Consider the following 61020-nt stretch of genomic DNA (forward strand, 5'->3'; position numbering starts at 1 on the left):
TACTGATAAAAAGTAGAGAAGAATGCCAGTGGAGTCTGGAAGTGCACCATGGCGCTGCAGAGGATATAGTGCCCGCTACAAACCTCGTGGGGTGAGTGAAAGGGGAGACCTGAAGAGAATTAGAGGACACGCAGAAGGGAGCAACTAAACAGCCACTACACAGAGAATTCCCTTACTCCTGAAAACAGAGACACTTAAAAAGTATAACAGACCCCTCACACGCCCTACTACACCTGATATAGGGTGATATGGGGTGCACAAGATACAGTGATGGTCTGAAGCACAAAAACACTATAACAGAAATAAAGCTATAGCCTAATCCCATCTAAGGGGCTGCTGATGCAAGGGGCTATACTTGCCTTCACCACTAGGTGATATTCACATAACAGCTAAAGACCCACCTGCACTGCAGTGAGAGAGAAAAAGACACAGCAGTTAACAGCCACACTGAATAAATATATGCTATTAGAAATGTTCTAATTGGGAGACTTCCGATGATGGCAAAGAATTAGGGAGCTTCTAGGACGCTCCGAGATAAAAAAGAAACGGGCAAGTTTCCGATTTAAGAAAACGGACCTAAAAGTTATTTGGAACGGCTGTATACATCAGTGATGTCTATACAGTTTAAAAAACCCACGGCAAAGGAGTTTACTACGTTCTTTGGAGGAACTCAACAAATGGACGAAAATAAAGAAAAAGGCGCCTGCGCGGATTCTGCAGCACATGCGATAACAGTCAAAGACCTCGAATGTAGAAGAAGAAGGAGTGATTACAAGGTCTTATCTTGCTAATTTATTTAAGAGTCTGCAACAGTCCCTGCAGACATCTTTCCAGGTCAATCTGAACGAGGTAGTTAAGGAGATTAAAGATGAGATCTCGGAGGCTTCCGGTGACGTCATAGAGTATGGTCGGGTAGGAGAAGAGCTCCGTGGATCCGCCCGCATATCATCAATAACCAGCACTTTTCCCCTCAAAACTTTCCAAATTTTGGCCCCTGAGAAGAACAAAGGGTCAAGAATGTCCAATAAGTTGAAAAAACCTGGGAACCAGGGAGTATCAAAGTACTTTTCGTCATCCCAGAAGAGACCGGAGGATCCAGGTGAAACCCAAGATGGCGGTGGAGTACGAGGCCTCGCAGCAATATCGAGTGGCCGGACACAAACAAGAGGAAACCCAGAAGCAGAGGAACCCGTAACCCGGTCATACCTAGAGGAGCTTCTTGCCTCCATAAATTCCAAACTGTATACGTCCCTTCAAGCAGACCTCAAGGAGGCAGTAAGCAATTTCAAACATGAAATCACGAGCCTTGCTGAAAGGACGACGGAGGTGGAGAGCAAATTAAGTGGGTCCCTGACTCGACAGACCGAGGCGGAGGAAGAGATAACCCGGCTAGGAGAGGAAATCGTGTTTCTCAAGGAGGGCCTGGAAGAACAAGAAAACCGGCACAGACGTCAGCATTTGCGCGTCCGCAACGTCCCAGAAGCGGTCTAACCCGATCAAATCCGGCCATACCTCCTTGAATTATTCACCATGATCTGTGGGGATATTGAGGAAAAAGACCTCGAGATTGACAAAGCTCACCGCACTCTAGGGCCGAGATTGGAAGGCCCTAAGCGAAGACAAGATATCATCGTGAGACTGCACAGCTACTCATCAAAAGAAAGAATCATCGCGACCTGTCGGGGAAGGGATTCCCTAGTCTTTCAAGATGAAACACTACAGATGTTCAATGACCTATCGAAGCTAACCATAAACCGCCGGCGAGAGCTGAGGCCCCTGACCACCCTCCTCCGTGAAAACGAAGTGAAGTATTGCTGGGGATTTCCCTTTAAACTAATTGCTAATAAAGGAGGGAAATTCTTAACTCTGCGCCACCCGGAGGATATGCTCCCGTTCGCCCAAGCTCTGGGCCTAACCTCTCCCCCCTCCCCCCCCGTCTTCGTGGTCAGGTGCCCCGACGAGTCTGGAGGCTGAGGAGTGCAGGGCCGGCCCCGACCGGTCCTCCGAGAGAATCGCCGCCCTTTACCAACTCAAACATAAGTAATCGTACCTTCACCATCTGTAACCTGGTTCGGCCGCTGCCGAGTCCTTATCCCCAGGGAAGCTGCTGTAGCTGATATCCCCTATTGTCCAGCGAAGAAACCCCAGCCGGTCCGGTTCCTGAATGCTCCTCCTGACGGATCCCCACTGGAAGCCGAGACATGACCGCCCCATGGATCATATATCATCAAGAAATGGTTACACCAATCAAACTGGAATTGGGGGATAAGCTTCTGTCTTGCCGCTCATCTGACCGGAGCTTTGGGAGGGGGGAGGGGGAGAGTGATTGTCCGGATCTAACCTGAAGCCCGGATCTCTGCCTTTCTGTGAAGAACCCCCTTCTGCGGTCCACATGGGGGAGTGATCCCACCCGAGAGCGTCTGAGTCGACAGATGGTTTGTGGGACCCTTTAGAGGGAAGGGGAGGGTGGAGATCCCCATACCGGCCCGACTGACTATTATGGTGGGGAAATAAGTTTGCTGCTCCTTTTGGACTCATGGTTCCTTTATGGTTAATAACTGATAAGTCGAATCTCCCTCGTTAGCGCCTTCAATTCACATATAGGGTCTAATCAGAGGTGAACGCTTTCGGCACCTGGTTCCAAGTTAGCCTGTTGTTTATATGTTTACAATACGTTCCTTCCTCCCCCCTGTTATACTGAGTTAAGAAACGCAGAGGTAACCAGTAAATAAGTCCCCTGATCGGGAGGTCGGCCCCCTCTAACGGGTAGATGGTCTCCCGAGTCCCCTTCCCGTTTGCCTTCTCAAGACATGACTTGCCCCCGGGAGGGCCAATCGGACGAAGGTTCTTTGCTGAGAGATCCAGCAGTGTACACATGTTTGTATTATTGGGCTATGCTCCTTTCCTAAATGTTATTAATACAACATTGGCTTAAGTTGACGTGCTTCCCCCCTTGCTCTCCCCCCTTTGCTCTCCTTCCCCCCTTGCTCTCCTTCCCCCCTTGCTCTGCTTCACCCCCCTGCTCTCCTTCCCCCCTTGCTCTCCCCTCGCTCTCCTCCCCCTCCCCCTTACTCCCCCCCCTACTCTCCTCCCCCCTTACTCTCCTCCCCCTCCACCCCCTCCTTATCCCCTCCACCCTTACATTCCTCCCCCCTCCCCCTTTCACTCCTCCCCCCTCCTACTCACCTCCCCCTCCACCCCCTCCCCCTGTCCCCTCCCTCTATCTTCCCTCCCCCCTTTTCCCCTCCCCCCCTCCTTCCCCTTCTTCCCGGCCTCCTCTCTCCCCTTCCCCATCCCACCACCCTCCCCGGGAAGACCCCACAGACGGGGATCTCCTCTAAGACCTGATCTCCTGTTGTCAGGAATATTCGGAGATATCACTGTGTGCTTCACTTATTTCAAAAGTTACTCATGTACGATAGGTTTAAGCTGATGTGTTTCACGCTGCGTATTCTTGGAAGAAACAAGTAGAAAGCAACAGGCAATATGAGTCCAAATATATCTCTATCTCTCTGCTCTAAATGCCAAAATGGTAATCAAGGATCACTATGTTTTCCCCAACCCCTCTCTTCACCCTGAAGAAGGTCCTTCCTGGACCGAAACGTTGGGTTTTAGTGTGCTGTTTGTCATCTTCTAATATAGCTTTGTTTTCTTCAACTTTGTGTGCTGCTTTTGTGTCTTGTCGCCTGGGAAGACAGGGTTGCTTTATTTGAATATTATGAAGCATGCACCCTAACATTGTTTATTTTGCTTGGAGTGCCGGTTGTCCCCCTTTCTCTTGTAATATATGTGTCATATACACATCCCCTTGAAACATACCTCTCTGTGGGGTCGAAACGTCGGTTATCTGTGATGCTGTTTAAGCTAATATAACCTTTTGTCATCTTCCTACTGTTGCAGGGTACATGCAACCACACGCGGGTTTTCTTGATAAGGCTTATTTATTGTGCCTTAAAAATTACAGCACACAAAAACAAAACAGCTTCTTGTCAACATACAAAAACAAAATAGCTTCTCTTCGGCATAGAAAAACAAGACAGCTTCTTTTCAGCATGCAGGACACAAGATAGTTCATCACACATCTTTGAAAAACAGACCTTATAGCAGTAATCTCTTCAGTATTTCAGTCCTGTCTCCTGACCAGCTAGCCTGCATGTGTGTACAGCCTGGGAGGTTTAAAACACCTTGATGAGGCAGCTGGGCTCAGACTAATTAACTCAGCTGAAAGTTAACCTCCTCACTGCTGCACTGCAGACCTTACACATAGGTCTGCCAGGCATATGGCTGGTGACGTTTATTTACCCTGTCACACTACTATGTGCTGTCTCTACTTTATCAGTCCTCGGATGGTAACGTATATTCTATCTATCTTATTTTTAAGGGACAAGCACCAGGCCTTATTATCTTTACTAGGAGTGCTGATTCTTGCCTTTTTGTTGAAAGTAAATCATTTAATATCGCGTCTTCTCCTTAACTCCACTACTTTGCCTGCCCATCTCACACTGAAAGGGTCCTATATCCTGTTTTCGAATATTGCTGTTATTAATGTGCTTGAATAACTTTTTATGGTTTACTTACTTTCTATTTTTTCGGTTTCAATTTTTGCTAATCCTTATAATTCTGATATAATGCCTCCATCCCTTCTGACTTGAAGACTCTAAATGCCTGCCTCTTCATTTCCGTTTCTTCTTCCACCTGTTTATTTTGCCACATTGGTGTAGACGTGTTTAATTTATATTTATTACTTAAGGGAATAGTGTACTCATATACTGTAACAATGACCTATTCTGTATTTTTTTCCTGCAATAACTTTCTCTCCATGTATTCTTTATGATCCTTCGTTTACTAAAATCTGCATTTCCAAAATTAAAAGTCGTTGTTGATCCAATATAAGAGGTTTATTTCAAATGAGAGTATGGTGATGGTCAGCGCAAATTCGTGGAACTCAAGAAATAATAAAAGATAATAAAATACACAATGTTAGTGCATAAATAGGTGTTGATGCAAGGAGGGGGAAAGGTGATGGGGGAGGGGAAAGGGGTAATACTGTGATGAATAACACTGAAATAAACAGTTTATGAAACAAAAAGCATAAGTTTCAAACGACTCACACGGGCTTGTGTGAGACTTCACCCTCAGAGGAGAATGTAGTAGGTGAATAAAACCCCTGAAAGCGGGGGAATAGTAATAAAAACTCACACGGCCATATGTGAGCTCATTCCCTCAGTGGGTGTTGTCATCAGTCTCCGATGGAGCAGATGCTTCTTAATATTCTGTCCCAATAGGTGTAGTGTATGAGTGGCTCCTCTCCCAGATGCCCATAAGTCAAAAAATGGGCAAAGTCTGGATTAGTCGCTGATAAAGTTTATTAATAACAATATTCCAAGGTAAAAACAGTAAATTCACTCACACACAGGTAAAACTGACCAGCGTCAGCCGCGAGGCTATCCGGCAAAACCTCTTCTTCCGCTTGTACTCTCGCTAACGCGTCTGACAGCGGGACCGGGAGGGAGGATCTGAACCGGATGTCCGGCGGCTGCCTGGGTCCCTCTCTCAATGAGCTCCGGCAGGGAACTACGCGTTTCGCAGTGATGCTTCGTCAGGTTGATGCCGGATGCTCATTGTGTACAGTATATATAGGCACAGTGATAGAATCAACATAATTGCTTAATTACTTGATTAAAACCAGTTTATCAATAAACCTGACTGTCTATCACCTATGCCCTGCTTCCATGGTAACTCCCTCTTAACATTCGTTTTGGAGTCCCAAACAATCGTGTGACCAGTGATGGCTAACTCGTATTTATGAAATCTGAGCATTGGATTAAAAATTGATGTCTATTAGCATTTTATCAGACTACATTTTAAACATTTTAACATATTTTAGGAAAGTTATCTTTATCTCCTATCTTAGTAACTGTGAACAATGTTGAGTGTTTTTTTAATGTTATTGTTTTAACTATGAGTGTTTTCACTGTACCTTTACTCTCTTAAGAGGTTTTTAAATACAATTGGTTTTAAATATGATCTCTGGATCACCTTGGGCTGAATAATTATAGCTACAACCCAAGTATTATTTAATGTGGGATGTAACTCTGTTTATGAATGTGTTTAATAGCAGCACTTTGAGAGTGTTATGAGCTATATATGGTTCGGGTAATGCTCAAACTATTTTGTCATGAAACAGGAAACTGCAACCAGAATAACCCCAAAATTCTGTGCAGATGGGTAATGATTTTAACATGTTGGGGTAACGTGTGCTCAGGTTTCATAAATACGAGTTAGCCATCACTGGTCACACGATTGTTTGGGACTCCAAAACGAATGTTAAGAGGGAGTTACCATGGAAGCAGGGCATAGGTGATAGACAATCAGGTTTATTGATAAACTGGTTTTAATCAAGTAATTAAGCAATTGTGTTGATTCTATCACTGTGCCTATATATACTGTACACAATGAGCATCCGACAGGAACCTGACGAAGCATCACTGCGAAACGCGTAGTTCCCTGCCAGAGCTCATTGAGAGAGGGACCCAGGCAGCCGCCGGACATCCGGTTCAGATCCTCCCTCCCGGTCCCGCTGTCAGACGCGTTAGCGGGAGTACAAGAGGAAGAAGAGGTTTTGCCGGATAGCCTCGCGGCTGACGCTGGGCAGTTTTACCTGTGTGTGAGTGAATTTACTGTTTTTACCTTGGAATATTGTTATTAATAAACTTTATCAGCGACTAATCCAGACTTTGCCCATTTTTTGGCTTATGGGCATCTGGGAGAGGAGCCACTCATACACTACACCTATTGGGACAGAATATTAAGAAGCATCTGCTCCATCGGAGACTGATGACAACACCCACTGAGGGAATGAGCTCATATATGGCCGTGTGAGTTTTTATTACTATTCCTCCGTTTTTAGGGGTTTTATTCACCCACTACATTCTCCTCTGAGGGTGAAGTCTCACACAAGCCCGTGTGAGTCGTTTGAAACTTATGCTTTTTGTTTCATAAACTGTTTATTTCAGTGTCATTCATCACAGTATTACCCCTTTCCCCTCCCCCATCACCTTTCCCCCTCCTTGCATCAACACCTATTTATGCACTAACATTGTGTATTTTATTATCTTTTATTATTTCTTGTGTTCCACGAATTTTCGCTGACCATCACCATACTTCCATTGCCGTTATAAGAAGATCCTGGGATTTGTCTTCTTCAAGGTCAAGCTGCAGCAAAATCAACAAGGGCCAGTATACATTTTTTAATACTTTTAAGCACAGTCATTCAAGTCCATAGGCGTTTAACAAGCCATATATAGTAGAGAGTGCCCCAGTTTCACACTCTGCTTATTTCAAATGAGACCATAATTGTTTTCCAATTGTTCCCTGACTTGAATATTTGCTATTACGCCTACAATGTGTCATATTACCATGTCCAGTAATGGTCCTCTCCTGGTTGGTGCCTCAATAACTTGGGTGATGTAATTGTTTTTCAGTATGCCCCAAACCCTATTTCCTTCACTTGTAAGGCCGCGCTTATAGTGCGTGCGACGGATGACGTCAGCCGTCGCCACCAGCGAAAGTTGTATTTCGCTTTGCAGCGACGTCGCAAGCGGCCAGGCCATTGATTGGTCACATGTGGCGACAGCCTCTGAAAAAAATCTAATTTGACCGGCTTCCAAATTTCGCACCGCCACGGTCGTTTTGCCGCGACGTCGCATCGCCGGCACTATAAGCGCAGCCTAATGCTCCTTGCCCCAGTCAATGTCCGGATAATTAAAATCACCCATTGTTCACACATGACCTAGTTTTGATGCCTTTTCCATTTACAAAGGTATTTTGGCTTCCTGAATCTAACAGATATGTGTTGATTTATAGCATATTCCCTACAAACATGTTCTTTGTACTTATATCTCCACTTCCAATTTCTATGCTTGAGGGACTGTCTACATCTCATCAATATCTTAATCCGCATCTTCCCTTATAATAGGTGTTAAACCTGGTTTAACATATAAACATACACCACCACCCCTTCTATTTGCTCGTCATGAGTTTCATACCACTATGTTTCAGTAATGTCTTTATATCATATTGCTTCCTTGTAGCTATTAATCTGCCAGGTGTTTTGCATTAGCAAGTATGCACTTAAGGTTGCTGCCAGTCTGTGCTATTGTTAGCTTATCTGCTCCTGCCATTCTCATCCCATTGACTTTAGTCTTTAGAAATGTACTAGTATTATCTGTATTTAATATGGGTGTATCCTTGTTTACTTAACTACACCTCCCCCCTCCCCCCACTCGCCCCCGGTGACCCATAGCTATTTCCCCACTCATATCTATTCAGTCTAGTCCATTACTTCTTGCTTCTTCCTCCTCCCTGCTTCCTATTTTAAAATCTCCTCCAACCTTTTTAACATCCTCCCCCCTACCACATAGAACCCCTCTTTGTTGAGGTGCAATCCATCCCTACTATAAAGATAGCACTTCCCAGAGAAGGACTCCCAGTGCTCTAAAAATCCAAATCACTCCTTCCTACACTACTTTCTTAGTGGTACACCTTTCTACACCACTTTCTCCCTAATCTCCAAGTGTCTCCCTGGGGTAGTGCATGGCCCTAGTAGTATTTCTGAAAATACCATATTGGAGGTCTTAAGCTTGCGGCCTAGATCCCTGTAATACATTTTTAGGACCCCTCCATCTTAATTAACTTTGTAATTGGTGCCAACATGTACCAGGACCACATGGTTCTTTCCAGCCCCTCCCAACAATCTGTCAATCTGGTCTGCAATATGGACCAGGACACCTGGGAGACAACAAACTGTTTGGTTCATGTGGTCATGGCAATAGATTGCCGTAGGGTGACCACCCGCCCCCCTTTTGCCGGGACAGTCCTGGTTTTTCGAGAGCTGTCCCGGTTTCCTGTGTGTCCCGGAAATGTCCCGGTTTTTCCTCAATGTGTTCCTGTTTTTTTTTTTATTGTCGCCTGCGGTGCGCGAGTAAGCTCCGGTGCGCGAGTAAGCTCCGGTGCGCGAGTCTGCGGTGGCGCGGAGGAGGAGACTGCAGCAGCCCGGCTGGTAATTTTTTTTTTAATGCCAGGGGTTGGGCTTGTGTAGAAACTGGGTCTTGCTGATTGGAGGATGCGGCCCGGCATTGTACAAAGTCCCCCCCGCCCCCAGCATTTTCCTACCTTGGCCAATCCCCTGCGTCCTGGCATTAAGCCCCGCCCCCGGCAGCGGAGGCAGTGAGGAGAACCCGAGGATGCGGCAGCCCGGCTGGTGAGTACTTTCAGATGCCAGGGGGTTGGGTTTCTTACTTGAATATGTCGGGCCGCTGGGGATTGGTGGAGGATGCCGGGGGCGGGGCTTTGGCTCTTCCCTGCTTTCCCCCCCACCTGGCCACCCCCCTTCCTCCCCCCGAGCTCGCTCACAGCCGCTCGCGGCACTTCCTGTGCCTGCTGCTAGTGAGCGCGTGACACAGAATCTTCCCGCTCCTCTACTGGTGGCTACGCAGTGTCCCCCCTTCTGTCCCGGGTCCCTGTGGCTGCCCGCCCGGGGTGATAGTAGGTAGGTGCAGGGGTGCGGCCGCCAGGGGGGGAGGGGGTTTCCTCCTGTCCTGGTGCTCCCTTCCCCGTCCCCTTGGTGTGGAAGATGAGCGCGGGGGCGGGTAGTGGTGATGCACTGCTGGCTGGTCGGATCGCCGGCCTTTCCCCCCCCCCCTCCCGCCCCCAGTCACTTACATCCGGCGCTGCATCTCTTGCTCCACTTTGTGTGTGTGTGTGTGTGTATGTATGTGTGTATCAGTGTGTGTGTATATATCTGTGTCTGAGTGTGTGTGTGTGTCTGAGTCTGAGTGTGGGTGTGTCTGTGTCTGAGTGTGTGTGTGTATCTGTGTGTGTGTCTGTTTGTGTCAGTGAGTGTGTGTGTCTGTGTCAGTTAGTGTGTGTGTGTCTGTGTCAGTGAGTGTGTGTCTGTGTCAGTGAGTGTGTGTGTCAGTGAGTGTGTGTGTCTGTGTCAGTGAGTGTGTGTGTCTGTGTCAGTGAGTGTGTGTGTCTGTGTCAGTGAGTGTGTGTGTGTCTGTGTCAGTGAGTGTGTGTGTGTCTGTGTCAGTGAGAGTGTGTGTGTCTGTGTCAGTGAGTGTGTGTGTCTGTGTCAGTGAATGTGTGTGTCTGTGTCAGTGAGTGTGTGTGTCTGTGTCAGTGAGGGTGTGTGTGTCTATGTCAGTGAGTGTGTGTGTCTGTGTCAGTGAGTGTGTGTGTCTGTCTGAGTGAGTGTGTGAGTCTGTCTGAGTGAGTGTGTGTCTGTCTGAGTGTGTGTCTGTCTGAGAGTGTGTGTCTGTCTGAGAGTGTGTTTCTGTCTGAGAGTGTGTGTCTGTCTGAGAGTGTGTGTCTGTCCGAGAGTGTGTGTGGTCAGTGTGTGTATTTGTCTGTCTGTGAGTGTCTGTAGATCAGTGGCTGTGTGCAGGTCAGAAAGAGAATGGGGGGGGGTGAGAGGGAGAGAATGGGGGGGAGAGGGAGAGAATGGGGGGGAGAGAATGGGGGTGGTGAGGGAAGGGAGAGAGAGAATGGGGGGAGGGTGAGAAAAAATGGGGGGGGAAGTAGAGAGAGAATTTGGGACAGGGCTGGCAACGGGGGTCTGTCGGGGTTGGCGTCCCGGGCCCGGTGAGTCAGGGGGCCCACCCACGTGTCAGTCAACCACCCTCTCACCCTCCCTGTCTCACTCCCTCTCCCCCTGTCTCTCTCCCTCTTCCCCTGTCTCTCTCCCTCTCTCCCTGTCTCTCTCCCCCTGTCTCTCTCCCTCTGTCTCTCTCCCTCTGTCTCCCTCTGTCTCTCTCCCTCTGTCTCTCCCTCTGTCTCTCCCTCTGCCTTTCCCCCGGTCTTTCCCTCTCTCTCTCCCCCTGTCTCTCCCTCTCTCTCTCCCTCTGTCTCTCCCCCTGTCTCTCTCCCCCTGTCTCTCTCCCCCTGTCTCTCCCTCTCCCTCTCTCTCCCTCTCTCTCCCTCTCTCTCTCTCCCTCTCTCCCCCTGTCTCCTTCTCTGTCTCATCTTAACTGCCGTATACCTACACCGAAGTAACCTACCCTGCTTTCTTCCAGATCTGACTCAAGTTTCACACGGGAGACATCGGAAGACAGGTAAGGAACACCTCCCCTCCAGTATTGTACCTTGAGGGACTGCGGATCAGGTAAGATCCCAGCCGGGATTGCTGCTTTAGAAATTGTGAAGAGGAGGCATCCTGACACTGGTTAATGGGTTCAGACGTCATTCACATCTGGCTTTTTTTTTGTTCGATTAGTGAGGCCATCCGACACCACACACCACACACGTAACTAGGACTAATGGTAGTATAAGTGTAATACAATAAATAAACTGTTAATGTAAAAAAAAAAAAATTGTGTCCCGGTTTTTCATTTTCAAAATCTGGTCACCCTACTCTTTACTCTTTACCCTCCTAATAATAGAGTTCCCTACCACCACAACCTGCCTAGGTCTCTGAGTATCATGAGTGCCCTCTGTGCTGGGGAAACTATTCCCCTGGCTGCTAGAGGAATCCCTCAGCCTTGCCAAGTCTGCCCTGACTCCCCCAATACCATCATTCAATCTGGCAAATCTATTAGAATGGATCAGCTAAGAACTGACCTGTCTCTTCCCCTCCCCCCTGCTTCCCCTTCTGTTACCCAGCTATGTACCTCTTCCTGGTCCTCACTCACAGCTCCACCCTCTGCACCCGTCCCAGTAAGGACCTGCTCAGCGAGCACTAAGCTCATTTCAAGATTGCTAATGTCCCTCAATGTTGCAAGTTGTCTCTTCAGATCAGCAATCTGAGACTCCAAAGACACCACGTGCTTACACTTCACACTGAGTTATGCTCCCTGGAAAGGCTGCTCCAAGCGCACATACATATGGCAAGATGTGCACTGAGTGGCATACTCAATCCTGCTCATTATTGCAACTATGGAGTGTAGCCTTGGTGCTCTCCGGCTCCCCTCCTTTGGGTCAGCGTGGTGGCGGGTGCCGCCGGAGGCAGCGACGGACCCGCCGGCTGTTCCCAAAGGTGGGGGCCGGTGCAGGGAGTGAGCCGAGCTGCAGGAGGCTCGGCGGCGTACCCGGTTAGCGGGGGCCGCCATTGCGGGTGCGCGCGCATGCTGCGCAATCGCGCATGCGCGGAGCAGAGTAGGGAAGAGTATAGTGAGAGCCAAGCGCCGGGAGGACCCCAAACAGCTCGCGCATGCGCAGGGATGAGCCCGCGAAACCCTAGCCTACCAGGGAAGGCTCTAAGCAGGGACTACGAGTCCCATGAGCCTCTGCGCACCCCATGTGACGCCAGGGAGCCAATAGGGCTGGAGTATCTCCCTGCACAGAGAGGAAAAGATACATATCGCGCGCTGAGAACGGCAGTTGGGGCTGGGAGCAAGAAGGGGGAGGAAGGGTGCAGTGAGCAAGTGGCTCCTGCCCCAGGTAAGGTCCCTCAGGTCCCAGACAGGCCCCAACTCCCCACCAGATTAGTGGGTAACTGATAAGGGACGGCCCCTAGGTTAGGGACTCTGCCCTTAGGTTCATGGGTGTATTCTTGTCAGGTCACAGCGGTCAGTGCTGTGAGGGCTGACAAGAGGGTATCGTGCAAGGTTGCAGTGCGTTGCTGCAGGGGCTGGAAGGGTTAGGTAGTAGTGAGTAAGAGGGGACTCGGGTGGTACGGGAGAGGTAGTGTGGGTGCAGGGGGTCAGGGACCCACCTGCATAGGATAGGCTACCCCGTAGGCCCCTAGGAGTTTTCCCCTGAAGCCATTCAAGGTTGCTGTGCTGTAGGGATGGCCTATAGTACAGCGAGCATCACTGTAGTTCATAGAGTCAGTTAGGGACTCAGCAGACGCTGCGCATCCGTTCAGAAGGTTGGGCGCAGATCTTCGTTGTGGCTGCAGAGGCCATCCTGGTGGGATCTCTCCGGACGGTGGATCCTGGATGTCGTGCAGGAACTCGTCTGATCCTTTGTGAAGCCAGTTGCAGGCCCGAGCACTGGAGTGCTTGGCAGGTAACCCCGTAACAACAAGTGCATCAACGATCCTATTAGCTTCACTAGTGACTGCGCAGTCACACATATCCTCTCTCTGAAAGAGTGCGGGACATTGTGTGGGGATTATTGGACACGGGGTGGGAACACCCGGTGTAGGGGGGGAGCCTCCTGCGAGACGCCGTAGTCAGTGTCGCCTCTAGAGAGGGACACCCGTTATTCTGTTGATTGTTATGCAGAGAAAGTATTATTGAAGTTGCCGTCTATGGTCATTAAAGCCCTTTGCTATTTCCCATCCAGTGTATGTGGTTATTCGTATGTGTCCTGCGAGGAACAATTCCCGCTTTGCTGGGAACCATCGCAGGTGGAGGCGCTGCACCGAGTACAGGGTTACTCATAATACACATACCCCAGGTTCCCCGTGGCGGAAGCTCAGCCCTCCTGGTTGCCAAACAGGTACCCACCCCAATCTCACTTGGGGGGGGGGGGGGGTAAGAGGGCTATAGAGTATTAAGTGCTAACTAACAATTTTGTTCTATAATCTAACTATCTTGTTTCGAACCTCCTTTGTTTTAACTCTTTCTGGTTATAACGCCACACTTAATCCAACTGAATTTGACCCAAACTGCAATTCAGTCACATAGCTCAGCGCTTGCAAGCCAAGGGGTTAAGAGGTAGAAGGGTTAATACAATGATTTGTAGACTTGGCATTAATTACGTTTTACCTGTATATTCACTGTGTCTCACTGGTGCTTATAGGATAACTCATATTGGTCCACCCTTGGCACTATGCCCGGCTGCTGGCAATGGAAAGGCACATTACTTCTGAGAATGATTCAGCATCCCGTAGATCTGCCTGTGTGCTTTGGGTTTCCAGCACATCATCTTAACCACTTCACTACTGGAGGGGCCTGGTGTGCAGTGCTATTATGGAAGCATGTCATCGGTTGTAACAACTCCAGATTACCAAAATTGGATTAACAGGTCCTGTTGTTACATTTCCATAAAGCCTAAGCAATAATTTTTCCCTAAAGAAACTTGCCTTCAGAGCTGCAGAGGCTGAGGTCTGCAAAACCACATATGTCATTATTGCCCCTCTGAACCTTGGGGGTTTGCAGGAAGTTGCCAGGGGTTTAAACACAAACTTCTGCTAATAGCCGATGTCTGACCTTCGAAGACAACAATTTTGCAATTCACCTTAAGTGATCAAATTCAAATCATTTTTTTAAATAAGGAAAATATGGGTTGATTTACAGTGACAGAAAATCAGCAATAAGAATGCAGAACCAGGAAAAAGAGAAACAACTGTTGTTAATAAGAATGCAATGTTTCTTAAAAAAAACAACGGTGTAGGTTGCATCATTTTTGCATGTAATATTGCCCTTATCCCCGCTCCCCCCTCCCCCCTCTCCCCTCTCATCATTAGGCAAGTCTGTCTAACCTTCAAGATTATAAATGACAACTCTCTTTCAACTATAGGAAGAGTCCTAACATAGCGACAGTTCCCCCATCTTTCTGTCACCTCCGGGGTTTCTGGTGTTTGCTGCAGTAAGGGGTAAAGGGATTCCAGAAATAGAACATGTTCTCTTGTAACATGGTGGTTAAAGTCCAGTGCCACCGACCCTGTATACATTGTCCCTGAAGAGTGTTGGTATATAGAATGAAAAGGGGCCTCTCACAGTAATATTGTATGTATTCTATTGTTATTATATATATTTTGCACCCATTGACAAGCGCTGTAGAACACGTACAGCTGGTGACGGAAATAAACACTGACAACTTTTGTATTACTATTACATATGAACTTTCATGGAGAGCAAAACAGTAGAGGGGGAAGAAAAGAAAGAACTTATGAGTGAATCCGAAGACGGTACATGGTTTATATAAGGCTATCTTTGAATCCTGAAGGTGTCAATGTTGACAACTACTGTATGTTCAATGAAAGTTAAACCGAATATCAGCTCTAGGAATGTAGTAAGAATAATAATTCACAATAAAAAAATATATAAAGCCAGAGTTTGCTCCGGGTTGTGGAAGTAATGTATCCAGTGCTGGGAGATGGAGAGACATAAGGTGGGGGTAATGATAGTGCAAATGTAGCGGGGTGCTTGCACAGAGCGGGTGATCCCCACTAATATGTGTACCCCTATAGATGCTATGATTGTCCTCTTACCCCATCTCTCCTGGCCGGTTGTGGTGTGGAGTCACGCACTCACTAGGGAACACCTCCTCGCCTCTCCTTCCGCGCTGCGAGTCTGAATGAGTCAGAACTCACCTTCCTATACCCCCTGTGGCGTCCATCGATCAGAGTAGATACAGCAGAAAAGAAAGATCGATGTGACTGCCGCTCCGAGTGAAAAAATGTTGGAAACTCACCAGCTGATTTAGAAGTGAAAATCCATTTATTCAGCTACATAAAAACAGACAAAGATAGGACATATCTCCTCCTCCCACGCGTTTCACGCCCACTGTGGCGCTTTTTCAAGGAGTGTGCCACTCCTTGAAAAAGCTCTGCAGTGGGCGTAAAACGCATGGGTGGAGGAGTTATGTCCTATCTTTGTCCGTATGTTCAAGACTAATGTTACAGATTTGGACCACGGATTGGCACATGTGAAGCTGTACAGTGAGAAAATCTTACATCTATAATCACCATGAGGTGAGCTTTAAAATGCTGTGCATTGATAAGTGGCTAGGGCCACAATTCCAGTTGTTTGTAAGGTTGTTACTTTAAGTAGAGGTCCAACACTGCTCCTGAATTTTTAAACATGAAAATGTAAAAAATCAGTCTGTTGATACACAATGTGATTCTTTTGTATTTCTAACAAATGCTTAGAAAGTATTACATCTGGCTGCAAAGAGAATAAATCAAATCGGCCAATTTAGAAAAATATTCTGACAGCAATATTTGTACTAAGGAGAGTGAATGAAGTATGGGGCAAAAAGACAATGGATAGTTAAAGCACTACAGGTATATGCACATTTCTGGACCAGCTACATTAAAACGGGAAGATAATGTTTTCAAACACAGGTGGAGCTTTCCTGCCCACCCACATGGATCCATTGCCTGTGCAGTTCTCTGTTGCAGCTGTGTACTCTTTACAGATAATTTAACTTAGCATTACCCCATTACTAAGAGCACTCTACCAGTGATAGGGTGACCCTTTTCAACACACACCCCTAAATAAGTACTAATCTCCAGCTTGGTCAATTTGCTCCGGTCACCCTTCCCTGCCCCCAGCCACTGATCAATATGAGCCTCTACATGTAGCAGGTGGCCGATGGGCTGTATGTCATTAGTAAGGTCCCATGAGGCAAGTTTAGAGGAAGGAGCAACTATAGAGCTTAATTACTGGTCAAAGTGTGATTGTAAGAAGATGTGGCACTGTGACTGATTTCAGGAAAGCCATATTCATAAGGGCAACTCTTTAGGGCCAATTGTATAAGATTGTATTTATTATATGTATATTACTGATATAAGAACAGAAACACAGATCATTTTTTAAATAAAATGAATCAAGTTTTGTATAATGCAATCAAAGGGTAGTTCTGTAAAGTAAAAACAAAGGTCAGCAATATTATCACACTTCAGCCATTTGTTCTTAAATAGTTTCCTGCTCCGCTAGAAGGAAATGGTTAAGTGATGCAGACCATCCCAGCCTCTATATCCTGAAGTTGACCCAGTAGCCCAAGCACGCTGCCTAGGGGTCACACTCGACTCCTCTCTCACATTCGCCCCTCACATTCAAAACATTTCTAAAACCTGTCGCTTTTTCCTCCGCAATATAACTAAGATACGCCCTTTCCTCTGTTGCTCGACTGCTAAAACTCTGACTCAGGCCCTCATTCTCTCCCGTCTTGATTACTGTAACCTCCTGCTGTCCGGCCTTCCTGCCTCTCACCTGTCTCCCCTACAATCTATCCTAAACGCTGCTGCCAGAGTCACGCTACTCTTTCCTAGATCTGTCTCAGCATCTCCCCTCATGAAATCCCTCTCCTGGCTTCCAATCAAATCCCCCATCTCACACTCCATTCTTCTCCTCACTTTTAAAGCTTTACACTCTTCTGCCCCTCCTTACATCTCAGCCCTAATTTCTCGTTATGCACCATCCAGACTCTTGCGTTCTTCTCAAGGATGTCTTCTTTCTACCCCCTTTGTATCTAAAGCCCTCTCCCGCCTTAAACCCTTTTCACTGACTGCCCCACACCTCTGGAATGCCCTTCCCCTCAGTACCCGACTAGCACCCTCTCTATCCACCTTTAAGACCCAACTTAAGACACACTTGCTTAAAGAAGCATATGAATAGCACTGTGGATATTCTGAACACGATACATAAAGCTTGGCCCCCTGCAGACGCACTTACCAGAATTCCCTCCTACTGTCTCTGTACGTTCTCCCTACCTACCAATTAGATTGTAAGCTCCTCGGGGCAGGGACTCCTCTTCCTTAATGTTACTTTTATGTCTAAAGCACTTATTCCCATGATCTATTATTTATATTATCTGTTATTTATTTGATTACCACATGTATTACTACTGTGAAGCGCTATGTACATTAATGGCGCTATATAAATAAAGACATACCATACAATACAATACAACCCTTCACTCATCCAGAGATCTGCTACATTTGTCTGTAGTCATTTGTCTCAGATGGGTTGAGAACATCTGCTCTTTCTATCTTGTCCTCTCTCAAGCCTTCTGTGTAATCAATTGTTCCAGGCCTGTTTTACTTCTATGGTGAATCCATACCTTATGGCAGCTAGGGTGACCCTAAAGGAGGACTCCAGTAAAGATACAGATCTCAATTACATTTTACCAAGATCCCATGCACTGGGAGCACCTCCTTCCTCTCCCTCTCTGCTCTGCAGCACAAAACTGGGCTACTTAACAAAAAGTAGACAACTGTGAAAAACAATGACATACCCCTGTTTTATGGCGAGTTAACACATTGTATTCGATACAATCACATCCCAATGCAGATTTACATCTTGATTTTCAAATGCACTGCAAATAATTACCACTATTACCCTTTTCTTTTCCCAAGGAGTGAGGAACCAACCCATATCCCAGCAGCATGCCTTGGTGCCCCTCCTTTCTGTGCATGCATTGCAATGCAAGCAAATAGCCATGTTAAGCTTTCACTGCAGTATGTTCAGCACTTGTCTCCAGCTTCCCTTCTCTTCACTGCACCTTTCCTTCCTTACTGCTTCCCTCTATTGCCTGACACAGCAGTGTCAAAGGCTGGAGGCAGTTATATTTAATGTAGCTCCAAGAAAATTAATGTTACATGTTTTTTCATCTGTTTAGGTTCTGGCATGTTTGCTTAATATTAGTGCCATCCAAGTACTACACGGTAGATATGTTAGCCCTTTCTGTGATGTGCAAAAGTGAATGTGCCTTTACTGGTTTAAAGATCAATGCCCCAAGTTGGGCATGAATCAAAGTCCCTAATTGGAAGGGACTTGGCCCATTAATGGTAAGCAGCAGCTGTCTGCTGGTCTCCATTAGCTGGTAATTTCCATAATCTGGTCTGGGATGTTCCTTGGGGAGGATGTAATGTATTTATCCCTGCTAATGTTTTGGTGTCGACTCTCTCTCCATCTCCATCACCCCCTCGCTCTCTCTCTCTGACCTACTGTAGATGTCAGTTTCTCCTCTGGTAAAATCTGTCTCTTCTTAGAAATGATCTCAGAGTGAGCGTCCAATCAGAGCCCAGCGTTCTGCGCAGGCACAGAGCCAAAGTCTTCTCCTTCTGCTGAAACACTTGTGTATTTAACCCATGCCGCTGCAGTTGTGTTAACTCTATGTTAGCAGGGTTTTACTCTGCAGACGTAAAGTGATTAGATGTGTAAGTGGTAGAAGGCATGGATGGATTGGTCCTCATAAGGATAACTCCTATACTGTAGATGCTGCCATATAAGAACCATAAAAAATCATAAATACCACGCCTGTCAAAAGTTGAGAAATATATACTATATATCTAAATACTACTACTATTAATCACAAAAAGCTTTACTAAGGTTAATTTGAAAGTTTATCTTATATAATTTGTGTATATATATATATATAAATGTAAATACAACTGTATGCTCATCTGCATGTCTTAGGCAGGTCTGCAACCCCGCCTTTCACCATTATCACCCAGCACACAGCACTTCCACTGCAGCAAGGGATTCTGGGAAATGACATGCAAATGAGCACACAGTGCCACTTTTTGCTTCAAAAACCATTTTTAACAAAAAGTGGCACTGTGTGCTCATTTGCATGTCATTTCCCAGAATCCCTTGCTGCAGTTGAAGTGCTGTGTGCTAGGTGATAATGGTGAAAGGCGGGGTTGCAGACCTGCCTAAGACATGCAGATGAGCATACAGTTGTATTTACATTTGCATATTTGCATATATATATATACTAGCTGATATACCCGGCGTTGCCCGTGATGTAATGTTCTGGCTCCCCCATCCTCCCTCTCAACTCCCTTCCCCCCTTCTCTCCTGACTCCCCCCCTCTCTCCTGACTCCCCCCCCCTCTCTCCTGACTCCCTCCCCCCCTCTCTCCTGACTCCCTCCCCCCCTCTCTCTCCTGACTCCCTCTCCCCCCCCCTCTCCTGACTCCCTCTCTCCCCCCCCTCTCCTGACTCCCTCTCTCCCCCCCCTCTCTCCTGACTGACTCCCCCCCCTCTCTCCTGACTGAATAGCACCCCCCTCTCTCCTGACTGAATAACACCCCGCCTGTCCGCTGTGCGCCGCCATCTTAGCCACTCGGCGCCGCGAGGCAGCTGCAGGAGGAAGGTTGCCTGCCCACTGCCTGTCCCCCTGCCGGGGAGGGAAGTGAGCACTGGGGAGGGAGGGAAGTGAGCGCCGGGGAGGGAAGTGAGCATTGACATCTGGGGCAGGAGGGCCGCGCCGCGCTTCCCCTCCGTCCGTGAGCTGGTGCAGGGCGGCGCACGTGAGGGTGAGTGTGATGGGGGGGAGGAGAGAGAGAGAGTGTGGCCGAAGGGGAAGAGAGTGGCAGTTGGGTGACGTCAGAGCCACCAATCTGATTGGCCAGAGGCTGAGGACCAATCAGATTCACCGCATCTAGCACTAACCTTTCGATTTTATATATTAAGATATATATATATATATATATATATATATATATATCACGGGAGAACCAAAAAAAAACTCAGGAGCTAGCCCAGATTTTTAGGAGCCAAAGTTTGGCCCCTGTCGACTATGTGTGTCAGTGTCACACACACACACTGACACACTCACAGGTGCACACTGACAGATGTGCACGTGCACACACACACAGACAGAGAAACACTAACACGCAACTCCTACCCTCCCACCAGCCACAAGTTATGAGAAGGAGGGTGGGCAGTCACAGAAAACTCCCTCCCCCTCTCATGCCTTGCTCCATCACTGTCCTCCTTTCGTGTTTCACTCCCACACTGTCCCCTTCTCGTGTCTCGCTCCTGCATCTGTTCCCTGCTCATGCCTCACTCCCGTTGGCTCACAGCACAGTGCTCACTGACCTCGCTGTCACAGTTACCTTTGCGACCGGGAACAGCTTAAAGCAGAAAAAGTTGCACTGTTGCAGGTCACAACGACTGACAGCAAGGCACCAGCAATAGACAGAGGTGGGAGTGAGACACGAAACTGGGACAGTGGGGGTGCAACTCAGGAACCAGCAGTGACCTTTTTCCCCCCTTGTATAATGTATATGTAACACACTCCCTCCCCCCCCCCCAAAATCGCAGATAGGGACCCTGTGGGGAAATCTACATGTATTACCAGGTGTGGTGCAATACCTGTCAGGCTCACAGGAGGGCTGAGCCTCCGCCAGTGAGAGCCTGGGGTGTATACTGGAACGTACTTACATAAACAGCGCCTCTGCCTGTGCAGGATCCTAGAGTATAGAATAACCCCTGACACAGGACCTCATACACAGTAACCACATACACCAAAGTATATATAAACAGTTTACTGTATATGCAGAACAGAACCATAACATATCAACAGTACATTAGTGTCACCCTGTAACACTGACCTCCTAGGGCCATAACCCCATACCAGGTACCCAAGTATCCAAGAGTCCCACAACCCCACCCCTTAGGTGTGATCAGCGCCATACTAGATGAAGTGTAAAGTTGGTGCACTTGGTGACGGACACCTGCCCGGGGCTCCTGCACCCGGGTACAGCAGAACAACAGGAAGTGGATCCGTCTGCGTGCAGCGCCGAAGCACCAGCGATGGTGTCCTCCTCCAAATAGGGTGGTCTCCCTCTGGATGATCTCACCATACAGATGGTCTCCAATCTGTAGTGAGATACGTCTGGTCGCAGACCTCACTTGTCATGGCCGCGCAGCACTGCAGCTGTGTCCCTGAACTAACCCACTGCTAAAGGGTCAAAGTCCCTAACTGAAGGGGCCTTCCCTAAAGCTGCCACAAGCTAGGATGAGTTGGGGCCTAGAGGGTAACCTGGCCTAGTGCAGGAGCCACTTGCTCCCTGTACACACAACCTCCCCCTACCTTGTCCCAGCTCCGACTGACTTCCTGACGCCAGCGTACAACAATGTCTCTTATTTGCAGCAGGAGAATCTGTAAGCCCTATTGGCTGTAATGCAGCAGGTGATAGAGGTGAAAGGGCAGTCCCCAGAGGCTTCTGGGTAATGTAGTCCCTGGTAGAGCCCTTTACTATTGAGGCCGCGTACGCTACATGTACTGCGCATGCGCAACCCTGTAATGGCCGCCACTACTCTTCTCTGCGCATGGGTGACTGTGTAATGGCCGCCACGTTGCGCGATCTCCTGCGCATGCTTCTGCGCATGCGCGAACACTTGAGCCAACCCCAATATGGCCACCGTAAGACCTGGGGCTATACTGCACATGCGCAACGCGATTGCCCCCGCAGCTTCCTGACATGCCGCGGGGGTCCCCGCAACAGAGTGGAGGCTACATATATTATATATGTGCGTGTGTGTGTATACCCCCTCTTTAGTTCTAGGCCACAGACTGACACCTGTTGCTGAGGTGGGGGCCTCTGTCCTTTATTGCTACTCACTATGCCAAACATGGCCTTCGGTCAGATGGCGGGAAATAAGTACACAGCGTGTGCGGTGCAACTGCTTTTATATAATTCTTACCCAGTCTTAAGAACCTTGTGATCAAGGGATCACTATACACATCATACAGCATACATATATTATAATACTTAACAATAACACTGCGCAGGTGTGTGTGTGTATGTCAGTATCAGTTAGAGGATGGCCACCCAGTCCTGGGTATATGGACCTATATAAATTGTGCCGGCACACTGTTGGAGCTCTTAATGCAGTAACATGTACGTACAGGCCTGTACTTCACAAAGGTGCTTCGGTACCACTGTTAACTGCAGCCGTTGAGGGTCACCTCTGACATGATCAACATTCTGGGCGCTCTCAGGCGTGGATCTGCTGCAACGTGATAAGTGATGTGATGTCAAGATATATATTGAGTGGGGTTGGCTTCTCGAAGGTTAGGTTCCCGGGAGGTGACAAGGGGAGGACCCTCTAGTGTATATATGTGGAAATAGGTCACCTGTCAAGTAATACTCCCTGAAGTTGGTACATGAGCCTTATTTTTGATTTGGGGTAGTGCCCATTGTAGATAGGGTCCATGTGCCAAAACAACACATGAACAGTGCAGGTTCCCAAAGGAGGAAACCTGTGTCCTATAGGGACTGTCCCAGATGTAGCCCTGGGACTCCAAGAGAGATCAGTACCAGAGAGCCCAGAGTACCTGGACATGGACCCCGAGGGAATGAGATGTACTTGGTGGCTAATGGATATCCCGGTTGCCTCAGCACCAGAATGCTATAGACGGGGTATGCAGAACAGTAAAGTGAGATGGTGATCCCTGGAATATATTATGGAGGGTAGCACAAGCGGGACCCGAGGAATTCACAGGGGCACAGACCCTATATGGAATGAGCTCAAAACAGAAGGCGAACCCAGTAACAAGTAGTAGTTATGGGCATTTAGTGAGGGTGTTGTAACAGGAGACCAGGACTATCATACCAGTGACTAATTTCGCCAGACAAAAACACAAGAGTTTATAAAATTAATTTATTGGAAAAAGATTATCCACAATTATACATATACACAACACACATACCCAACTGGGGTTACCCTGCAGAAGTAGTTGCAGGGACCTCCTTGCAGAGATTTCCCCTGTCCTTCTTCCTTCACAGTGCCTACAGGGACTGTTTTTCATGCCTGAGACCGACACTGGAGCTCTGAATCTGCAACTGGAACTCATAACCAAAGCTGGAGCTCACTAGGGGTCTCACTCTCACCTTGTTGTACCTTATGCCAATGCCACAACATTGAAACATTCAAGGCCAGGTACTGTCAATTTGACTCTGGCCATGATTGGTGGGTTGAAATGCAACATAACTTTAGTTAAATGAAAACTGTTACCGGGAAAGGTCACAGACAACTTTTGCAACATTCCTCCTGAAAACAAAAACTACAGATGCATACGCACACACACACGCACACGCACACACACATATATAACATAATACCAATGTATTATTGATAGGTAGGGGTAATCTTTATTAAAAGCAGTCACATTTACCCCTACCGTCACAGGTATACCCATGGTATATAGTGTGGATGCTGTCAAATAAAGGAGACTGTTTGTACCATTTAAGTTCTTGGCACCCATCATTGCTTACCAATGCCCAGACTGCATGAATTCAGGACCCTGATGAAGGTGACCATGAATGAGCACTGCCATGTACATAGACTATTGATGTAAACTCCTTAAGAGCCGGGCAAGGAGGGTTACATAATGTGTGTGTGTGTGTGTGTGTGTGTGTGTGTATGTATTACATCAGATAAACTATTTACATGGCTGTGCTCAGTGTCTCATACCTTTTCAGGGTGCTGGATCTCTGCAGGTTGGGAGTAAATATGCAGATAGAATAAGGATGGACACCAGGAACTTTTATAGTACAAACAAAGAGCTTTATTCACATCTGTTCATAATGCTCCATGTACAAGGGCAGGCTTCTCATAGGCATTAACTGGTGACAAACAATATACAGGCATACCTCGGTTTAAGGACACTCACTTTAAGTACACTCGCGAGTAAGGACATATCGCCCAGTAGGCAAACGACAGCTCGCGCATGCGTCTGGCAGCACGTCCTGAACAGCAATACCGGCTCCCTACCTGTACCGAAGCGCAAGCGGGGAGACTATAGAGCCTGTTACAAATGCGTTATTTACATCAGTTATGCACGTATTGGACGATTGCAGTACAGTACATGCATCAATAAGTGGAAAAAAGTAGCGCTTCACTTTAAGTAAATTTTCGCTTTACATACATGCTCTGGACCCATTGCGTACGTTAATGCGGGGTATGCCTGTAGTTACTCTGTCTTTCTTCCTCTGGTAGCACTCGCTCCTACAATAGGGGAGGTACTTTGGCTTCTTTAGGATTCATCCCCTTGGTATCTCTCACTCATACACTGGGGAAGTATTATACTTGTGTCCTTTAGTAATGTTAGATTGGCAATCTCTTGTACAGCTTCCTCAATGCCCATGTATCTGGTTGAACCTTGTTGGGACACACACTCTATTCTCGGAGATCATTATCCCTTTACTGTGGATTGCATTCTCTCTCTATACTTATCAGATTGGAAGTTAACTTAGGACCTGTTGGTGGGAGTACACTATCTCCAGGGATCAGTACTCTGTGTACCACCAACCTCATCCATACCTATTGGATCGGTGCTTCACTAGGGACTCTGAGGTGGGTCCGATCCAACTCTGCTCTGGAGTTTCTACCCTGAGAACTCCCTGCTGAGCACTTGAATGCTCCTCTTCTGGTCAGAGAACACTCTCTGTTATCACTATGGACTCTGTCTATAATGGGCATGTTCTTTAACTGAAAACAATAAAGGTGACAGGATATCCTTACTACACATAACTATATACTTTAACATATTTACAGAGGACCTCTCCATCTGCTACTCCTGAGGAACCTGATTCTAGAACACTGGGGGGCGCTATATATATATATCCTCCCATCTCTATATAGTGACATCACTGATCACAAAACCTACTGCGAGGGGCTATCATTTCTGCAAGTCATCTTCCATCACATTATGGGGATGGAAGTAAATCTGTGTGAGCCCACACAGTTAACCCTCTAGAGCCCTTAACATGTACACTACCATAGTAGTCCCAATAACGGGGGCTATATATATATATATATATATATATATATATATATATATATATATATATATATATATATATATATATATCATATATATATATTGATTGATCTTTATGATGTTTGTTTTAAATTGAAATTGGCAGAGCAGTGTAAAACTTTAGAGTTTAGTAGTAATTAGTATATGGCCAATTATGTCTGTATGATTATTAATGACATCTAAAATATTAATCTCACAAACCTCTACAAAGGAATCTCCGCTCAATGATGCAAAACTCTGCTATTCCTTTTGTATCTCATCCCTCATCACAAATAGATCTCGACTGCACTTCAGTCCTACTGCATGCCAGTGATGGCTTCACTATTATGCCTAAATTCTGCTGTGCTAAATCTATTGCCAATTGGGTACGCCCCACTCATCAGCTAGTAAATGGTTATCCTGGGCAGTATGCTAACATTGCAAAAAAAAAATTGGATAAATTGTCAATCAAGTCATAACCACGGGGTCTTGTTGGCACTCAACTACTCTGAAGGCATTTATTTTATTTTATAAATATAGCTAAACAGCAATGTGACAGTAATTTCAGTCTGTTTTTTTTAATCATTTTAATTTTATATACACACACACACACACACACACACACACACACACACACACACACACACACACACACACACACACACACACACACACAATGCTTTGTGTGGCATTTTGTTTGACAAAATCAATGTGTTATTACCAGTAAATTGAACATACATAAAATATATTGAATAACCAACATGCCATCAAGCTAACACAACAATTGTTAGGCTACAATGGAAATCTTTAGAGTAAAAATGTTTATATTTCTCACTTTGCCCCTTATGTGTCAGTGTGTGCAGTCTCTGCCCCATCACTCTCTCTCTCTTACTGCCCTCAATTACAGTTTGCCTCACTCTCTTACTGCCCCTCATTCCCTGCCTCCTCTCTCTTACTGCCCCATAGTCTCTGCCCCCTCTCTCTTTCTGACCCTCATTCTCTGTCTCCTCTCTTACTGACCCTCATTCTCTGTCTCCTCTCTTACTGCCCCTCATTCTCTGCCTCCTCTCTTACTGCCCCTCATTCTATGCCCCCATTCTCTTACTGCCCCCCATTCTCTGCCCCCTCTCTATTACTGCCCCCTCTCTATTACTGTCCCTCCTTCTCTGCCCCCTCTCTTACACTTAATTCTCTGCCCCCTCTCTTACTGCCCCTCATTCTCTGCCCCATCTCTCTTACTGCCCTAGTCTCTGCCCTCTCCCTTACTGCCCTTCATTCTCTGCCCCCTCTCCCTTATTGCCCCTCAGTCTCTGCCCCCTCTATCTTACTATCCCTCCACTTCTGCCCCCTCTCTCTTACTACCCATCAGTCTCATCCCCTTCTCCTTACTGCTCCTCAGCTTCTGCCTACAACCTTCCCCTTACTTTCATGCCCTGTCTCTTCTACCCCATTAGTGCCCATAACATTCCCTGGCACCCTCACCACCTACCCCCAACCCGTGCTACAGAGAGTTGCCTGGTCATCATCAGGCTCCTGATGCAGCAAGTCCTGCAGCAGCAACCCTGCAAACTGCACATCCTCCCACTTCTCTCAGTGAAGAGTCTGGGGGAATCAGCAGCATCAGGGGAAGGCAAAAAGCCAGGACACATCCTGGGACTGCAATCTGTAGGGACAGTCTTAAGTACAGTTATCAAGTCTGAACTTTACATTGGGGAAATCTATCATATTGTGCTGAGCAAAAAGATCTCACCCAAGTTTGCCTAAGCCTGTCTTTTTTTTTTAGGATGGAGCTAGGTGGCCAGTCTGACTAGTACTGATCTCACCCATCCCACACACAGATCTTCTCTGCATATCATCCTGTTATTGTAGCACTATTGTCTAGAGATGTGATATTTCCTCAGTTCCTTACGCAAATATTTGTGCAATTTTTCTTTTCCAAGTGATGTTTGTGATTCTTTTGTTTGTAGTTTGGGAGCAATAAAAGATGACTTTCCTTTTACTTTTTCACTTCCGTGAACATTCAGTGCAGTTTTGTGTTTGGCCAAGTGAAATTCCATAATTTGTTAAAGTCACCAAATTGTTTGCAAACGTTTGGTAAAATGTGCTCCCTCCTATTAGCCCTTTTTTTGTGAACATCGACTATTTTTTTAAAGCTTGAAAGTTTAAATTCACCAAATTTGTAGACGTGCACAAAGATTTCATTCACCTACTGTATAATGATGTTCACATACACTGCATTAAAAAGAATGACTCCAATCAAGATATGACAAGAATCTGCCCACCTGTCCGGTTATACAAAGCTTTAAAAAAAATCATTTATCAAAAAGTTAATTTGCGTCGGTGACATAATATGACATAATAACAATATTGCATAATAATCATATTACAAAAAAGTATAAAAACAGTACAACACGTACACTGCATTGCCACTCCAGACTACCAATAGCAACCCCTCATACCAGTAATGAACTAGCACACAGCACTTCTACTGCAGCTAAATGATGTTTTGCAGGACCAAATATTATCAGTCCACCTACATATAAAGCTCAACCAAACCATCTGTTCGTCCAGTTTTGCCCCAAGTGTAGCAAGCCTCATTGTGCCAAGTGATAACACAACATATCCTGTTAAAACTTGGAATATCGCAGCATTTCCATACCACTCAAATGACAATAATGGCGCAGAATATCGCAATGTATCACAACCACCAGGAAACAATGAAGCTGACCTTTTTCTGTACCTGGGCTGATGGAGTAGCTTTATTTGTTTATTTATCAAATGTTTTACCAGGAAGTAATACATTGAGAGTTACCTCTCGCTTTCAAGTATGTCCTGGGCATAGAGTTAAGATGACAGATACATGGTTACAAATACAGTTACATAAGTGAACAGGTTATACATTATATACAAGACATAGCTTAGTAGTGGGAACACTAACCTTGCCGCAATTTAACCTGGTTTGAGAGCCAGTATCAGTTTTTCCGTGACCCAGGGCAAGTCACTTTATCGCCCTGTATCTCGGGCACCAAAATTAGATTGCAAGCTCTCTGGGGTAGGAACTTATTGTGTCTGCAAAATTATGCATCACGAGAAGTATTAAAAAACTAGCGTACTCTATTTTCAGTACAGAACACTCCTTCCATCAACCCCATTCTAGACTGAACCTTAACTTTTTTGGCTACTAGAGGGACCTACAACACATTGCTTGGTTAACCCAAAATGTAATAGACAATGTGCAAATGTACATCTTTGCACTGTACATCTGTACATCTTATGTTATTCCATCTCCCCTCTGTACCCTACTTCCCACCCTATCAGATTTCACTCACTATTTGATCAATTCTCTGTCACCCAGACATGTTAACACAGGGAACTGGTGCACTGCCTGCATACAATGCATCTTTCTCTCAGTAGGTGAGAAAATATATATATATATATATATATATATATTTTTTTAATAGAAACTTATTTTGCTTATCTGGGAGAATGTGCCACAGCAGCTGTCACCTCTCCTTTGCTACGAAGAAAGTAATAATATAACTCCATTTTCTAAGCATTGGATTAAGATGACGGGAGTCCAGGAGCAGAGTGAGGGGGGTGTGACTGCAGGTCCCCTCTCCTCCCCTCTGCCCATGGGGATGGGGGCCTGTGGTCCCTGTGGGCGGGGCTGTGTCTGCACAATGGTCCACGCTTGGGCTTATAAAAAGCAGCCTGCTTTATGGGGCAGACTCTCTCCTCAGCATCGCCCAGTGCAGCTGCTACTCCCTGCTTCTGTCTGCACCTCTCTTTACCTCTCTAATACTCAGCAGCCCCTTCTTCTTCTCCTTCTTCATCATGAGTCACTCCGGCATGAAAAGCGCCTCCACCTCTTACCGCCGCACTTTCGGGGGCCCACACATGTCCCCCGTCTCCTACTCCTCTTCCAGCTCCAGGTACTTAACCTCCAGCCGCCACTTGGGGAGCCCCTCCCCGGGCCCCGCCAGCCGCTCCTCGGCCTCGGCCTACCGGGTGAGGTCCAGCACCCCGGTGCGCGTGTCCCTGGACCGGGTGGACTTCTCCGTGGCCGAGGCCATGAACCAGGAGTTCCTGACCACCCGCAGCAACGAGAAGGCGGAGATGCAGGAGCTGAACGACCGCTTCGCCAGCTTCATCGACAAGGTGCGCTACCTGGAGCAGCAGAACGCGCTGCTGGTCACCGAGATCAACCAGAGCCGCAGCAGGGAGCCGGCCCGCGCCGGGGAGCTGTGCCAGCAGGAGCTGCGCGAGCTGCGCCGCCAGCTGGACCTGCTGGGCAAGGACAGGGACCACGTGCAGGTGGAGAGGGACAACTTTGCGGAGGACCTGGCGGCCCTGAAGCAGAGGTGAGTGAGAGAGAGGGGGGGGGGGGGTGCCATGGGGGGGGGGGGGGGGGAGGGGGGAAGGGGTGTGGCAGGGAAGAGGGAGGTGGTTTGGGGGCTGTCAGCAGTGCCCCTACTTTTATCTCTGAGCTGCAGGGGTAGAAAGACACGTTGTTGGCCATAAACGGCGTAACGTTGTTGGCCCGTGTTAAAGGCCCCTTATGGATGGGTGTGGAGATTAATTCCCAGGCTATATACATCTCTGGTATAGTTAAAAAAAAAAAAATAAGTAGTTGTACTGTGGCGGATTTAAGCAGAGTCTGGTTCTGATTGATGATCCCTGTAGTGCAGAGAGGGCAGAAACGCACTGCTGTCCCCTCTCTAGCACTGGAGAGAGCAGAGCATCTTGCACTACTTGTACGCCACATATAGACAGGGAGACACTCTTTGATCCTGCGCTTCTTTTATTGTGTGCAAATTATATTACACACTATGCAGCCCTCAGAGAATTACACATTGAAGCATCAGTACACAGAGAGATGCTGGGAGACACGAGGCAAGTGCACCATCAGGGCGTGGCCACCCCAGGAAGTGTGAGTGCTGTGTGATGTGGGGCACACTGGCCACTGCTTCATCAGAGCTGCCTCAAGGGAAGAAAATCAGGGGCAACGTGTAGCGCATCCTGGCATTTATTCAATTATAAATACTTATGGCTGCATATTCTCCATCATACTGTGTCGGGAAGAAAGTGGAGGAGATTGCATGTGCAAATCTTTTTACGGAGAAAGTTTACACAATGATACATTGGTCCCCCTGAGAAACAAGTGGAGTTGGGGACCCTTTGTTCTCTTTAAATTTCTCCTAGGTTACAGACACAATGAAAGAGAAAATAAATTGTTACAATGAGAAGGGTCAGGGGCGAAATGGAACATAAGGACAGACAGCAGCAGTCAGTGCTATGCTCTTTTGTGGGAATTTCAGTTAACCCTTTCATTGCTGGATGTCCCCAGTGCATCGCTGATGATGGTGTTGATGCATTTCTGTGGGTGAAATGTTAGGGGTACATGTTTGGGGTTTGAATCGTAGCACCTACTCTTTTAATTTGTGTGATGGGTATAAAGTTTCCATGAAATGCATTTTTCTAAAGTTGGCAGTGTGTTTTCTCCCTAAGAATGCTACAAAGACGGATATACAGATATACAAAATGCGCTGTCCCGTCTGGCAGATAAACTGCTTTCATATTGTGTCACTGGGGGAATGGAGAAACAGGGATGTGGCAGGATGAACAGAGACAAAGGGGAGTTACTTGGAGGCTGATGCATCAATATATTGGGGGTGGGGGTAGCACTGGCATATTTACAATTGACCATCTGAGTCCACAGCCTTCTGTCAGTGTGAATATTTCAACAATACACTAGGGCAGTGTTTTTGAATCGGGGTATCGGACAACCCTGGTGTGCTGCAACCTTAAGCCAAAACTTAACTGGCTGCTCAGCAGGATGCTCCCGAACTGCCTGGACAGGCTGTGATTCGCCTCTCCTGTCTCAGCCTGGCACAGAGGAGATAAAGGAGCCTATACATAAGGGGAGGGCAGGGCAACTGCAGTCCTCAAGGGCCACCATCAGGTCAGGTTTTAAGGATATCCCTGCTTCAGCACAGGTGGTACCATCGAAGACTGAGCCACTGATTGAGTCACCTGTGCTGAAGCAAGGATATCCTTAAAACCTGACCTGTTGGTGGCCCTGGGGACTGGAGTTGCCCACCCCTGCTCTACATCTTTTGACAGTGCGGGACACACCCACTGAGCAGCTGAGGTGTGTGTGTGAGAAGAAAGGAGTGAGGGCTTTGTGTGTGTGAGGGGGCGGGGTTGATGGCTTAGTGAGTGAGTGAGGCTAGTGCTGTTTGTGGGGTGGGCGCAGGTATGTGGTGTAAGTAATCAGGGGGATTAATGTGATGTTTATGATTAAGAACGAGGGTTAGTGTGCTGTATGAGAGGGGATACATGTGATGTGAGTGTGATGACATGGTAAATGTGGAGTGTGTAAGAAAAGGATGTGTGTGTGTGTGTGTGTGTGTGTGTGTGTGTGTGTGTGTGTGTGTGTGTGTGTGTGTGTGTGTGTGTGTGTGTGTGTGTGTGTGTGGAGGGTGCTTGTGAAAAGGAAGGTGAGTGTCTGTATATACTGTATAAGTATAAGCGAGGAAGGGATGACTGAGGTTGAAAACAAGATGTTTAAAATCCTTCAGGTGTGCTGCTCAAACATTTTTTGAGAACCACTGCACTATGGATATACTCCGGATATTAGGGACCATTCGTCCTAACAAGCTGCTGTCCCAATTTTTCTTTAGTGTATTGAGTGTACTGACTATGTATAAAAATACCCACACACATTATGGGGCATTGCTGCAGGGACTGGCAGCAGAATGGTAGATAGAACATGGGGGTGTGTCTGTGAGCACAACTGGAATATTGTTGGTGAGGGTGGTACCACATGTTATTAAGGCTAACAGGATGAGAGGTTATGGGGTGCCTGTGGCAGGTTAAGAGTTATTTTCAGGGTGTTTTGTGGGTGGGAACCGGCCTGAGTGAATTGGCAAAATGTTCAATGTTTCTTTTGTTGCTTTCCAATGCATTGCTCCCTCCACTAGTAAGAAACGTAACTGCTGAGGTTCTGAATGTATGTCAGCAGTGGAGTAAGAGGTAGACTTTGTGTATATGTGGACTATAATAGGATAACTAGACAGGGTATTTTGGTATTAGTAGAACGTGTGTCTTTTGGCAGTAGTGTATATGGCATAGCTGTGGGCTATATTAGAAGGACTCCCTAATGGTAACTGTAAATGTATCATTGTTCTGTATTCTCTCTGATAGAAGGTGCCTCTTCTCTGTGCAAGTCATTGGAAGCTGAAGAGATCTCCCTATTTTTCCACTTTGGGAGCTTTCACGTTAGCCATGAGAGTACCTGGGTATGTAGATTAGAGTAACTAGTGAAGGACCTGCAGCAGGATTCTGTTACATTTCAGAGCGCTAAGTGTGTCTGAAATCAGATTTAGAATAACTGGCTGATCAATTGAAGTGTCTCTGGGTAGAGATAGGTTTCCCCCCCCTCCCCCCCCCTCTGGGGGCAGGGCAAGGCTGGGTGTGGCAGCCCTCCATCCCAGACAATGAACATTCTACCACAAAGATCATGGGTGTGAAGATGGGTGGCACCCCTTGTAATATTTGAGACATAAGACTCACAGGATTGGGCACATTAGTCAGAATGAGGGTAAACCGCCTAATATGAGTGGAAGTGTTAAGGGCCATTAATCTCTTAACTCTTAGCTGCCAGATGGGTCTGCATTGCATTGGGGTTACGTTCTAAAGATCCTTCATCCATAGCTGATATCAGGGATTAAAAATCTGACATACCCCCCCAACTGTTTCCATTTAGCAGGTAGGTACTGTACCTGTTTTATGTCTAGTACCTATTAATGCCAGTGCTTGAAGCCCAGAACCCTCCGCTAATTAAAGCCGCTTGGAGAGTGATGACATATATGATAATGATCAGCTGTTTAGGGGGAAATTAACACACGTGTGTGTGTGTGTGTATATACAAATAAATCCAAAAATACACATATTTTATAGGTAACATCTTTTGATATAGTAAATTGCACGTGTTACCGAGCATCCTTGGGGCGTGTCACTTGCTTGGAAGCTCCTCTATGCCGCACTGACAGTGTACCTATTTAAACGTGACATATGCTGGAAGGTCTAACGTGATGGTGTCTGAGCTGAGCTTTGCTGTTGGGGGATCAGCAAATCTTGGAAGTATATGGGAGGAAGTAGGGCACACTGGGAAGATTGTCATATTTTATCAGACCTGCAGGGCGTGTCTGGCTTGTGGAAGAGAAATGCTTCCTATGTGGAGGTCCAGCCAGACAGAGGCGTTATCTGAGTGTCAGGCAGCGGTCAATGTATGATTGATGACAGTGATTAGTAATACAGAGTATCACTTTAATGTACACACCCAGACACACACAACATTTTAATGGATAGCTTGCATCCAAACTCTGGTGCTTTAAGTATTAGATTGTAAGATGCCACTCTCTGTATAAATAATTGTATTATATAAACTATTACTTATACATATATTTACCAAATACAGTCATATTAATAGTGTTTTTTGTAATTAAATGATGTATTTATTTTAAATTATTCAAAAAGAGTCTCCTTTGTTCTGTTCTCTCCATGTGGATATGAATAGAGATTAAATTGTTTTGGTCCATTTTGTTTTCTTTTTTTTTTAAATTGAACATATACAGGAATATAAATGTGAATAGGTAAGTACATTGAAAGTAGAACACAGTCATATGTACAGTATGCATATGTTTATTTATATAGTGCCACCAGGTACACAGCCCTTTACACTTGGCTAAGCGTGCTAAATTTGCTACTGGTTTAAATTAACATACAGAGAAGTGATGTTACAAACCATACTTTGTGTGTCTTGAGCTGAACCTCTCTCCTGGATGGTTCCTTTTTATAAATGTAACCCCTCTTTTATTCTGTACCTCTGCCTACGCACTTGGCCCTGAGGTGGGGGCCCGAGTCCCTATGCCTGTAATATATATACCACATGTGTGTGGAGCAAAACAACGGGACACAACTACAACAAGACTTTGTTATACAACAGATTTTATACACATTAACTGGGTAGCAGGATTCTCGTGATCCTTAGAAACAGGATCACCACATATAAATCGCAATACTTCTCAGTACGTTTCACATAAGCGCTGCACAGGTGTGTGTGTTAGTGTCAACCTAAGAGGCCTCTCAATCCTGGGTATTCAGGCCTATATTTGAGGTGCCGGCTTACTGTTGGGGCTTATGTTTGTAACTGAGTGTAGCAGGCCTGTACTTCACAAAGTTTACTTCAGTACCGCTGGTCCCTGTGACCACCGGAGGGTCCCCGCTATCGCCTGTCTCTCCTCTGGACGGCTCCAGATATCGGCTGCTCGGCTCTCCGGCTCTTTAGGTTGCTTTCCGTCCTATCAGCAACTGCACTCTCATTCACGCAGGACACATGCAAGTCCCGTCCCATCGCTAGTTCTCATTTGTGCCTGGATCCTTCATGCCCACGCAGATCTGTCTCCCTGTCATGGCCACCTCCCTTTTAAAGCTCCTCTCCCTCTTAGTCCCTCCTTCACCAGCCTCTCTACTGGCTCCTCATAGTCACATGTCCATTGTGGAGGAACCTGCTAGGGAGCAGTGTGCATGTGTTGCTTACACAGGGCGTTTTGCCCAAGGCTGAATCCAAGCAGAGTGCCACTACTTTTTAATGCAACTTCATCGAGGACCATTAAGTTGTCTCTCCACCACCCTTGATATAGACTAGTTAATAGACAGTGTGTTCCACCTTCCGATGTCAGACGCGGCACCACTCAATTCTTAAACGCATTGTTGAACTCAAAACTTATTTTTTCTCTTGCATTCACAATCATGGATTCCATGGGAAGTGCGAACATAAAGCTCTTTAAATGTCTCTATCACCACTTCTTATTGCAGTGACCCCTTCAGTGTCTGACGGGCCAGCAATGCATGGAACACAACTTAGCAATGTTTTTATCTTTTATTAATGAATATGGTCGCATTTTTCCTGGGTTTGCTGCCAATCCAAGAGCATTTATTTGTGACGCGAGAGAAAGGTAGTAAGTGACAACCTTCATGTGCTCATTTGCAAATATATTTGGAAAATCTAGACCTTTATGCTTTTTTTTAACATTTTAGTTCCATTTATCTGTACAATACAAAGAAAGCACTTATCCACATAACACATTATAGTTTTAGAAAGCCTAACTCCAAAGCATAATATGGAAGGCTGTACAATAAGTGTGTGTGTGTCTATATATATATACAGTGTTCGACAAACCTATACATTTGCTCGCCCCGGGCGAGTGGATTTAACACCGTGGCGAGCTCCTATTGGCCCAAGCAGCACACGTGTGGTACTAGGTGGCGAGTAGATTTTTTTGTCTGGCGAGTAGATTTTTGGGTGATTTGTCGACCACTGTGTGTATATATATATATATATATATATATATATATATATATATATATATATATATATATATATATATATATATATATATATATATATATATATATATATATATATATATATATCTCTCATACTGCTTTTAGTTACGGCTAGTTGGTTGCCCATGTATTTCTACAGAGAGTATGTTCCAGGTGCAAAGAATAGGATAATATGGAAGCTGGCAATAGTATACGCTGAACAACAGACTAAATGAATCTTTGCTTTGACGTGAGACCTCCTTATTCATTTGCCTGGGGAATATTATTCAATCATAGATGCTTGGATGAATATGGTAATACAGTATATCTACTGACGCAATGCTCTATGTCAGGGGTGCTCAACTCCAGTCCTTAAGCCCCTTCAACAGGTCAGGTTTTCTAGATATCACAGCTTTAGCACAGGTGGCTCAGTCGAGGACCGAGACTCTGATTGAGCCACCTGAGCTGAAACAGGAACTGATTGTGCCAGCTCTGTTGAAGCAGGGACTGATTGACCCACCAGTGCTGAAGCAGGGACTGATTGAACCACCTGTGCTGAAGCTGAGATATCCTAAAACCCTGACCTGTTGGTGGGGGGGGGGGGGGAGGAGCTTGAGGATTGGAGTTGAACACCCAAGCTCTATGTGAAATAAGCCTTGCTTTTTGTTATATACAAAAATAACATTTTTGGTGGACATGACTGCTTTAGTAGACAAACAGAATTGGATTGAGTACAGTACAGTATGTCTTTACTACCCTGTTGACAAAAATAGTATATTGAAGAATCCCGAAACTAAGTCTGGAGCTGGTGCTGCACAGCTGAAGCAGAATCTTGATACTATAGATATCAGTGGATGCCAATGTATTTACTACTTTGGAGTAGTAAAGGATAAGGTACGGGTGCAAAATGAGTAAAAATGTTTGTTAATCTGGTAACAGTGTCCCCTCTGAAGTATGGTGAATAAATTAACACAGTCCGATAATCCAGGACAATTAGGGTTTTTTGCAATTTACGCTGAACGGGGGGGAGGGGGGTATGGAACAATCGGGACTCCGTCCAGTGAAGACTCAGGACAGCCCGAACAACCACCCCCTCCACAATCAGTTAATGATATCCCCAAACCAGATAGTTCTATATAAAGAAGCACTGTAAACTTCCTGCACGATTGACGCTGGAATCTCATCACACAGACAGAAGGGAATATACCGCTCACTGATAATTATATGGGAAGTGTATTGTAAATATGATTGTCGCCCAAAACTGCCTAGAGTGGCACTGGGTGCTTCCTATGTGCGGAGTTGAAATGTATTTTCAAAAATAGAAGGTTGTGTTACCAACAAGTCTCTAACAAGAAGCACATTTATTGGTGCACACCGGGGCTATTTAAAACTTAGCCTTTAATATTCCTACAATTAATATAAGTCTTCACGTGCAAATAAAGTCATCATATAATTATTGTGTGTATTATTTATTTAAAATATTACAGGAGGTAGGGTGACACGCTTTTGCTAACACTGCAATAGTAAAGCACAACTAAACTTCAATGTTAATTGCCTTGTGATGTTAGTTATATATGTAAATTCACACAGCAATTTGGATCAGTGTGTCCTACTGCAGGATATAATGTGATGGTAAAACTTGTTGGCTGTATTTTGCCACAAACAATGCAACATCCATGTAGATTGTTTGAAGGTTGCTTGATGTGTAATTGGGGTGGTGGTCACTAGCATACCTCAGAACTCACCGTTAATTGGGGATAGGCTGAAAAGCACAATGATTGATCCACTGCTACTAATATTGCCACATATAAGTGTTCCACTGGAGTCTGACAAACTAGCGGAATATAAAAGCCATGATTGCCATAGCGCAGTTCTAACATCACTGCATAGTTTTACTCCTAATCTGTTGAAAAATGTGGAGACACTAAATGACAATAGGGTAAAGGTTACCTGACGTGTAGGTGTTATAATCAACTCACTCAACAGTTTTTATGGTTGCTTGATGTATTATAATTGGGGTTGTGGAACCTCATCCCCTTACTACTCCTCATGTTAGCACACATTATTCTAAAGTAGCCAAACTGTAGCAATTTAGCAGTCACAATGCCTGGTACATAGTGGAAATGACAGGACCACTATATACATATTGAAATTTCTTTCTGCACTGAAGATCACCTATGACATCAGGATGGAGAACTTAACCAATGCCTACTTGTTATAGAATGTTCTTGTTTATACTGGATAACCATCATTAGAATGAGTAGCCTCTCTGGTTTTTAGTTATTGTATGATAGACAGTTTATTGTCTTTATTGAGGGTGGTCTCTCTAAGCATGTGGGGGCTTGGTAAAGACTTGCAGAGATTTGCTTCTTGTAGACCAGAGTGGTCCAAGCTAAGTCCTTAAGGACAGCATACTTAGCAACGTTTCCTATTTATGAGGGCAACTCGCACATAATTAGCTAAAAATACATATTTTTCTACTTTCTCCTATAAAAACTAAATCCCCAAATCCAATGCAAGACAATAGGATAGATAGAAATCTCCTGCACTTTCTCAACACGTCTCAGAGCAAATCACTTCTATACAGTATATTGGTCACTATGATTAACAGGCCACGTGGTTCATGGGAATACATAACTAAGCAAGTCGTCGAAAAGATCACTAGAGGTAGGTTAATTAGGAAAAGAGGGGAATAGGATTCCCAAAAAACGATGCTCCAGTGTACTGGTGATAGTCGTATACTTTTATAATGTTCATAAAATCAATAAATCCGGATCACCCATAGCAACAATGGAAAGGATAAGTGCCATACTATGACAGACTCTGACCCCCTCTCAACATACAGAATACAATCTCTTGGGATAAAGTTTAAACGCAGCGAATTGTATAAAAGTCCTTTTACTCACAACCATGTAGATGGTGTCCGGCAGTAGCGTGCTCCCTGCTCACAATTGTGAACCAGAAATGGAATCCCGTGGGAGAAGAAATAGGCGGCGCACTGCTGAAAAAAATCTTTGATAAATTGCACACTTGCGCGAAACGGGTCAGAGTTCTTTCTGCTAGTTCTCATTTTTTATCATGTTGCCTACGACCCAATAAACACGCTTTTTTATTGAACTCTGATCGATCCAGCCTTATTTTTTCAGCAGTGCACCGCCTATTTCTTCCCTCATTTCCGGGTCGTATTGGTTATTTATGTGTTAAAGTAATCTTGAAATCCCAGCCGGTTGTTGATCCTTAAGGACTGATCTGGGACCAGCCTATTGTAGACTGTGAAGAGATTCTGTAAATGGCTTTTCTTCTGGACTAGTCTGTGATGCTCCTTGTTTCTTCTTTCCATGGACAGGCTGGATGAGGAAATACACAAACGGGAAGATGCGGAGAATAACCTGGTTTTATTCAGAAAGGTGGGTTTTGGATCTCTGCCTAGCTGTCTCACTATCTGTCTGACCCGTTCTGCCTCTTACTCTGTCACTGGTTGTCTCTGGTTGTCTATGATTTACTGTCTTGCTCTATCTGAGCAGTTTGTCACCGGCCATCTTTCGCTCACTCTATCTTGAGGATGTAATAAAAGAGACTCTATGTCTTAGTCTTTGGCTACCTAACTCTAGGGATGTGAGACTTCATGCACATTGAAAAGTTATAATTGTTTCCGTATCCCATCTAAGAAACCCACTGTATTAATTACATTTCACAGAATTGATACACACTGGTTAGACAGAGAGGTTTTCACCATCAAAGACCTGGCAATTTTATTTGACAAAGCAAAAAGGGAGGAAAATATCAGCTGGATCCATAAACTCTCGTCGCTTCATATGATTTTATACTGACCAACTCCCTATAATTATCTAAAAAAAGTTAATGTTTCTTCCCTCCTTAAAAAAAAGTACTCATCCAAATGTAGACCAAAGGAAGATAAAGTGATGCCCCTCGCTTTCCACCCAAATCTCCACAAGAATATTCACATTGGCTTATGTGAATATGAGCCTTATTTACTAAGCAGTGGCATTCTGGCTAGAGGGGGGTGGGAACCTACAGGAACTCTGTTCCTGCACTTTTTTTTCTGTGCGGGAACTGAATTCCCCAAACTTATTCTTCATAACATTTGTTTAGATAGCTGAATGAATCCCACTGTTTTATATTTTTTGGGGGGGAATCCACATTAGTCATTTTTATTATTGAGTTGAGGAGAGGATAATAACAAACAAAAAAACAACAGAAAAAGAAAGGAAAGGAGCCGGGCATTAAAAAGGCCATTTAAAATGTAGTTTCAGGTTTATATTAATAACCATGTATGTATATCTTTATTTAAATAGCGCCTTCAAGGTTCACAGCGCTTTAGAATACACGTGGCATATAACACATTGTGGGAATAAGCCCTTCCGACATAAAGCAATAGGAAAATGAGTCCCTGCCCCAAAGAGCTTACAATCTAAGTGATAAGTAGGGTGAACTTACAGAGACAGTAGGAGGGTGTTCTGGTCAGTGTGTCTGTACGGGGTCAAGGTCAGTGCATATGAGATGTATAGTATCAGCCAAAGGAGCTACCTATATGCTTAGATAAAAAGGTGTTTTTAAGAGAGGTTCTAAAGGTGGAGAGAGAGGAGCGAGTCGGATATTGAGGGGAAGGGCATCCCAGAGGTGTGCGGCAGTCAGCGAGAGAGGTTTTGTATTGTTTGCAGTTTCTTTCTTATTGAAACAATAGACTTAACATTTTGATATATGATGCCCAATGTGTCACACTACCCTACCCAGTGGTTGTAGTATCATTGTACTTAATCATACAGAGTACATTTTTATAGACAGAGAATCTGTCTTTTTTAGTTAAAAGGGTAAAAATGAATTTTTATACATTTAATGCCCTTACCAATATACATTATAAATATTGTTCTAATACAGTACATTCCTATTCATATTAAATGAATGCAGGCACATTAGAAATACAGAATACATTACTACAACATGCAAGCAGTAATAAAACAATGCAACACAGTACATAAAAAGTAAGGGGATGGGGGAAGAGTGACATATTGGAGGGAGAGGGTGAGATATGGAGGGGAGAGAGTGAATAGGAGGGCGGGAATCATGGGGGAGTGGTTGACATGGGTGGGTGGGTGGTTGGCGTGGAAGGGAGAGCGTTTATATTTTGAGAATTAATGGGTTGATGTGAGTGGTATATAGGGGAGTGGGTGACATGGGGGGGAAAATGACACATGGGGGTAGTGAGTTATATAAAAGGGGGAATGGGTGACATAAGGAAGTGGGTGTAATGGGGGGGCTGTACCTCTCCTTGGTGCAGAGGGACACGTTGGGACGTCCCCCCTCCGCCTCCCAGCGGTGTACTAGTACAGATGGGTGAAGGTGGGCAACCATGGGGGAAGAACATTCTGTAGGGGGGGGCAGTTTCCACCCCTTCTACCACTATAAAATCCTCTCTCCCTCGTTTTGTAAACCATCATATAGCACTGGCCATATGGTGTCTTGTGGTGCATCAAGGTGTCTTGTGGAATTGCACCTCATAGTAAGTTATTGGTCACTGTTGCCTCATGGTTGTTGCCTATCATGCTGTCTCTCTAACTCGGTGATTTTCAACTTTTTTTTGGTTCGGGAACCCAAGAATTCGATTTTGAAATTCTGAGAAACCCCAACCCTCGTCACCCCCATTTCTCTCCCCTCGCCCCAGTCTCTCTCCCGCTTACGCTCACTCTCCCTCTTGCGCTCCTTCTTCCCCCTCACTCTCCCCCTTGGTGCGCACACACACACTCTCCCTCCCAACTTACATACACACTCTCCCACTTATACACACAAACACGCGCGCAAAAAGACACACGCTCCCACTTATACACACACTCTCCCACTTAAATATATACACACGCACACACACGTACACACTCTCCCACTTATATATACACACACACACACTCTCTCCCACTTGTATACACACACACTGTTCCACTTATACACACACACTCTCCCACTTACACTCACGCACACACACACACTTACACACAAACACTCCCATTTACACACACACACTATTCCACTTACACACACACTCTCCCACTTAAATATATATATATATATATATATATAAACACACACACACACACACACACACATTCCCACTTACACACACACACACACTCTCCCACTTATACACATACCAACCACCCGCCCACTCTTTAAATCCTCTCTCTCCCTCTTGTCAGCGGCGCCGACAGGTATAGGCAGGGAGAGGACATATAGCAGTGACCGTGCGGCTGCTGTTGTTGCTGATGCCGGCTCACTATTGTGTGGGGGTGCCGCCGCGCCGCTGGGCCTGGGACAGCATGGGAGAGTTGTCCCAGCTCTCTCCCCCTGGCGGCCGCGGAACCCCGGGGTCCTGCGGAAGGCCAGTTGAAAACTACTGCTCTAACTCTTCCTCTCTGTAGTAGAAGAGGAGGAGCATAGCTGTCCATGAACTCTTTCTCTCAGCGTGACTATACTGTATTTCTCACTGGTCCTATCTGGCCGTCTCTTGCAGCCTGGCTCTTTCTTGTAGTCTGATCTCAATCAAATCTCTCCTTCTCTTGACCATCTCATAGGATGTGGATGATGCAACGCTTTCTCGTCTGGAGCTGGAGAGGAAGATCGAGTCCTTGATGGATGAAATTGAATTCCTGAAGAAGCTTCATGAGGAGGTAAGGCTGTAATTCTCGTGTTCGTGTTGTTAAGGAAGCAACACTGGACCAGGCATCATCCCTGGGGTGGCTCATCCCCCTTAAAGGGCTTTGGGTTGACGGGTGTACGTGCCTACGTGAAAGGCCATGTAAACAGACCTACACAGCTGTAATATCCAATGTATTCCATGCTTTGGACATTGCGGGCCATATTGACTAAGCGGTGCTACTCCATAAAATACCTTCTGGCTCAGGAAGACAGAGGAAGAGGAAGCAGGATACCTTCTGGCGTAGGAAAACACGTTACAGCTCATTCAAGTGCAGGAAAGGTGCCTTGTGGAATAGCACCGCATATTAAATATTGGCCTATATGATCTCACTGTGTATTGTGGCTATCATTTTTGCATGTATCTTATGTTATCTGGGGTCTGGGTTTTTTTCTATTGGTTTTCATAATAATAATGATAACTCTTGCAAATGCTGTCAACCCAATGAAATGCTCAACCTACAATCTTTATTCCACTTATATACACTTCAAATATAAGGAGCATGTTACTTAAGTTTCTTACAATTGACTCATGTCTGTTAGCTACATTACTTCAGGCAAACTCAAAGCTGGCCGATTTTTTTTTTTGGCACACTACAAAAAAAAGAAAACATTACCGCACGAGTCACAGAACTTGGTATATTATATCTGGTGTGGTATAACTTCTCCTTGGCTCCTCCTATTGCTCAGCATAATTCCGTGTTTTTCAACTTTTTTTGTTTGTTAAGGAACCCTATAATTATATTGTGAAGTTTTGCGGAACCCCAACCCTCACTAATAGCGGGTCTGAGATCAGATGCATTGTAAGGAACCCCGACCCTCTCTTATAGCGCGTCTGAGATCAGATGCATTGTAAGGAACCCCGACCCTCTCTTATAGCGCGTCTGAGATCAGATGCATTGTAAGGACCGCAGCCCTCTATAGATCTGTATTGTACATTCTTCTGTATTTGGTACCATTTTCAAATTGCATGAAACCCTTTAGGGATTCCCAGGGGTTTCCAGGAACCCCTGTTGAAAAGCACAGTACTAACTGATGCTGGAACTATAAAATAAGGACTGAGTAGGATGCACAGTGGAGTATGGATACATTTCCCCATTTCCAATCTTCATGCTCCCTCTGACACGTTCGCTCTTTTCCCGTGCAGGAGCTCACAGATGTCCAGGTCTCGGTGCAGGTTCAGCCCATTCACATGGAGATCGAGGCTTCGAAGCAGCCTGACCTGACAGCCGCGCTGAGAGATATCCGTAGCCAGTATGAGAACATCGCAGCCAAGAACCTGCACGAGTCCGAGGAGTGGTACAAATCCAAGGTACACAAAGGACAGCAAAGACCAGAGACACTTTCACAGCGGAGAAAGAAATTGAATAGTGGGGGGACGCAGAGATGAAGGAAGGGAGTGACACCCAAAAAGAAAAGACCTTTTTCTTCCACTATTTATCATGTGTTTGCTGTGATTCTACACTCCAGTTAGTACTTATGGACATAGAGTCCTACAGTTTGCAGCAGCATAGTAAATATGGCCCATAGCCTATCAAGCTCCTTTATATTAAATAGCTACATCTTGATGAGTAAGGAGTGCAGACCCCTCCAGCACTTAACTGGTTAGGTGAGCATTGCTAATTTCATTCAATTGTAATTAAACCAGGGTTTCACTTGCTTTCCTTAATTATATAACTGTGTGGTCCACCTAACTGCAAATGTGTCGTGGAAGTTGCTGTCCTAACATAAAACTTTGCCACGCATCTTCGGAGCATTAAAGGAGTTAAACATCTTCTTCTCGTCCTCTCTCCACATGAAGGAGTCTATTCATGAAGCTGATTAATCGTTAACGGTCGCCAATTCTCATTGTGTTTCATTTTGCAGCTCGGTGAATAGAAAGGAGGCCTTCCATGGGTAGCGGGTTTAGAAAAAGTAACCATTGTCATCTGATTAAGGAAGATTACTCCATTACGTACTAAAAAGAAACAAACCCTTGCTTACTATATTTAAATGACACAGAAATCACAAAGATAGAATGACAATGGTAAAAACCATTTAGCGCCATGTTGACTACATGGTGCTATTGCATAGGACACCTTCTGGTGCCAGAAGGTGCCTTACAACCGCAGCAGTTTACTAAGCAGTGCCTTGAGGGCTTGTGGCAGCAAAGAGGTTAAGGGACTGTGAGGTTGAATGACATTGTTAGTGTGTGCGGAGCTCCGTGTTCAATACGCACATTATCCTGTTTCCCATCCTTTCCTGGGCAGTTTACTGACCTGTCAAACGCTGCAAATCGGAATAATGAGGCCCTGCGCCAAGCCAAGCAGGAGGTGAACGATTCGCGGCGTCACGTCCACAGCTTGACCAGTGAGATCGACGGGCTGAAGGGAACTGTGAGTAATTCCTTTAAGGGTTTGGACACATTGGGCATATGGATGACGATTGTGAAATAAAATATTCATCAGCATCAGTTTGGGCCAGCATCACATGTATGAGGCTTGTTAATCTTGCTTCTTACATTTGGTTCAGATTTCTATGGTGCACAGATTAATTTTTCATAAACCTGGAATGAGAATGGTTGGCTGAGCCAGTTGACGTCTCTAATTGCGATACATCTCATTATAATATTGCGCTGACTCTCTCCCCACCTATAACCACTCCCCAGATTGCTCACGGGCACAAAGTGGAGCAGTGTGAAACTGAGGCAACTTGCACCAGTTTTGGGAGCAATGCTCCAGTTTGCGTTATTTGATGCTTATCTCCCATTGCCTTTGGGTAGATACCTGTAAGGCTGTAGGCATCAGATTGAATGTTGTCTATTTACCACTATGGAGTGAAAGTCCGCACTGCATCATCAGGGAGTTAAAGTCACTGGAGATGAAACACTCAAAACTGTAGGCAGTGATGGGTGGTTCAGAAATGATAAACAGCCTCCCAACTTCTCCAACATAATCATCAAACCATATAACAGGCACATGGGGCACACATCTTTGCAAATAAAACACATGCCAACATATATGTAGAGAGACCACCGTCCCACAGCTCAAAACAATAACATCCACATGTATTGATTAATCACCTGCAAAACCAGAAACGTGGCCTACCTAATGAGATGCAAAAAGAATGCATCAATGTCAATTATGGTGTAGAAACCAAACAGATGCTTTGACCCAGGGTGAATCACCAAAGCTTTAGCATATCAGACGTCGGTCCCAGAACACCTGTGCGACAACACATTTCCCCCAAGCAGGCCTCCCATGTAGGACTCTTCAGGACTAATCCTTTCTGGAAACTTGAAGAAAACACAAGAATGAAAGAACTTCTGAGCACAAAAACAATAGTTTGAACAATGATATTGGTATCGTGACTCTTTTTGGCAACCTGCAATGCACATCCTGCTCCATTTCTCCATCTAATGCCTCTGCACACATCTCTTATTCACCGTACCCACACACAATAATGCATACAGTGTCTTTCCAACTTTCCTGCTACAGTACACATAAAGACCTGTATGATTTAGGAAGTTCTGTACACACTATACTATTACACCTGTAAAGAACTTTCTTGATCATCCATTAAAATTTAGGTAAGCCTATGATGAATCTACCTCGATGGCCCAAAACAGAAGCTGAACGTAAGCATGTGTTATTTGTCAGATGCTGTTCTGTCTCTCCCCAGTACATGATGGTATATTGAGAGTCTTATGGTAGAGTTGTGGTCAGATGCTGTTCCTATTATTCTCCTCCTCAGAATGAGGGTATCCTGCGTCAGTTAAAGGAAATGGAGGATCATTTTGTGGAGGAGGCATCTCGTTACAATGACACAATTGGAAATCTGGAGCAGGATGTGCAGAATATGAAGGAAGAGATGGCTCGTCATCTCAGGGAATACCAGGACCTGCTCAATGTGAAGATGGCGTTAGATATTGAGATTGCAACCTACCGAAAACTCCTGGAGGGAGAGGAGAGCAGGTGAGGAGGAGAGAGCAAGAGATGATAGGCAGACACAATTTAAGGGAGGGGAGACTAAATTGGTTAGGCAGTGAAGGTGAGCTATAAGTGAGAGTGTGGAAAGGAGAATGGTGAGGCCTAAAGTGTTGGATATTTTTGTTTTGGGTACAGATGAGTTAAGCTGTGGGAGAAAAACAGGTGACATTAAAAGAGATACATTGGAAGGTGAGACAGAGAGAGCAAGGCTGGTGAGAGCAAAAAGGAGAGTGGGGCAAGTGACACTTGCATGTCACTACCCACAATTCTTGTCTGCAGCTTAACCACTGTATGACATGGCAATAGGGTACATAAAGAACGTTTATGGACCTGTAAGACACGCAAATACACTCATGGGACTTTTATCTTGACAAATAAGACTGTGAGAGAGTGAGTGGGGACGGCACAGTGTGAGAAGAGTGAGGATAAGATGAGGAATGCAGACAAGAGAAGGAGGGGCTTATTCAGTAAAGAGTGATAGTGCTGATTCGGCACCACAGAGACTCCCATTTAGTTGTATGGGAGTTTACTTGCGGTAGTGCCCTATCGGCATTATTACACTGATTATATGAGTGCGTGAGGAGAGTTAGGATAAGGCATGTACTGTACAGTAGCTGAGGGTAAGAGAAGGCATTTGGGGTAGGCGTGGGTGAGATAAATGCTGTGAAGTTGCTCTCCAGTGCTGGAGAACTGTTCAGCTCCATTCAAATGAATGGGACTAATATGTTCTCCAGCACGTGGAAGACAGATTCACAGCACTTAAAAAGTTACAGAGATTCAGTGGGCGTGGCAGGTGTGTTTGGTTTTCATGGGGAATGAGACTGGCGGATGCTGAGTGTTAGTTGTGTAAATGAGGGACAGCGGGATACAGTGTGTGGGCTTGGTGTCTCATCTTAGTCTGTTTCTTTCAGGATTTCGGTCCCCATCCATTCAATGTCTTCTCTCAGTATGAGGAGCCCAGGTGAGTGTCTCCTGATGACACCTTCATATAACTTTTTATTGCAGCTGCACACAGGACTGGATCTTACAGCAATTCTCAGTGCTTCAAGCTATGACATAGATAAACAAGCTGTATCTTAACCTGCCTTGGCTTTTCTCACTCTAGTCTGGCATCACTAAGCCGTAGCTCTTATTTAGTAACTTTGGGGCTTTGAGCTACAAAAAGGACTTGGAATGAGGTTTCAGTTTTACTCTCTTTTCTCTTTACCACTGCTGGTTCTCTGTGGGTTGCCCTGTGTGTCTCACGCTCATTATCCCTGGGTATTGGCGTGGTTACCTCTTTCTGTCTCCTGCTGTCCTTCTCTGTTGATGTCTCTTTTCACATTCACCCTTTTGGCTCTCTGCTCCCCTTTCTTTTTCCGTCTGTCTTCTCTGTCTCTTAGTTCTGCCTTCTCGTCTTCCTTTTTATTTCTCTCTACCCCCCTTTTCTCCATATTGTTAACAGCAGCTGCCCTTCCACTCTCCCCTTCACTCTGTCTCTTTCTCTCTTCCTGGCAGCTCCTGAGATTGATCACAGCTCCGAAGTTCACACCCGGAAAACTGTTGTAATTAAAACTATCGAGACACGTGATGGAGAGGTCAGTGGTTAGTGCTCATAGAAGGGGTGAATGTGAACGCAGGCAGTATGGAGGATATTTATTAAGCATTTCGATTCCACAACCCACCTCTCCTTGCAGGACGACACCTCACGGCCCTGTGTCTTTCTGAGCAGGTACTGGGGAGGTTTCAAGCCAAACGTGATGAAATTCTGGGGCTAAAGATTGCAGAAGATGTATCCAAGAAACAAATAACATTAAACATCGTAGGACTCTTTTGTTGGATAGATCTGTTGCAAAAGTTGGGCCCCCAGAATTGCTCTAGTTTTGGCTTGATGCATTGACCTCAGTGTGTGTATCAGTTATGCATGTGCATTGTTTTTTTGCTGTTAATTATAGGATTGAATCAGAGGGTCTCCGGTGCTGGACTGTGTTGATTTCCCTGCTTCCTGAGATACCTCTGTAGGCTGCTGGTATCTCTGCAGAGTTTAAATGTCCAGGTCACGCGGGCCAATAGGAAGCCACAAGGAATGACGTCACAGCTTCCTATTGGCCCACGGAACATTAAAGCTGCTATTTCATTAGGGACACAAGTTCCCTGGCTGCAGAGATACTGGCACCCCCCTACTGCGGTGAGTATCTCTATAAGCAGGGGAGTCCCTGGAGCTTGAGACCCCCTGCTTCAAGCCTGTAATGAACAAAAACATTACGCAGTGATACATGTTTTGCTGCTTTAAATCATTGATTTGTGCCCGCGGTTAGCTGAAACTTGGGAGGGGTCCACTTCAGCCAGTCCTTTATTTTGCATATCATGTGAAAACATTGAAGTATTTCTGGATCCCTACTGAAATTAGAAAATTACTCAACAAAACAAGTAACAATTCAGCTTTAGAGATAACAACATTTGTTTAATGAATCCAATTACATTGGTGAGCTAGCTACAAAATGTGAGCCAAAAGAAACTCACGTTGAACAGAGACCCGGAGTTTAAATTGCTTAGTGAAACCTACCTCATATTTGTTAACTAGGTCGTGGAAAATGAAGGGCTAAGCTTCATCTTGTCCTCTTCATTTCAATAAATCCAGTTCATTGGCCCAGATTTAATCAACTGTGTGAAGGTATTTTAAATGAACTAAAGACAGTCAGTGCTACATCCAATATGACAAATGATAACGTTAATCCATAAGGATGTAGCACTGAGGATCTGGTGTTACATTGTATGAGGTCACAATCCCAGTAGCATTCCTTTTTGACACAGATATTCATGGTGCGGTGGGTTTGGGGTTTGAGCTTGCAGGGGCTGAGTGTTTGTACATTTCAATTTTAAATGAACTAACTGTAAAGCCTTAGCACTGCTTAGTGAATATGGCCCCTTGCTTTAGCTCATAAGGTAGGCAGGTTCCACTAACCTATTACCTCGTTAATACAGTGTATGTGCCCAGGTACAAATGAGCACATTAAGGCCCTTACTCTATATAACCTGCAATAGGCACTATAACAATTTATAACATAAGGACCTATGTGTCTGTATTAGTGCGTGGGCATATTTAGATTTTATGCTTGTTAACGTATATGAATGCATTTTGTATGACCGTAATATTTGTACCCTCCTCTCCAGCAGGTTGTGACTGAGTCAAGAAAGGAGCAGTCTTCAGAAGGACAGAAATGATCTGCTTACTTGTGACTGGAGAGACCCAATGCCCCTGGGATACCCTTAAATAACCCAAGCCTAGTGAACGCGGAGCAGCTTGCGTCATCCTAATCGTGTCATCTTGGGGGTCATTCCCACACATGACATTTCTCTTCTACATAGAGTGGCATTCAGGGGTTGGGTTACCATGACTCATTTACTTGCTGATAAAACAACCCCTGATTGCCTGTGTCCCAGGTAGCAATACTGTTGCATTCTTTAGAATTCTAACCCTATCTGTGTTATGTGCTCTCACAATACAGGGTGTTTATATGTTTTGTTTCCACATCAACATTGAGCATTCTTCCTCCATACAAAGTGCTGACATAGTCATAGTTCAGGTAGATGTGACATTTGTGGAGTGCACCTTTCTGTTGGGACCATGCTCTTCCTGGTAAGCCTGCTGGGGAAAAAAGGTGACCTTTTTGCTGCTAGAGGAGCGTGCAGCTCTCACAGCTCATGAAAAGAAAACCCTATATATACAGTATATGAATTAAAACATCATACTTGTCGGCATTTCTATGCCCAGTCCTGATGTTATACCTTTTAATGCCAGAGGAGCCTGCTGGCACAGAAGGGTTAAGTAAAGACCTATTTCGCCTCAATAGTATTAGCCCCCCTCTGCGTTCCCCTTACTCTGCGCCCTCCTTTGACACAAAAACACTGGAAATTCAAGCTTGCTGGTGGGTTTTGGGCTCCTGCTGCTGCCCAGGACAGGAATTGCTTAAAGACAAGACAGCTGTGAAGCGACTTTGGTGCTATATCTTCCCTCCTTCTCTGTATCAGCTGGGACAGGAGTTACACTGGCCCCTAAGCCTGGTAGTAATGTACATGTGCCATGTCTGCTTAACCAGCCAATAAAACCATTCACAGCAATCCAGGCCAAGAAAGCCTTGGACAAATGTGCTTTTGTGTGAAGTTTATTTTTGTTTATCACTTTTTTACCCACGTGTAAGAACCTGTATTTGTTTGTGGCTTCTTCCAGCTACACAATGTAGAGTCAACAACCAAGTCCAAACTAATGTATCCAGAAAAGTTAACTACCTGTCTTTAAAAGGCTGTACCAAAAAAACCTCCATATTAGTTGAACAAAATTGTAATATGGGTGTGTACCTAAAAACAGCTGGACCACACCACCACTGTTCAGTACAATTGAGTAATATGTTAGGCTGTGTAGCACATCCAAGAAGTTCTACATTAGTTTTTTTTCTGGATCAAAGTGTAGCAAAAACATCATCATTTCAGGTCCAGCATGATGCTTTCCAAATGTTTGGGTCTCCTGCGGTGAGCCAAAGGTTCGGCTCTTCATAAGCAACCACTTTGTACTGATGAATCATTTATCAGTGTCAACATTTTTAACCAGGGTTATTTCTTACCACTTGTTAAGGACTTGTTTCCATTCCTGCATATACATCATTTAGTGTTAGCAGTCCAAGAAATCTCTCTTGATTCTTTACGTATCCAGCTCCAGTTTGGCATGAAAAGATTCACGGATCCTTGCTTTCAGATGTTTCCTCCATCGGGCAAGAATATTTGCCTAGTGGACAGAATATGGTCTCCGGGGACTGCCTTTGTCCAGCGGCCAATGGAAAGAGGATGTGGCAACTTTTTCTATTGGAGACCCCATGGCCTTATTTTCAGGTTTTTGGGGGGACAACACCAACAACAAAGAAACTACAACCAAGGCCAGAGGACCGCAGATCAGCTCAGGACAAGGACAGGTTGCTTTAAATTGGTTTCATTGACTTGAAATAAAATGGCTTTTTGCCAAGTTCCAAAGTGCATGTTAAATGCTCTTTGATTTTAATACTTTTACTCTTTACAGTAGGCATTTCCTCTTGTAATTCATCATCAATAATAAGCATCAAGTTAATGGAACACTTGGTTAGGATTTTGTCCCACGAAGCTGTATGATAGTATTCCACTAAGTTTGAAATATGTTAATTATAATTGGTGTGTTTTTTTTAATGAAATGTTCAAAGTGCCTTAGTCTTTATCTGCTTTCTCAAGAAAACTGAGGATATGGAAGTAGAGAATGGCATTTGTGAAATTCTACCTTCTGAAAGAAAAAAAAAGACAATAGCAATATAATTACAATGTTAATATACACTGGTGCAGTAAGTGAAGACTAAGGCCGTGCCTATAGTGCCGTCGATGGCGACACGACGGGAGATATTACCCGTCGCCACCGGCGAAAGTTCTATTTTGCCAGGCGGCGGCATCGCGTAATTCCGGCAATTTTATTGGTTCAAGGGCCCTTGAAAAATCAAATTTTGCTAGCTACCAGTTTTCGCGGCGTCGCTTTGTCGCCGTCGCGCACACTATAAGCGCACGCGGCGGCAATGCTTTTGTTTTTGGGCGATGTCGCGTCGCCGGCACTATAAGCATGGCCTTAGGCTGCATCCATAACCTAAGAGGCCATTACCTCATGGCGCTTAACCTTTGATTGGCCGGACAAGCGGCTGAATACAGCAGAAGCCACACACACACGCAAGCAGATTACATCTCTAGCCTTATAAGGAAATTGTAGTTTTATTTGCTGCCCTGGGGCAGCTGTTTTTGGATGAGCTTTCAAGTTTTAAAAGGATGTCACAATTACAAGTACGTTTAAAGTGAGACACTGAGCCACTTTTAGAGTTAAGTGAAACATTCAGATGTTTGGGGCCAAGTATGAAAATAATGTAGGACCAGCATTATTAAAGGGGCAATCACTCCTAGGACCAAACTAATTGTCCTAAAATGATAAAAGGGTTGTTTAGGTGATTGTAACAAGTTTACTATATTTGTGAATAATACTATTAAGCGTCAGAGGTTTTTTAAATCTCTTCGGGTCATATTTACTGAACAGTGCACTGCTATAAGACGCCAGAAGAAACCATATATACCCATTTACTGCTATAAGCTATGTCATCTGGAGCTGGAGCATCTTTTATTGAATAACACCGCTCAGCAAATATTGTGTAAGTTTCATGTAAGGACTGGACAAGTATATCACTTTTAAAATGGTTTCATAACACAAATATCCTATTGCAAACTTAAGCCGCGCGTATAGTGCCCGTGACGGCGAAGCGACAGATGACGTCACCCATCGCCGTCGCCACCCGCGAAATTTGAATTTCGCGTTGCAGCGACGTTGCTAGTGACGTGGCTATTGATTGGTTCAGAGGCTGTCACATGTGGCGACAGCCTCTGAAAAAATCAAATTTGACCGGCTACCAAATTTTTGGTTGCAACGTCGTTCCGGCGGCATTGCATTAGTTTTGGAGCGCCGTCGCAAGGCACTATAAGTGCAGCCTTAAACAGTAATAGTGGGTTTGGAATGAGAACAGCATGACATCATCTCATCCATAATCTGTGATGCAAGGTTTAATATTAATTATTATTAGGCACTGGCTCATGTCCATTGGCTGCCGGCTTGGATAGGATTGCCATATTAAATGCCACCCAAAAAGGGGACATGATATTGCCCATATATGATACAATGGTATTGGTCACTCATTCACCTAAGGTACCAGAGCCGGTGCAAGGATACTTAGCACCCTAGGTGAACCTTCAGCTTTGCAAACCCCCCTCCCCCCCCCCCTCTCATTCTCTCTTCCTGCCTAGTTGTGGTGTGGAAGGTCTTTCTTGGCGGGCAGCAGACACCTGAAGTCTTCATTGACTTTCGGTTTGGACCGCTGGGGCAGCTCCCCCCTGCCGCTGCTCTGCTGCTACTGCCATCCTCTTCAACCCTTTTTAGTTACTGGGTAGCAAAATCTGCCATCTCCCAATTGTTGCCGCGCTATGCCTACCGCCTATCTTGCCTAGTAGTTAATCCAGTCCCTTCCGTACATGAACACACATACACACTCAGTGACCCCATTATACACAAGCGCACTGACGCACACACACACATTGACAGACATGTACCCCCCCCCTCCCCTTAAAGCCCCATTGTGTACACTTTAGGCGGCTAATTATATGGGGGTCTTTTCATGGGCATTGAAAAATAGCTGCAGGCTCTTGTGAGGCAGGGCAGTGGTAAAGGGAACTGAAGAATAGGCACCATGGGCCCAAACTTTTATTAAGCAGTCAATAAAGTTGAACAATAAATTAGTTATTCAAGAAAAAAGATAAAAGGAAAGAAAAAACCTGTGGATATGACTTTACCGTGTAGTAGGCCCCAGGCACCACCCAGTGGGGGAGGGGGGGGAGAGGGCGTACTGATATTACCCAGGTCTGAAACGGATAGAGGGCTGCCATGGATTTAGATGTGGCACTACAAAGGCGTACCTCTACGCACCCTTTATTCCCAATACCTCATAGTCTGGGATCCCTTGGTGTACGCGCAGGGTTGCCACCACTCCGGGTTTAACCCGGAGACTACAGGTTTTGGACACTTACCTCCAGGCTATGGGTTTAGCTTCTTAATCTCCGGGTGGCGGTGTGGTGCCTCAGCATCTCCGGCATTCTCCTGCATCTCCCTCTTCAACTCCAGTGAACATGGCTGCGCGATGTCAAATGATGCCGCGTTGCCATGACAATGGGACGCCACGTGATGCCTGTTGTCATGGCAACTTGACAGTGTAACATCATGACGTCATAGCATTCCGTTGTCATGGCTACGCGACGTCATTTGATGCAGCGCAGCCATGTTCATAGCAGTTGTAGGGGGAGAGGCAGGAGGATGCCAGGAGACGCTGCAGGTGAGAATCTTTTTTTTTAAATTCTCTGGGATGGCATTAAGTAGAAGGTGGCAACCCTGGTACAGCGCTTTCTGTGTCCTTACTCTCTCTGCTAATTTCTATAGAACTAACCAGGAAGGGAAATGTAGATTATAATATATGAAGACTAGTTGAAAGCACAGAAAAAAATTGGAGGAATTGCTAACAAAAAACAGAATAGGAAAATATCTGATGAGACAAAACAATTAATGAGGAGAAGGCAAGAAATGAAGCAATTCTAAGACGCAAGAATAAGAATTAAATATGCAGAGCTGTGCAAGACAATCCGCAAATGTATAACTGTGATATGGTGAGTGTAAGAGATATGTGTGCAGAGGTATGCAATGGAGACCGTTTTTAAGGTGAAATTAAAATAAGGCTTTATTGCGCCTGTTCCTTTAAACACTGCAAACACAAACATAAAACAAAAACCTACTCCACTTTGGAGAAATCACTACACATTTTACTCCCTAACTAGCTAAGCTGCTTATCACCTCAAACACACACACACACACACACACACACACACACACACATATATATATACACATCCAACAGTCCAAAAAAAAGTCTCTTATCTGTATCTGGGGTTTCTGTAGGGGAAGGCCTCTCTGTTCTCCTGGGTCAGCATCATTGTGTGCAATGGCACTCTCTGTGTCCAGGTCTTGTCCCCTTGTCTTGCGAATGCAATCAAGACCCTCTTTTCTTTAGGTCAGCCCCATTGGGGGCTAAGGAAACCTCTGCAGTCTTTCTTTTCCTTGGTCAGCTCCCTTGTGAGCTAAGGAATTGTCACGGTGTGCTCACCAAACAAGGCGGACCCACAGTGCTGTGGTGGGAAATGGATATAACACCACCCACAGCCATGAGGGCACGTCTGGATTGTAGGATTCGTCAAGGTAGCCGGGCCAGGATTGGAGCGGTATGGGGAGTTAGTATACTTGCCAGATGTTGGTGCAGGAGAGATACGGATTGTTGCGGGTATTGCGGAGATCGGGTTTGGAGAGAGGAGATTTGTCGTAGTCTGGGTGCCAAGGTCAGGGTTGGAGAAGAGCGGATGGTCGAGGAAAGCTGGGTCGGTACACAGAGCAAGGGTCAGCAAGGCAAGGCAAGACTGTAGAGGCAAGGATAGGTGAACACAACGCAACTGGTACTATGCTCAGCCAAAGTGCCAGTGGCACAGCTGAGCATATGTAGGTGAGAGCGTCCAATGAGAAAACAGCAGCGTGGAGGTAAATCTAAAGTGAGGGCTGCGATAGGAGGAATAATGGCAAGGCTCAGGTGAATTGGATGAGAGGGAGCTGGTGTGTGTTGCGCGCCCCACGTCATCGGGAGGAGAAGAGCTCAAAAGGCAGGAGCGGGTGCGCACGTGCCTGTAACAAGATGGCCGCCAGAGGAACCGGCGAAGCCAGCGGAGGCAGGAGCGGGACCCGAAGGAACACCAGCTGCCGGAGGAAGTGAGTGGGGAGCGCGCCGCCCTCGGCGTGGCTCCCTGAGCCTCACAGGAATCTCTCTCCTGTTGGAAACAGGAGGCTTTTTTAAGAGACTTAATTGGCCAGTGGAGTCTGGTTAATTGCCTGCTGCACTTAACCAGATCCCTGCTGGATTTTAGAGAGAGTTTCTTCAACAGGGATAAGTCCCTGTTACAGTGTGGAAAAAGACAAAGCAATGAGTTATGTTGGGAAGAATCAAATTATTGCACTCAAACAAGATGGATCAACAATAAGACGGTGCACTTATCACAAAGAGAGTCGAGGACTTCTACATTAAATTGTACGCAAACATAGATAACACAGGACATAATCCAGCAGATGACACGTGAGAAGAACCACTATTGATGTACCATGTGCCCTTCCAGAGGAAGTGGCAAAAGAAATAAAATCCATGAAGAATGGGAAATCTCCAGGGGAAGTTGCAATTACAATTGAAATCTTGAAAGAAGCCGGGGAAGAAGTAGAGAAAATCCTTGCAAAGCTCTTCACATGCTGCTTGAAGAACAGGAAAATTACAGAGAAATGGAGTAATGTCATAGTCAAGAAGTCAAAGACTATGGGGCCTATGCACTAAGCAGCGATAAGCCACTTATCGCCACCTTATCACCAAAAAAGCCTATAGCAAGAGACCTTTTTGGCAATTTTTTTTGCAGAGAAAAAAAAAATCGCCAAACACGGGGCGACAAGCCAATGATTGCCAGCTTCTCAAACTCGTGGTATACTAGTAGCCCCGATTATCTTATCGAGGCTGATCGCCACTCTAGAATTGAGATTTCCTCTTAAAATTGTCTCGCCAGAAAAAGTTGGCAAGAAGGTGGTGAGAAGCTGCCGATAAGGCGAGACAAGACTTAGGGCCTCATGCAGTAAGCGCCGATAAGGCTTTTTCGGCATTTTTTCGCCATTTTTTGCCCTCCAGATTCAGTAAGCGCCGATAAGTGGGAATTATCGGCAACTTTTCCTCCCGATAAAAAATTATCGGGAGCCGGCTGCCGATAAGCCACTTATCGGCACTTTTTTAACCCGGCTGAATTCAGGTAGCCCCGATCAGCTCTTCGGTGCTGATCGGCACCCCAGATTGGAGAGTTTATCGGGAATCCAGCCCGCCAACTAAAGTTGGCAAGTTGGTGGAGGAGAAGCATCGGTAAGGGCGACACTTAGAAAAAATCAGGCCTTTTTCCTGTCTGTGATTGATGCCGGGGGTCTCCGGAGCTGATACCCGCACCGGAGCCCCCCGGCATGCATCCGAGGCAGGAAAAAGACATTTAAAGGCCACTTCATTACCTTAGCGGCTAACCGCTAAGGCAATGAAGGGGTTAACCCACCGTGTCAGCTTTATTGTGGCTAGCGGGGGTGGGTGAAGGGGGTATTTGGCCCTGGGTGTGAGTTTAGGACTTGCGGGGGGGTTGCGGGTGCACTTAACCCCTTCACGACCGTAGCAGTTAATACCGCTACGGTCATGAAGGGGTCAATTACTATTATCCACAAAGGGATAATAGTGAATGTGCCCATTTTAAAAACATAAACACCAATCAATACATTAAATACATATAGCACTTACCACCCATGTCCGGCTGCCACGATGAAGGCCATCCTCCTCTTCATCCTGCCCATGGCCCCCTCCGCAGCTGCAAAACAGACACAATAATGAAAACATCCAATGTAATGTCCCCTAACCCCTTAATCACCATAGCGGTTATTAACCGCTACAGTCATTAAGGGGTTAACGCACCCTCACCCACCACTCGGGACGCCTACATACCCTCCCACACTAACCCCCCACCCCGTGAGGCCTAACCACCCTCACCCACTACCCACAAGGGAGGCCTACCCATATACCGTTGGGGACCCCCCCCCCACCCCCAGTACCCACAATAAAAACAATACAGTGACCCACAATAAACATCATAATATTTAATAAATACATTACCCACCCCCTGTGCCCTCCCATAAATACAAGATTTATCCTTTTACAAACAGGGTTCATAACGCAGCCCCACGCGAGTCCCCGGTGGGCTGGCGGGGCACCTGACAGACCTACAGGGTACCAGCAGCCCTTTTCTAACAGGTTCTGGAGGCCTGCTGGTGGGTCCCGCCAGCACCATGGCCCCCAGGTGGTCTCCTTGGGTCACCGTGGGCCACAATTGGGTCCCCACTGTAGGCCCAAGGATGTCTGGGAGCCCCGGGTCAGACCCACAGGTGTCTGCGGGGCCTCGGGTGGTTCCCACGGGGGTCTGGGGAACTCACGAGTGCTCACTATGGGTCCGCGGTGCCCCCACAGAAGTGGGACCACACATCTTCATCCCCGCACCTATGGGTCGGCGGTGCCCCCACAGATGTGAGGCCACCGCTTCATCCCCGCAGACTATGGGTCCGCGGTGCCCCCACAGATGTGAGGCCACCGCTTCATCCCCGCATGTGTCACCTGTGGAACCACCAGCCTGATACCCGTGAGATACCCGAGGAGACCCGCAGGTGGTCTCCAGAGGTCCCACGCAGAACCACAGAACAAACCCTGAATGTAAAAAAAATAAACCTGGCCTATACATTCAATACACCCCCCCCCCCCCCCCAACACCTACAGTACAATAATGTGCAAAATAACTATTATCCAGATAGGGATAATAGATTATTTGCCCATTATTAAAAACATTAACTAGCATATTCAAATAAATAAAGTACTACTGACCTCATCAATAAGAAGTCTCCGTCGCCAGCAACATCCTTGTCTTGCCCACAAAATACATAGCCAAAACAAAGCCAATACATTGCAATTGCATTCAGATATCAATTAACCCCTTAAACACCTTATCGGATAATAACCGCAAAGGTAATTAAGGGGTTAAGCCACACTGGCCCGATACCCACCCTTCACCCATGAATTTGTACAGTGGTTTCATCATGCAAATATATATATATATATATATATATATATATATATATATATATATATATATATATATACAGAGATATAGATATATATATATATATATATATACACATACACACACACACACATGATGAACCAATATACAAATAAATGTAGAAGGGTTATCAATACCATACTGTACTACAAATAACAATTCTCCATAAAGACACAATACAATAAAATTAATTTTCTTTCATAATCCTAACTGATCTTACAATCACAATCATCAAATGCCAATCAAATACCGGTAATGCCAATCAACACATTGTATTTACATAGTATATATGATGCATCCAATCTATGCAGCATATACATTCTGCAAATGAATGTTAACAATAACATTGCAAGCAAAATACAAATACCTCCAAACAAGTAAACTATTTTATCCAATCCAGTAAACATAAATCAATTACCATTCATTAATGACATCCCTAAACAATTTACATTCCATCCCTAACAATTAAACAATTAACAATTTCAAGCCTTTAACATAACAATTTAGCCTGTGAAAAAATATATGTACCAACAAGAATACAAAATACAAAACGAAGCCTAACCCTGACCTCAAGAACACAATACAATATCAACAATTACATCTATCTAATTGTAAAATACTTTAAACACACAATAAAGCATAGCAGCATAGACAAATTATTTAAAAACACATAAAATCAAGCTTTTAAAACAACATAATTTCTTACCCTGTATGTATATATCTCTCTAGACATACATACATACATACATACAGTGGCAAGAAATGATATACCACCAAAAAAAAAAACACATGTTAAAAAAGCTTTTAAAAAAATTAACAAGTTAAATAAAATACATTTCTTTAGTTCACTTACCATTACTTGGCCCCACCGACTCCCGTTGAACACCTTACTCACGTACAAAACTACCAGGCATAGGAACCCATAAAATAAAAAACCATAAAAAAATAAACATTACACTAAAAATCCAAATCAATCCACGGGTCTTCTATTTGTAATCCATCTTCATCTGTATTTTTCTTTCTTCTACCTTCTTCCGGGGTCTTCTTCCCGTCTTCGGCCACGCCCTGTCCTTCTTCTTCTGTAGGAGGTCCTTCCTCCTCGGCGTTGGCTTCAAAATGAGACGACATAGGCTTTTAAAGGCCTATGACGTCACATTTTCGTCATGGTTCCCACGATCCTGATTGGGCCGTGAAAACCATGTGTTTTAGCCGATAAAAAAAAAAAATGATGACGTCACTTAAAGGCAATGAAAGCACAGCCAATCAGAATGACTTTGCTTCAATTGCCTTTAAGATGACGTCATGAAAAGAAACATGGCCGTCCCCACATGGTACGGTAGCCAATCAGAGCGTGGGAACTCCATCCCTACTCTGATTGGCTCTAGTATACCATGTGACAGAGGCTTGTGGGAGAACGGATGTGACGTCATTGAAAGCCTGTCACATGGTACGGGAGCCAATCAGAGTAGGGATAGACTTCCCACGCTCTGATTGGCTCCCGTACCATGTGACAGGCTTTCAATGACGTCACATCCGTTCTCCCCCAAGCCTCTGTCACATGGTATACTAGAGCCAATCAGAGTAGGGATGGAGTTCCCCCGCTCTGATTGGCTACCGTACCATGTGGGTGTTTCTTTTCATGACGTCATCTTAAAGGCAATTGAAGCAAAGCCATTCTGATTGGCTGTGCTTTCATTGCCTTTAAGTGACGTCATCATTTATTTTTTTTATCGGCCAAAACACATGGTTTTCACGGCCCAATCAGGACCGTGGGAACCATGACGAAAATGTGACTTCATAGGCCTTTAAAAGCCTATGTCGTCTCATTTTGAAGCCAGACGCCGAGGAGGAAGGACCTCCTACAGAAGAAGAAGGACAGGACGTGGCCGAAGACGGGAAGAAGACCCCGGAAGAAGGTAGAAGAAAGAAGAATACAGATGAAGATGGATTACAATTAGAAGACCCGTGGATTGATTTGGATTTTTAGTGTAATGTTTATTTATTTATGGTTTTTTATTTTATGGGTTCCTGTGCCTGGTGGTTTTGTACGTGAGTAAGGTGTTCAACGGGAGTCGGTGGGGCCAAGTAATGGTAAGTGAACTAAAGAAATGTATTTTATTTAACTTGTTAATTTTTTTAAAAGCTTTTTTAACATGTGGTTTTTTTTTTTGGTGGTATATCATTTCTTGCCACTGTATGTATGTATGTATGTATGTCTAGAGAGATATATACATACAGGGTAAGAAATTATGTTGTTTTAAAAGCTTGATTTTATGTGTTTTTAAATAATTTGTCTATGCTGCTATGCTTTATTGTGTGTTTAAAGTATTTTACAATTAGATAGATGTAATTGTTGATATTGTATTGTGTTCTTGAGGTCAGGGTTAGGCTTCGTTTTGTAT

The 61020-nt window shown here is 45.2% G+C and overlaps 1 protein-coding gene across 1 annotated transcript; it reads left to right on the forward strand.

Annotated features, from left to right (window-relative positions):
* The first annotated feature begins 28918 nt into the window (after positions 1-28918).
* PRPH (peripherin) lies at positions 28919-50407 on the forward strand. The gene is made up of 9 exons (XM_075591260.1): positions 28919-29575; positions 38953-39013; positions 42191-42286; positions 43459-43623; positions 44561-44686; positions 46044-46264; positions 47191-47240; positions 47777-47856; positions 49433-50407. Exons 1-9 carry the CDS (start codon positions 29049-29051, stop codon positions 49481-49483), a joined length of 1377 nt encoding a protein of 458 aa, XP_075447375.1. The 5' UTR covers positions 28919-29048; the 3' UTR covers positions 49484-50407.
* Positions 50408-61020: the final 10613 nt, after the last annotated feature.

The sequence above is a fragment of the Ascaphus truei genome, chromosome 3 (genome assembly GCF_040206685.1).
Source record: "Ascaphus truei isolate aAscTru1 chromosome 3, aAscTru1.hap1, whole genome shotgun sequence".
In the NCBI taxonomy this organism is placed as follows: domain Eukaryota; kingdom Metazoa; phylum Chordata; class Amphibia; order Anura; family Ascaphidae; genus Ascaphus; species Ascaphus truei.

Coding starts and splice junctions, on each gene's coding strand:
- PRPH (XM_075591260.1), top strand. CDS start 29,049: ATGAGTCACTCCGGCATGAAAAGCGCCTCCACCTCTTACCGCCGCACT. Junction 44,687..46,043: donor TCGACGGGCTGAAGGGAACT/GTGAGTAATTCC, acceptor TCTCCTCCTCAG/AATGAGGGTATCCTGCGTCA. Junction 47,241..47,776: donor TCTCAGTATGAGGAGCCCAG/GTGAGTGTCTCC, acceptor TCTTCCTGGCAG/CTCCTGAGATTGATCACAGC.